At 49.9% G+C, this 70927-nt stretch overlaps 1 pseudogene; it reads left to right on the top strand.

Annotated features, from left to right (window-relative positions):
- The first annotated feature begins 14793 nt into the window (after window positions 1-14793).
- On the top strand, window positions 14794-65674 carry LOC138829535 (t-SNARE domain-containing protein 1-like; annotated as a pseudogene).
- Window positions 65675-70927: the final 5253 nt, after the last annotated feature.

Here is a 70927-nt window from a genome sequence, read left to right as displayed (position 1 = left end):
ATAAACTGTCTGGATTTGAGAGAGCTCTCAGGAGCCTATAATGCACAGATTTTTCACTCTAAAAGGATTTGTTTGGGAGCTAAGTTGCTAGAGAATAAACTTTAGTCTTTGATTTCCCCCCCCCCCGAATTTTATAACTTAACAGCTCTTGGGAACCTTCTCTCTTGTCCCACAGAACGACATACTTACTGGAACCTAGGGATGTTTTCTGTGGCTGTGTCAAGTCCTTCCTTTCCTCCCCTGCTCCTTTCCTCTCTGTCCTGGTTACTTCCTTAAGGGATCCAGCAGCCATCTTGGATCCCAGAGGCAGAGTCTGTCATTAATCTGCTCTGACATTGTGTGGCCAGGCCAGTTCCCTTCTTAGGCCAGAACTCCACCTTTCAGCCCTGGCTTGTAGGTGGCTGGACAGTTCTGGGCTGGATTTCCTGACGCCAGATCTGGTAGTTAGTGTGAGGGTTGTATGGTTGTATGGTCATCTTAGAACAGAGGCTAGTTCTTTGCTGCTGTTGGGACAGTTTGTAGTGGTCTTATAGGGGCCAGTTGCTGGGGCATTAATTGGGAGGGCTTCTGTTCTCAGGATACCCACCAGAACTACCTTGGTCCAGATCATGGCCTGGTGAGGGGATGAGGGAACCAGGAGGGTTGTGGGTAGTGGGTGGTGAGCCACTCCTGGTGCTCCACCCTGGCCTTTTGGGGAAGATAGGAGCTGTTGAATATGAGGGGGTGGGCTGGTTATCATGATTACCCTATTTCCTGTTCTGTACTGGATATTTCTCAGGCGTCCAGCCTGCAGGAGGCCCAGCTGTGCCAAACCATAGCTTCACAGGGTATTGAAGATCAAATTACCCTTCTTCTGAAGGTGCTTGGGCTTGAGCCAGCTCCCATGCCCTAGCCCACGTCTGTGCCCTACAGTACCTTCAAAGACTAGATTATCTGCTTCCTAGGGGAGCTGTGTCCAGTGCTGGGAGCTTTCCTGTCCCTCTCTTCCCAGAGAGAATTGTGGAAGGGGGTGTGGAGGCAGTGGGGGGAGAGAATCTAGAAGGAAAGCAAGGCTCACATAAGAGAGGAAAGGAGAGGATAGAGCCCAGGAGCCTGGCCCAGGAAGAGCAGGAGGTTGAGATCCGAGATCAGGGGCAAGGTTCAACAGGGGCCTGTCTGGATTGAGAGCTCCAGGGAACATTGGGAGCACCCCAGGCCTTTGCAAGGAGCTCCGGTTTTATCTCTAGCTGCCCTGTGAGACAGGAAATGCTGCCAAGGCCACTGTAGGGCAGAGGACACTGAGTAGCACAGGGTGGGACCATGCTAGGGCAGTAGTTGACTTGCAAGAGGATTCATACCTTTAAGGCCTACCTCAGGCTAAGATAGGAGTGCTGTGCGTCAGATGACCCTTCTTTTAACTCAGCCTTGCCTGTGTCCATCTTTGAAGGCTCAGTACCCTACTTTCCCTTCTTACTTTCCTGAAGCCAGATGTCTCTCTCTCTCTCGTGTGTGTGTGTGTGTGTGTGTGTGTGTGTGTGTGTGTGTGTGTGTGTGTGTGTGTGTGTGTGTGTGTGTGTGTGTGTGTGTGTGTGTGTGTGTGTGTGTGTGTGTGTGTGTGTGTGTGTGTGTGTGTGTGTGTGTGTGTGTGTGTGTGTGTGTGTGTGTGTGTGTGTGTCCATTGTCCTCTCCACTTTACTCCGGCTTCTTATCCAATGCTTCTCCCTGGACTTTCAATAAACAGTGGGAGAGGGGTTCCTCTGCTCTGGTGCCTGACACTGAATCTCTGCACTTAAGGACATAGTGCATCTTGGCTAGACTACTTCTGCCTCCTCCTAGCGTTAGGTGTGTCTTCCTCCTCTGTAGGGGCTCTCCCCTGAGCCTCAGCTTCCACTGTCACTTAGGCTGTATTTGCAACACTGTGGCTTCCACTCATCCCTGTGCTGTTCTTATGTGGTGCGGAAGTGGCCCATATGAGTGGATGAGTGAGCCATGGCTTGCTCCAGCCAAACTATGGCAGAACTGTCCCTACCCTGGCTCAGACTCAGCATCTTGTTTCCTTCTGAGGGTTTGAGCAGAGGTCATAGAACTTGAGAAGGTAGTGTGAGTTTTCACAGATGCACTCATTGGTAGCTACCATAACTGCTATACTGGCTTCTCTCGTCCATGTTGGTGCCTTGTGTTCCTCTTAGTGAATACTTATCAGCTAGGAAACTGCAGTGCTAGCGTGTTATCTAAGATGAGCTTTGGGTGGCCTTTGTGATGCCAGCCTTACTGGAATATAGTGGACAGAATTTGTTAACTTGTGGCTGAGATGTGGAAAATCTTCCTCACTCTACAAGTTTTCTCCTGTTGCTGTCATCTGTCATTACAAGCCCTCCTCACCCATGATGGTCCCCGGTCTGATTTCTGGTCCTATAGATTCTCCTTGGAAGTGTTTGTGTAGAGCTGGTGTTATTTCTTCCTGGAGTGTTTGATGGGTTTCCTGGGAAGCTTCTGTGTGGAGGGCTTTGGACTGAAGGATCTAGGCTGCCAGTTTAGTGAGAGACCCTGGAACTTCTATGTTCCTCTTCTTCCCTCTTCCTTCTCCCTCTTCCCTCCTTCTTTCTCCTCCTCATTTATTATTATTATTATTATTACTATTATTGGTACTGGCATGCTCTCTGAAGGAGTCTGCTGTACTTTTCCTTTGTACTCTTAGTGTGTGATTTGTGCCTTTTCTCTTGCTTTCAAGGTTATTTATTTATTCATTTATTCAATCTTTTGTGCCTGGGCTGGCTTCAAACCATGATCCTTATATTTCAGCCTCCTGAGTGGCTAGGATTACAGGCCTGAACCACCAGTGCTTTGCCTTCAAGGTTTTAAAAATCTTTTTCAGCAACTCAGTATAATATTCTATGTGGGTTTTCTCCTTTTCTTGTTTGGTGTTTGTCGTGTGCTTTTGGATTTGTGAGGTGGTACTGTCTTAGTTTTTCTAGACCACTGTAACGATACCACATACTGGAGCTTATAAGCCTTGGGAATGGATTTCTCAGTCCTGAGGGCTGGAACCCCAAGACTAGGGTACAACAGTTACGTTTGCAGAGGCCCACGCCCTTGTTCATAGACTGTACCTTCCTTCTACATCTCATGTAGGAGAGGGAGTGAGAAGTCACTCTGGGGCAGCTTTTCTAAGGGCTCTAGTCTCATGCATGAGTATCTGGTCCACCTTGGATTCCATTGCATGCAGAAGGCTCTCTGCCGTCTTGTCTCTTGCTTGCCTCTTTCTCCTTACCTCTAGTGTTCCGGGTGGGCTTTGATGAGGCAACTGATGCCTGAGAGCTCTTGGAACTGGCCTGTCTTTTCCTGATCACTTCTCTCCAGTGCTTCAGTTTGGGGAGCCAGCAGCTCCCCTGTGCTCTTTGAATTCTCTGACTATGTAGATTTCCTGATAAGCTCCTCCAAGGTGCTTTTCTTTCCTGCTAACTTCTTATTTCCAACCCTTTTGCCCAACTCTGATAGTGTCCATTTTGCTGTTAAAGCCCGCAACTCCTCACACAGTCTGATGATTCATCTTTTTCCACTGAGTTCTGTGACTTGTCAGTCATTCTAAGTTCCCCCAGAGTCTTAGTTCTCACAAGGAAGCTGGGTCTTCCGACTGTTTTGTTACTTTCCCTTGTGTTCTTGTATGTCTCATACTTTGTATTGATTTAATTGATTTTTTTTTACTTCAAGTGTGCCCATTAAAAAAAAATTCTTCTGGGCTGGGAATGTGGCTTAGTGGTAGAATGCTTGCCTTGTATGCATGAGGCCCTGGGTTCGATTCCTCAGCACCACATAAGCAGAAAAAGCCGAAAGTGGTGCTGTGGCTCAAGTGGTAGAGTGTTAGCCTTGTGCTGAAGAGCTGAGGGCCAGAGTTCAGGCCCCACGACCGACCCCCCCCCAAAAAAAATCTTCCTATTTTGTTGCAGTTTTGTGAGCCCTTGATTTATCAGGGACACATTTTTTTTATTGGTGCTGTACGTTGCAAGTATTTTCTCCCAGCTTTCCCTTGCTTCTTCCCTAGTGGTGGTGTTGACCAGGCACACTTGCAGTTTACTTCTCCAGTCTTTTTGCCTTGTCTTCTCTCTGGTAGTTTCCTGATAACACATCTTTCCTTGGAAACTTCCCCACGCATAGAGATTCTATTTTTGCTTATAGTTCATTGTTTTCTTTTACACTGAGAGCCATGAACCACTTGAAATATATATTTTTATTATGTGAGCGTAGACTGGTTTTTATTTTTTCCACATGGTTGACCCATGTCTCAGTACCACTTATGAGAAGCTGTTCTTTGATCTGTGCTGTCTCATTTATCACACACCAGCTACATTTCCATAGTTGCAGGGACCTATTTTTATTCTCATCCTATTCCCTCAGTCTATTTGTGTTTTCATGCACAGCGTTTTAAGTGTGGAGGCTTTCTAGAATTTTTAATACCAATTCTATTGTGATGTTACCCGATACCTGAAGTTCACCCCTTCCAAGTATACAGTAGGTGGTTTTACACCCATCACCACTGTCAAAGTCCAGAACATTCTGGTTGACTTTTAACAGTTCTGCTTTACTCCTTGCTCCAGCCCTAGCAACTATCTCACTTCTGGCCGATTCTTAGATTTGCATTTTGGACATTTCATGTAAATGAAAGCATGCAACCTATAGCTGTTTGTGCCTGGCTTCTTTTACTCTGATTGCTTTCAAGGTCCATCCATGTTGTAGCATGTCCACTCTTCATTCTCCAGGATCTCTGCAAATCTGCTAGTTCTACAGTGGGATGTTTCCCACTGTGTTTTTATGTATGTGTTTTCCTGCATGAGCGTCTTCATCAAGTTGTCTATCTCTATGAAAATGGTATTTTTGGTTGGGGAGAGAAGTGTTATAAAGTAAAATGAAGTGAGAGAAGTGAAATAAAGTTGTTATATCTATCATCAAGGGTGCCTTTTTACCTGATCAAGTATTTTAAGCTCCCACTTCAATATTTTTCCATTTTCATGTGATACTTTCTGTTAGGTCAGTTGAAGTCTTTGTTACTCTCATAATAAGAGAAAGAGAGGGGAACTGATAGGAAAATAGGGTTAGGAAATGGTGGACAGTACATGTGACAGAGAATACGTAGCCCATCATGGTACGTCTTATTCCCATAATGCCTTGGGCTCCTGCTCAAATGGTGCTTTTCTTCCCATAATGTTGTAAGTTCCTGCTTAAAATCAGATGTCAGTAGTGAGGTAATACCTTGTGAATGATTAGGCATGACCAATTGGATTTATTATAGTGCTTGTGTCCTGAAATGGAGAACCAACCAAAAGAGCTGGGAGGCATGTATATAAGCCACCATGCAATCAGTGCAAAGCCTACAAAAGGAAGGCCACCTAGTATCGGAGACCCTATACTGTAATAGGTGTCCTTTAAGAAGACTGACACGGACTTTCAGTTCCATAGCCCCTCTCTAGGGAGAGTCTATTCTACTTTTGCTTTCAATAAACTTGCTGCTTTACTACTTTCTGCTTCTTAATTCTTTACCTGGCTGAGAAATGAACCTGTATTCCTATATACAGTAAGTAGAGTTTCCTCTACCATACTGTGCTCTGGATATTTCTGTGGGTGGTTATTTCTGTGGAAGGGCTGCTAGTTTCTGCATCTGGAGTTTTGTGTTGTTGTTTCTTACATTGTGTTTAGTGTTCTGCAGATACTGTGGTCTGATCTGCAGAGATGCTGTGTCTCCTTGCTTTACCCTCCCATTTCTTGCTGATCTCTATCAGCATGAGCAAGGAGGAGATTTTGCTGAATCCTGCTAGAGATGATGACTCCTCTTTTTGCTCTTTGGGAACAGCTTCTGGTGTTTATTCAATGAGCCGCTCATTTTAGGATGAGGCATTTAGCACTGCAAGACTGCTTCACAAAGAATGAATGTTGGGTGCTGTTTATAAGGTCCATGGATGGCCTCATGAGCGTTTTTCCCTAGGTCCATCAGTAAAGCCCATTTAATGGATTTCCTAGTGTGGAGCCAGCCTTGCATTCTTGATGAAAACGAACAGATGGGGCTTGGAACCCTATTTCTTAGCATTTTATTTAGTATTTTACATTGATGTTTATAGCATTGGTTTGCACTTTTTTTTTGTCTTTGGACTAAACATATTAGGTTTTTGCATCAGTGTAAACACATATGTGATAGAAAGGAATCAGGAACTTTCATTTGCAGAGACCTAAGGCCTTTGAGCATTGAAAATGCTTGGCCTCATTTCTCAGTAAAGCCATCTAGTTTCTGAGCTCCTCAACTGGGGTATATCTTCCTAACTTGTCCTGTCCCTTCTGCAGAAGCTTGTCTGGTTGTGGCTGTTTTCAGTAGGTCATTTTACCAGACTGTCACCTGTCAGAGACACCCTTCTCTAGGTTTCCTCCTTGCCTTAGGGACCCATGAATGAGTCAAGGTTTCTGGTTCCTTATGTTCTACATCAGTGTTTTTCCTCCCTTGTAGCTTCTTGTTCTACATGTCTGTGCTTCTTCCATTTCTCTTCATTAAGTTGCTCATTGGTTGTGTTTCTGTTAATTTTTTTTCTGGAAAATAGCATTTTGATTTATTAATTAGGTCTAATGTTTTTCTATTTTCTACCTCATTGATTTTTGCTTTTATTTATATTATTTCCTTCCTTGGAGCTGTTTTTGAATTATTTTGTTGTTCTTTTTCTAACCTTCTGAGATAAGGATTTCATTTATTTTCACTTTTTTTTTGTTGTTGTTGTTGGTTGTGGGGCCTGAATTCTGGGTCTGGGCGCTGTCCCTCAGCTCTTCAGCGCAAGGCTAGCACTCTACTTCTTGAGCCACAGCACCACACTTCCGGACTTTTCTGCTTATATGGTGCTGAGGAATGGAACCTAGGGCCTCATGCATGCAAGGCAAGCACTCTACCTTTGAGTCACCTCCCCAGCCCCTGTTTTCACATTTTTTTTTATTATTGTGAAAATACCATACAGAGGGGTTACAATTGCATGGGCAAGGTAATGAGTACATTTCTTATCAAGCATTGTTGCCGCCTCCTTTATTTCCCCTTCCCATCCCTTCCTATCTCCCTGCCCCCCCACCCCAGGCGCCTCTCCCCCTACATTGCCCCCCCCTCAAAGTTGTAAAGTTTGTTTTTCCACATAACGGCTTGTACATCTCCTGTTGCAATGGGTCCACTGGTATCCCTATTTAAACAATTTGTTTTTTCCCTTCCCCTCCACAAATTATACCAACATCAAATACAGTGAAAACAGGGGTTATACCGTGGGGGAGGAATATTTTCACTTTTTTAAAAAATAAAAATAGTTTTAGAAATTTTAGAAATTTCTTCTGATTCCTGCTTTATATGTAACTTACTGATGTCTGCATACCATATTCTCATTGTTATTATCTTCAAAAGAACTCTCATTTCAGCTTGCATTTTTTCCTTTTCCTTCAAGAGTTGTTTATGGGGAGGTATCTCTTGGTTTTAGAGGATATCTTAAATGCACATCTATGTTGACTCCAAGGACAGTGTCCTAATTACCATTCAAATTGTGTGGTGGCCAAGTAAGGAAGTAGGAGACCCCTGGGTTTCCTTCTATAGCCCTGTGAACAACCAGGGTCCTCAGTCCAAATGGTTCTTTTGCTGCTCCGAAGGGAACACCCCTCTCTGCTCCTCACCTTGAGGGTGTCTGTTTCAGCTGCCGGGACTGTGAGTCATAGGACATTGTTGTACTGTGTGAGGTGGGTGGGGCCCTGCCTAGCCATGCCCTTCAGCTGAAGGCTCTCTGGCTCCTATGAACTGTGTTAACTTAGTTGTTTTGTTTTGCCTAGAAAACAGGTTTCCCAACAGGGCAGGCCAAATTTGGGAGCCAGAGTTTGCATGGCCCTGGTTCAGTGTATCTCTCCAGGCTGTCTGCTGTCGGGGTGGATATTGACTTGGCCATCAGTCTAGGCCTCACTGCTTGGGGAAGCCCAGTAATCACACCTTCCAGGGCCTGATGCACAGTGGTATGGGGTCTGTTTGTCCTTTGCCCCAGGGAGGCAGCACTGCTCTGCGCTGGCTAGTGGTGTAGCCCTAGGGTCATCTGGGGCCCTAGATTGAGGTTTCAGGGTTGTGTGTCCTCCCTGGCACTCATATTTCCTAGCCTGTGCAGCAAGTTTCATGCTGTTTCTCTATCTGTCCTCCGACGCTGAGGTTCTTCTAAAGGCAGATCAGGCCTGTCTGGCCCTGCTGTATCTCCACCCTAGCTGAGGCTAGGGTACTAGGAATAGGAGCCTGCAGATGAATTGATTTGGTTCCTCCCTTAGGTTGAAAAGGGGAGGACTGCTGCCCATTTGATAGGTGAGAAAACCTATCCTGGAGATGTGATATCGCCTTTTGTGCCCAGCCCCCACAAAGCACCTCCTCCCCATACAGTGAGCCTCCTCAGCTTGGTGGGGACTGTTTAGGGAACTTTCATTCTAGGGAGTACATGTCCTTGTCTGGTGCTCAGTGGGTGGTATCAGCGGGGGATCCCTGCCTGAGTGGGGCCTTGCCTTAGCCTGGCAGTACCCAAATGGATGAAGAAAGCCACAGCCAGAGGTCAGGGTCTTGACTGGAAGGCTATCTCTGGAGCCTGACTGAAGAGCTGGGGGTTCAGGTGTTGGTTTCGTGCTGTGGCTGGGAGTGCTGGCAGGCAGTCCAGGCGTGGTTTGCTGGCTGTTGTCCTCCTGCCCCTGGGTCCCTTTGTCCTGTGCTGCCGGGGCGGCAGCAGGCCTGAGGTAGGCGTTTCTTGGCACCCCCACTTCCTCTGGCACCCTGTAAACAGGATCTGGGCAGTACAAGGACAGATGGCTCCCTTCAGGCTGGTAGGAGGGTTAGGGTCCCCAGGAAGAGCCGGCGCCAGCCTGAAGGGCATAAGGTCTGAGGGCTGGTGGCTGGACTTGGCGGCTGTCACGGAAGCTGCATGGTAGGAGGCTCCCGTGGGAGCAAGTGAGCATTGTCTCTGTGGCTTGTCTATAGCCTCATCAAGGCAGTCCCGGGGCTTGGGCCATTCTTGGGCATAACAGCTTGGCAGCTTCCGCCCACCCCTCCTGCCTAGTCTTGATGCCAGCTTCCGCCAGACTGGACTGCGAATGGCTTCTGCAGCCTTTGTCCAGCTCTTTCTCCCTCTCATCTGGCTCACCATTGCCTACTATGCCCTCTCTGTGCCCTACCCATCCCCTCCTGGCCCTTCTTGTTGCTTAGCCCCTGCTTCCTCTGACTGGCTCCTGTTGGGCCCCTGAGAACTCAAGCTTGTGCCTGTGTGTGTTATCCCTGTCCTGCCCTCCCTGGGAGCCTCCATGGCAGGGTCCAGAACTCCTTGCCACTTGAGCTGGTAAACAGATCATAGCACTTTAGGATGAGGGATGGGGCAGAGGGCTGGCCCAGTACCAGCGCCCAGACGAGGCGCCCTTCCCCATACTACTCCATTGTGCCCAGTCATTGCCCTCCTTATGCTTGTGCCACAGCGACTCCCAGCATGCAGTTCAGTTCCATTTTCGCTTGGTTATGTGGGGGCACTGAACCATCTTCCAGATTGCTGTAGTGGCTCTGGTGGGACAGAAGTTGCATGCTGCAGTAAGACTGATCACCTCTGACATGTTCCACGGTCAGCTGACCTTGGGCAAATTGAGTCTTATTTTTTTCCTCTTCTTTAAATGGGGCTGTGATTCATGCTGTCAGGAGTGTAAGGATTCAAGTTGCTCACACTGTTGCTCACAAGTTGCTTGGGCTGATGAGACAGGAGGCCTCTGGGTTGGCTTTCTGCCTTCTACCTGTGAGACCCAGGGTGAAGCATGGCATTATCAGGCTGTCTGCGTTCCTCCATAAATGGCCTCATAGGGGGTGCTTGGTGACATGAGCTGTACCCAGCCCTCAGGACAACCACTGCTCTGTCCTTGGTGAGGGCTGGTCATCCTGTTCTCTGTCCTCCCCCTCAGCAAAGAGAGAAGGATGACTCAGGGTGGATAGAGGTGTCCACGATTTGGGATAGGAGGTAAGCCCTGGTCTTTTGGCCTGTAGGTTGGTGGCATGACAGTACAAGTGGATAAGGCACTGGACTTGCCCTGAGAAAGGCAACTCTAGAAGGTCAAGGTGACCAGCTTCTTGCAGAGAGCATGATGGGCAGAGTCTCCCCTAGCAGCAGGATGTGCACTTTGTAGAGCCCAGAGATGCTCTGGCCTGGTGAGGGCTGAGCCTGGAGTTCTGTACCCAGGTGGGGCAGGAGGTACGGGGCAGGAGCACTGGTCAGCCTGGTGGGAGGTTGGTTAAGAATTTGAGAGGCACTGTCAGAGACAACAGGTGGAAACAAGGCATAGCCTGAGCGCAGGCATGGAGGTGGAAGGCAGCTTGAATGCCAGCAGCAGGATCTCCAGAAAGCAGAGTAGGGGGCACAGCAAGAGCTGAGGCTGGAGCAGGCCAGTGAGGGTCTATTGGTACTGCTGACTTAAGCAGTGAGGGGTGCCAGGCTCTGAGCCAGTTCAGTATGTAGTCCTGGGTCACCTTGTGGGCCCCGAGGAGGATGGCAGGCAGTAGATGGATCAAGGAACTTGGGACACCTAGGGTTTTGGGTTGTTGAGGCAGTCACACTCCTTCTGGATTCTGGGTTCTATCTAGGGCCACTTGTGGCTGGCCACAGGCAGAGGACATAAGCTGCCATTTTCTACTTTCAGACCAGCCTCCACCTGAACCCTGTGTTCTTGCCAGCAGCCAGCCTCCATCTCAGTCTGCTGAGCAAACATGGAGGGCCTTCCTGTTCCATTACCATGCAAATCTTATTCAGTGGCTGGATCTGGGGTCCTCCCTCCTGCCTGTTGTAGTGGTGGCTATGCATTGACTCCTGCCTACCTTCCTCTGCTGTTGCTTCTCCCAGATCCTGGAACTTGCTCAGTTCCTTTCCAGCCATCCACTTGGTGTTCATCTCAGGTCTAACCAACTTCCCTGTAAGAGGCTACCCATCTTTCATGGACACCCTCCCCTCCCCCATAGTTTCTTGTTGTCTCTCCCTTCAGAAAACCCAGAGAGACCTCTCTGTCCTTGCAGGGACTGATGGTAACTTCTCTCTCTGCCATGGACTGGTCTCTTACTCCCTTCTCTATGTTGGTCTGGTTCTCTTGTGCTCACACTGCTGGGCTGTTTTTTTTTTTTTTTTCTCTATAGTAGCTTCTCTCCCGGGTGATCTCTGTTCCTACAGAGAGGACTCCCACACTGCAGACCACCCTTGGCTTCTCCTGTGGAACTCCTCAGGGTGTCTTCCTGTGAACATGGCTGCTTTTCCTTCTCTTCCTTGGGGCAGTCTTAATACTACCCACCTGGTTTCCAAGCTAGAGTCTGAGAGTTAACTTCTATTCTCCTGCCAGCTACTCTCCTTTGGTTTTGTTAGCCCTTCTTGGGCTTCCATGGCCAGTGAGGAGTACCTCACTGGCCAGCTTGTGCAGCAGCCCTCAGATGTGTCCCACAATAGTCATTTCCTAGAGTAATAGCTGAGGGGATCGATTGCCCAAACATAAGCATTTATGCCTTTTGCTTGCTGGCCACTATCAGTGCATCCCTATTAGTTCTAGTAGTGCCCAAATGCCTGGTCTGGTGAGAGGTGAGAGGTACCTAGTGTTAGATTTCCCCTTAAGCTGCACTCTGGAGATCTGCTAGACCCTCTTGTCTGTGGTTCCAGCCTCTGCCAAGTTCTATGTAAGTTCACTGGCAGAGCTCCTGCTCACAATAATCCACACTGACTTTCCTGGACATCTGTGCCTAAGGCAGGGAAAGTCTGCCTTGGGTGTATTGCTACAGTGACTGATGCATGGTGGGTCCCCAGCACAAGCCTGAAATTGGTCTGTGTGACTCTAGTCACTTCCCAAAGATTGGAGGTGACTTCCATCTGGCTCTTCTCTGCTGAGGGCACCCTTCCCCCCATTTCTTTCCACACAGATCTGTCTAGGCAATGTTTCATTGTAATCTTACAAATTAAGCTTCAATACACACATGTATCTTTTAGAGAGTAAATGAGTTCTACAAGATTAAGAAAAACAGTAATCCCTAAAGCCTCTCTTCTGTCTTCTCCAGAGCCAGCTACTTCTAATTCATATAATTCTTTTGATACTATCTTTTCCTAAGTAATGTTGTATTGCTACTTTTTTGTTGTTGTTGTTGGTCATGGGGGCTGAACTCTGGGCCTGGGCACTGTCCCTCAGCTCTTTAGCTCAAGGCTAGCACTCTACCACTTGAGCCACAGTGCTACTTCTGGCTTTTTTTTCTGCTTATGTGGTGCTGAGGAATCAGAACCCAGGGCCTCATGCATGCGAGGCAAGCACTCTACCACTGAGCCACCTTCCCAGCCTTGCTACTTATTTTTAAGTATCATTTACTGACTTGTAAGATGAGGTTCAAAGTTTCCCCATATGAGTGTGTGTTCTCTCATAGGCACACATATGCAACACACAGGCATGTCTACACATGCAGAACATAATGTATGCACGCATTTGAAACACTTAACATAGGCTCATTCGTGTGTGCATGCATTGTGCACACACATATCATTCCCATCTGCTTACAACTTGCTTTCTCTGGACTTCATGATGACCCTCCTGTGCTTTGCATTGTATATTCCTCAGGGACTTCACCTGAATCCCTTTTCCATGCTGTCTCAGGCTCCTTTATGCTAGTGAAACATTTTGTCCTCCTAAAGAAGTCTCTCCTAATTGGCAAGTGCTCACTATGCCTACTTTGCCCAGGTCCACCTTTAGCCCTGGCTCCCCTTGCCTTTTCTTTGGGTTCAGTCAGTCTAAGCCAACTTCCTTAAATGATTGTGAACTTGATGGAACACGACTTTGGGCATCTGTGGGCTGAAGAGTCTTGTTATGTGGGCTCATTCCTCTGGGGTTACACAATGGGGCTGGGCTTTGGAGTCTGTTGGTCAAGCTGTGTGACTATAGGTAAGTCATCCTACCTCTCTTCCTGTTTTTACCCCTGCCAAGTCAAGGGAACTCTCCCTGCCCATCCACAGGGCATGAAGCTATGACTGGAGGTAAATTCTTGTGAGTGCTTGCACATAGTTGTGTGTAACTGCTGTTTCCTGCCAGGGGTTTTTAACCAAGCACAGGAAAGCTCCAGTTCTCACTGAGGGGTTTTGTTTTGGAAAACGTAGTCATTTCCTATACAAATGCTCTCTTTGTTAACAGTAATAGGTTTATCATTGTTACTTTGAATAAACAAACAGTTGAAAACGAATCTCTGCTCATAATTTCTACTGGAGTAAATACTGTAGATATAATCCACATCAACTAAAGCTCTCCGGGGCTTCTGATACTCAGCAGTGTCTTGGGGGCCTGAAACCAAAGTTTGGGGCCCCCCACTGCTACTGTGGGCCACTATCACAGACATGCACAGACATGCAGGGTCCCTTGCCATTTGGGCTTATTCCTCTCTGCAGCTCCCTCTACAGCCCATTCTACCTTCCTGCTGGGACTCTGTGCCGAGAGGCTGTTGAGTCATTGCTGTAGGGTCTTCAGAATTGAGGCTAGCCTGGATGGCAGACCCTGTGAGCCATGACACTGGGGACTGGTGTGAGTTGTAGATGGCCCATGGGATGCATAGGACAGCAGTGCCAGGGGACTAAGCTTTTGGGTGTGGCCTTGGAAATGTCTGGGCTGGAGACCTGCTTGCCCTCCAGGTCCATAAATTGCTTCCCAGGAAGAACAGGCTTGGGAGGGCAGGATGCTATGTCTTCCCCTTCCCCCGTGGCTTGGTGAGAGAAGTTTGGGGAGGGCTGAATGCTGCCCTCTGCACTGTGGCTTGGTGAGTGTTTACTGTCAGCCTCGTTCTGAATGCCTAACATATGTCATTTTATTCCTTATTACTGACCTAAGAGGTAGGTGGTTCCTTTTCTTTTGTCCTTATCTGAAAGGTGAGACATAAGTATATCCAGTAGCTCATGCAAGCTGCCTGTGTAACACATGGGGGTGGGGATTGGAGGTGTGGCTCAATTGGTACAGTGATAACCAATAAGTAAAAGTGTCAGGTACTGAGTTAGGTCTCATACCTATAAAAAAGAAAAGGCGCCAGTGGCTCACACCTGTAATTGTAGCTACTTAGAAGGCCTAGATCTGAGGATTTGGTTCAAAGCCAGCCCGGGCAGGAAAGTCCATGAGACTCTTATCTCCAATTAACCACTCAAAAACTGGAAATGGCGCTGTGGCTCAAAGTGGTTGAGTGCTAGCTTTGAGCTAGAGTGCTCAGGGACAGTGCCTAGGCCCAGAGTTCAAGCCTATTACAGACCAGAAAAAAAATATAGAAAGGTGACACCTCGTGGACTCCCTCAAGCAGCCTGGCCCCAGCCCTGCTGCCAGCAGGCATGGTTCTAGAAGACAAATCCAGGCTGGGATTTGACAGGCAGTGAAAGCTCCTGGTATAACATGCTGTATAGTGGATATCTATGGAGAGCCTGGAGTGCAAGGGCTGTCTCTATGGGACTTCTGTGGCCTTTAAGAGACATCCAGGTGCCCTCTCCTTGGGTTCCTGTAGGGAAGAGTAGGGCACCTCATTGGCACTTGTCCCTGTCTCTAAACAGGGTCAGGTAGAAGAAGGGATTACCTGGAAAGATCTTGAGAGTGGTCACTGTCTTGAGGCTACTGAGAAACCTGGGGTGGCCTTAGGAATGGTACAGTAGAGCCATGCACTTGGGGCGGGGGTGGGCCCAGGCCCTGTGCATCCTGAATCTGAGCTTTATCTTCCTCTTCTCTCCATCCCAGTTTTCATGTTTCTTCCAGCTCCATGAGGAGACTGCCCACCCTAATAAGATGTCTTACGGATCTGTTGCCAGTGGAGGTGGCTTGGGAGCCATGACCCTTTTGGGACTCCTTCAAGAGAAGGCTGTCAGCCCCTTGGTAATGGTATAGCTCGTTTGTTTCAGCTGGCTCCTGGCAGGAGTTGGTGGATGGCATTGGGCAGCCTCTGAGTTTCATGCTCCTCAGAGGAGTGTTGCCTGTGACTAGCACCACAGTGGCTGGCTGCTGAGCCTGAGTTGGGAATGATTCAGGCACTAGGAAAGGAGGGGTGGTGCTGGGGCATTTGGGGCATGGCTGAATGATGGATGGTCTTGACTGGTCTTCCTGACAATGCTGTGCAACAGGTGGTGCTTTGCATAGTATACAGAGGAGGAGCTGCATCCTTCAGCTCCCCAGGGCATGTAGCAGTGCAGAGCTGGGATCCTCTTCTAGATGTTTCTGTGCTATACTTCATTGTCCTCTGTGCCCTTTCCACCAAAGGCTGGATCTTCTTTGGGCCTCATGACTTTTACCCTCTAGCTTCCCTGAGCAATCACCTTGGGCTGTGGGCCTGGTCTGGAAGGACACCTGCTCCTGCAGGCACATGCAAGGCCACATTTTGGCTGCAGTTTCCTCTGGCCTGGCCTTTGTTCAGGGTAGGCTCTGTGAGCTCCAAGAGTAGGAAAGAAATTGAATTTAACCTCCATCGGCTCTCTATATCTCCCTTCCCTGGGCTGGCCTTGGTCTCAAGTCTAGCAGCTGTTGCTGGCCAGTGGCCTGCCTGTGTGTTGAGCCTGGTTTCAGTGAGCTCAGGGCTCCAGGCTTGAGTACTTCTGGGGCTGGGCCTACACCTTGCAGGTCCCCTGTGCTCTTGGCAAGTGCCCAGTTCCCTAGGCTCCCTGTTCAGAGGGTGGGGCTGGGAAAGGGCTGCACCTAGGCTTACAATCTACCTCTGCCCTGCTCCTGTCTAGCAAAGCATGGCTGACATCTGTTTACCTCATCATGTGCTGGCACATGATCAGCAAGGTGGTCATGGGGCTATGTGATCGTGAAAATGTCATCACTTGCCTCCTCACAGTGCTGCTATCCAGTAGGGCCTCCCCAGGCCCAAGCCCAGAGCTTAGTCTAGACACTGTCTACCCCAGACTTTTCCTTCCTACAAGAATGCCAGCCGCTTGGGCTCCTCCCATCTTCACTGCCTCATCTCCTGCTGGCATCTGCTGAATACCAGGCATTCTAGGTGAATCATGGTATGGGAGGAAGCAGGTGAGCCTGTGCCTTATGGGCCCTGTTTCTGAGATGTCTGAGATTGGCTCACAACATGCACTGGAACCACAGGAGGAGGCAGCCTGAACTGGCTGGTGGGAAGGAGGCTAGTGCAGGAGAAGATAAGCAGGGCCTGAGAGGGGACAACCATGGATATAGCTGGTAGACAGGTAACAGGGCCAGCATCTTGTCACATGGCTCCTTCTCCATGACTAGGCAGCCTATGAGGCTGAAGCAGACACAGGGCAAGCTGCTTTGTTGACATTAGGCTGTAGTATGTTCTCTACAATGTTGAGTGGCTACAAAGCTGTGCCTGTGCTGTACATAGGCTGTACATGACACATTCCTATGTCATGGTTTAAAGATGGGGGACACTGATGCCTTGTTATTCACCTTTTCCCAGATTGTTTCCTTCTTTTTTGGCCTTGAATAGTGTATCAATCAATTCTGCTTGTCTTAGTTTTACTTTAGTGAGTTTATATCCTAAAATGGTACCTTGTTGAGTCTGGCATGGTTTTTGACTTTATGTCACTGATCAAGCTATTGTATTGTTCTGTGACCTGCCACTGTGCTGTGCATTTGTTTCTGAGAGGATGGGCGTGGCCCATAGCTCAGTGGGCACACCATGGCCTCTCTGCTTGCCTTTTCCCCCCTTTTCATCCTCCTGTCTCCTCTCCCTCTTCCCTTTTCCTTCTCTCTTTCCTATTCCAGACTCCTCCTCCTTTTCTTCTTCCTTCTTCTTTCTCCTCCTCCACTTGTCCCCTTCTTCTTTCTCCTTTCCTTTAACACCTCTCCTTCCACCTCCAAACTTGTCTTCCTCCTCTATACCCCTCCTCTTTTACTCTTCCATTTTTTATCATACTCTTTCTACTGTTTGTTGATGACACCCCCCACCCCAGGCCTCCTCTCTCTTCTCCATCAAATGTTGTATCAAATGATGTCAGACTGTTGTCCTGACAAAGTCAAGAACTGCTTGGGGGTATGATCCAGTCTCTGGCTTACATCTGTATTGCTCTGGTGACAGTGGGATTATCTTTTCACAAGTCACTTGGGCATTTGGGTCTTCCCTGTTGGTTGATGTTTAGATTGCTGTTTTCCCTTGGGTTTAGTTTGTGCTGCAAGAGTCTCCTCTGTGCTCTGGGGCGGGAAGCCTGGCTGGGTCCTTGTCATCTCAGGGCCTGCTAGCGAGCAGAAGGCCATTCCAGGTGCTCTGTGTCTATCTAGGAGTTCCAGTAAGGCTGGTTCTTTCTTGCTTAGGCTAATAAGTCTTATCACAAGAGGACAATGATAGTATCCTTTGCTTTTCTCTCTGAGTAGTTTTCCATAAGTCTGTAATCACCTGAGATTGATTTCTGTAGATGGTGTGATGGTGGTGGGAACTCTACTGTCATCTTTCTGAACTGATAGCCATTGTCAGGACTGTCTGTTCTGTCCTGTAGACCTACAAGTGTGGCTCTGTGTGAGCAAGGGTGGGGGGAGAAACACACTCATAGGAGCAAAGTTCCATGGGTCCTGATGTAACAGTCTGTACCTAAATTCATAACCTTATTGCAAGTCTCAGTGTTTTCAGGGATAGTTGCCTGCCCTCCGCCGCCTTGTTTTTCTACAGCAGTCTCTTAAGTATTTTTGGCTCCTTGTGATTGCATGTAAAGTTTAGAACTGCCTTGTCAAACCATTGAAGTTTTGATTGGAATTCTTTTGTGTCCTCTGGATTACTGTGGGGAGAATTAGTGTCTTTATCTTTCTGTCTTCCAGACCATGAACATGTTATGTCTTTGTACTTCCTGGCTCTTCTTTCATGTCTTCCAATAAAGTCTTACACTTTTCTCCATAAAGATCTATTCACCTTTTCTTAAGTTTGTTTTGACAGAGTAAAAACGTACTTTGCTGTTAGCATGCGTGTTTCCATTCTCCACATTACAGTGTTTCCAATTCTTGTTGCTGTGCACACAGTTGTTTTTTTTGAAAAGTGAACTCTATGGAGATTTAATCTTAATATATTTTATTTTTTAACTTTATAAATATAGAAACTTAAAAACCTATGCTTGAAAAAAAACAGGGTAATATAGTGACCCCCAATATATCCCTACGTCCTACGTCATCTGTTGCTGCTCTCTGTGTGTGGCCAGCTGTGTCTCTTCTGTACTCTACTGCTCTCCTTCTATGGTGACATTAGGTCATCTTACTTGCAGAGGTCCCAGAGACTCTGCGATATGGACTCCTTCTTCCCGTGGACTAGTAGCTGTCCAATGTTACATTGGAGGGTTCTACTGCTTGTGGCCAGGCCTGGAGAGAGCACAGTCCCAAATCACAAGTATGGTTTCTTTTCCTTCTATCGTTTTCTCACTGCTTTGCTGAAAATCTTAAATAAATTGGGATGGGCTTCTGTAGTCCTCTTCTCTTTGTGAGTTTTGCTACGAAACTGGTTTTGTTTACAGAGAGATTTCTGACTTTCACTGGTTTTGTTTACAGAGAGATTTCTGACTTTAATTTCCTTATGTGTAAAAAGCTATTCAAGTTTTTTCTCCTTGGGTCAGTTTTATAAAATGGCATTTTTCTGGAAATATGTCTATTTCAGACATTGCAGTTTATTGAAGTAAAGTCACACACATAGTACCTCCATGCCTTGCTTTGTTAGGCATCATTGCCTGTAGATGCAGAGTCATCCTGTTCTGACCCCACATGCTGTAAGCAACTGCAGAATCCTCCTGGCAGGTGGGAGCACATGGACTCACACCCTAGCTGGGACATGGAGGCTGAGTGAATTGTTGAATGGGAAGCTACCAGTCTGCTGAGGTAGCTAGGGCTCCTGGAGGGTGAGTGGTCAGCAGGGTTGTTTTATTAATGTGGTGGCAGCAGAATCTTGTCCCCTTTCCTCTTCCTCCTGGGTACTTACACCTTCCTATTTTTGTCATGATAATCTGTATGACATGGATGTGGCAATTTTACAAGTCTCTAGCTTCTGTCTCTCTTAATCTTCCTGGTATATGTTTATTTTAAACTTTGGTTTGTTTCTGCTTGTATTTTTAGTATTTTCCTCTGCACATGATGCCTTTTTATTATTTCTGACTCTTAGATCAGAGACTTAGCTCATTCATATTCAATATTTGTTTTTCATTTTCTAGTAAAAGCATTTAAAACAATACATTTTCAAAGAATCACTGCTTTAGTTAAGTATAGATTTTAAAACATGTACTATTTTTAAATTTTTGTTCAGTACTAAATGTTGCCTAATTTCCCTTATGATTTCTTTGGCTAAGGAATTATTTTCTTTAAAAGTGGATTTCATCATTTCCAAACATGTATTGTCTTTTTAAAATGTTTTCTAGAGTAAGTAATTGCATTTCTGCCAGGAGTAGGTTGGTGTCCAGAGTGGTTAGGGAGTTTCAAGCAGGGCTTTTTCAAGGATCCTGCCTGGGATCCTATCAACCTTCTTTATGTTCCCTCTGCCTCAGGCTGATCTTTGGAGTGCAGGTTACTGTGGGCATGGACCTGAGGCTATCGGGGTTGGGAAAGACCTTCCAGCAGGACAACAGGGAGGACTGGATGCCCTCAGGAGTAAGAGCAGTTGGGTTTTCTCAGTCCCTGCCAGGTACCAAATTCCTGCCAGCCCACAGATAATAATGCAGCACCTTAGGGCCCTCTCTTTATTTGAATGTCCTATAGATAATGGCTGTAAAAAAGCCAACTGGCAAATTGTTATCACTGGAAAAACTCAAAACAGAAGGGAATGCTCCTTATCACTATTAAAACAGACTACCCAGAATTAATATCATGAAAATGACCATACTGTCCAAAGTAATCTACAAATTCAGTACAGTACCCATCAAAATCCCAAAGGTGTTCTTCACAGAAATAGAAAAAAAATCAATCCTAAAATTCATATGAAGCACAAAAGGCTTTAAATAACCAATCTTGAGCAAAAAAAGAGCAATGCTGGTGGTATCCAAATACTAGGCTTCAAATTATAGAGCCATGGTAACAACAACAGCTTAGTACCAGCAGAGAAACAGACACAAAGATCAAAGGACACATTCGGAGACACAGAAATGAATGCATGTACCTACAGCCATCTGATTTTTGACAAAGAAGCCCCCAAAATCAATCTATTTATCTGTCTTTGGAACAAAGTTGGCTTCTTTAACAAATGGTGCTAAGCAAACTGGATATCCACATGTAGAAGACTGAAACTAGATCCCTATCTCTCATCGTGTATTAATATAATTCAAGGTAGACTAAGGATCTTAATGTAAAACTTGAAGCTACTGCAAGAAAGAACAAGGAAAACACTAGAACTTACTAGCATAGACAGTATTCCTAAATAGAACCTCAACCACTGGAGGAGGGAGGATTGACAAATGGGATCCCATCAAAATGAAAAGCTTCTGCACAAAGGATGTAGTCACCAGGCTGAAGAGACGGCTGCAGAATGGGAGAAGATCTTCACCAGCTCTACATTAGTCTCTCTAATTAGAGACTAATAACCACAGGGTCCTCCCACTCTCCGTTTCTTGGGAGACAAGGGCTTGGGGTCTGCACAAGAGCTTTCCCCAAGAACTGCTTCTCCTAGAGCTCAGCATGGAGATGGCCAGTGTGGCTACACCGTCTTGGAAGTTTCAGAAACCCACTGATAAGGTCAGAAAGGGCTTCTAATCCAGCAGCACCATTGTCTAGGGTATAGATATTTGGGCATTGCTCCTCAGGAAGTGTATAGCATGTCCCCACAGAGCAGGATGTCGGCAGGCAGATGGGGACTCTATTCAGTGGCCTGGCATACCTTGCCCACCATTGTCTCCGCTGGACTGAAAGACACATCTTGATGCTAGAGGTGGCAACTGTTTTATAAGATGCATTCTAGGTTCTACAAATTTCAGTGCAGGTGTCCAGCCATGTCTTTTGAGCAACAGAAAATGATCAGAGCAAATTAAGACATAGTCCCTGTGGGTCCCAGCTTGTACTTGGGTGTGCTGTGTTACTGGGTGGTGATGGCAGGAGATGCAGGCTTCTGCACACAGGCACTTCTCAGCCCTCATCTTTCTCCTCCATGCCATGGAAACATGTTTTATTGATTACACGGACTGATCCTGATGGAGTGCTGTAGCAATGTTGTGTGATGGGGAGGCTGAGCCTTCCCTTTTGTGCTCTTCCTTGTAGACTGGAGCCACTGTTGAGGGCCTTGTCTGAGGACATACTTGAGGGCCCTGGTCTAGGCACTTGTCTTGGTTTGTGGTTACCTTTCAGAAGAACTGTACTCCAGAAAAGATTCAGAATATCTAGAGTTCTGGACTTGATTCTGGTGTTCAACAGAAGGAGGCATTTGGGAGGTATAGCAGGCAGGGAGCACTTTCCTGGAGAAGATGGGCCCAGGGTACCCTTATGTGGGACCTGACACTCTCAGTAGTGTGCCCCTAGCTGCTCAGACAGATTGGGAGTAATTGTAACTGTCCCTTGCTATAGATGTTGGACCGAATATGGAATCTGCCATTTCCCCTGCCCACCACCAGAGAGCGGTCCACAGGAGGTCTGAGTGGGGAAGGAGGAGAAAGGTGATCTGGGGCCGGTTGGCACCGTCAGAAGCCCAAGGGCCAGGAAGCGAGGTACCTCCACTTGGATGCTGGGTCTTAGTTACCTGGGAAGGACCCTCAGAGATTCTGAGCATGGAGGAGGGAGTGACTGCCCTGCCAAAGGGGTCAGGGCATGGTGTAGCATTAGCTGTGAGGAAGGAGGCCAGGGCAGAGTTTGCAGCCACAGCAGCAGGGCTGAATGGGAAACCTGTGATGATCCTTGCCATCAGAACCCTGGAGGTTCATGGGGGTGAGACTCTGCCTACCAGGACCAACTGAGGACAGTTCATGCCTGGAGGTCTGTTCTGGCAGATGTGGTCCCGCTGCCTGCCCCAGAGTCAGAATTATCCCTGGGCAGCAGGTTGAGAGGGAATTCAGGTCCCTGTTGTGTGATTGGGAGGCATAGCTGCAATGCCCTGGGTAGCATCTCTACTGCCAGAGAGGCCTCTCTGGAGTTCCAAGGAAGCTGGAGTAGGAGAGCAGGGCTGCTGCTCCCCAGTGGGCCTAGACATTCCTCTGCTGTCCCTAGGGTGTCATCTAGTGTTGGGGCTCTATCCCCGACCGAGAAACCCTCATCTTCAGCCCTACAGAGCCATATCCTGGCAGCAGACCTGGCTCCTGCCTACAGAAGCCAAGTCTAGTTGGGACAAAGCTCATGAGAGAAGGGTGATCCTAGTGATGTTTGGGGGCTCACACCAAAGTACTTGTGAGCTGGAAGGTCATGGAAGCACTGCCTGCTCTCTGCATATGCACAGCTGAGGAAGCCAAGGCCAGCTCCCCCCGGGTTTGAGAGGCTGTGCAGTTGGCAGGCAGGTGTACGTGGTGCTATGGCCTGTTGGCTGGCAGGGCTGTCCCCAGCCAAGGGCTGTGATAGGAGCTGTCCTCAGGGGACGGTGAAAGGCAGATGGGCCTCTGGTGGTGGGGCACTGTGCCTCAGAATACAGGGCCTTGGTGGGTGTGAGCAAGGTTTGAACTGGGGTCTTGGGTCTGGGTCTCTGCAAACACATGAAGGAAGTGTGATGGCTGGGAGTTGGCAACTGTGGGGCTTCCTGGACTCTAGGCCTAAACACTTGCCTTTTGGTTCCTTTCCAGGGCCTGGAGTTTCTCCTGAAGATAGTCAGGAGCCCACCTCACTGCCTGCCACTGGCACTGGCCGGAAGTCAGGATCCAGTACTACCTGGGCTAAGAAGAGGAAGCCCAACTTCTGCCCACAGGAGACAGAGGTGCTATTATCCAAGGTCAGTAAGCACCACCAGCTGTTGTTTGGCACAGGGCTGCTGAAGGCTGAGCCTACTTGCAGGTACTGTATGTGGAGTCGCATCCTGCAGTCAGTAAATGCCCTGGGCTACTGCCACCGAGATGTGGTGGACCTGAAGCATAAATGGCGGGACCTGCGTGCAGTTGTGCGTCGCAAGCTGGGCGACCTCCTCAAGTCTGCCCCTAGCTCCGGCCCTGCCTCCAACAAGCTGCAGGCCCTGACCCTCATACCTGTGGAGCAGGCAGTGGCCAAGACCTTCTCCTGCCAGGCCCTGCCCCCTGAGGGCCATGGCCTCCAGCTGCCCAGAGGTAAGTTCCTTTTCCACTAGGCTGTTACTGTTGTGCCAGGAAGATGGCTGCCTCCGTCAGGCAGCCTGGGCTACCCCACCCCCTCCCTGCCCCCAGCGGCTTCTCTCCTCGGTTCCTCACCCTCCTCATCCATCACCATCTGAATGTTCTTGCTCCATCAGTCTATGCTCCACTCATTCACTTGGCTGCCCATCTGTTCACACGTGCAAACATTTTTACAGACCCTTTTGAAGTGAGCTCACACCCCTCTCGCACTGCCCCAGAGCTGAGCTGAGCTGGGGATACGGCTCCCTTCTTACAGTTGCACAGGCTCTCCGACCACACCATTTCTGTGGTTTTGAAGCACGTTTGCAATGTCAGCCCAGTGTAGGCACACAGCTGAGGTATGGGCACTTTAGGCCTCTTGCTCACACTTGTAACAACCCCAGTGCTGTTGTCTTCTTGCCCTTCCTTCCCCTGCCTGTCCTGCTCATTGAGACTTGCTGAGTTGGTTTTATGACCAGTATAGAGCACACTGTTTTTATTTATTTATTTTTGTTGGTTGTGGGGCTTGAACTATGGGCTTGGGCGCTGTCCCTGGGTTCTTCAGCTCAAGCCGAGCGCTCTACGACTTGAGCCACAGCGCCACTTCCAGTTTTTAGTGTTTTTTTTTTTTTTTTTTTTTTTTTTTTTTTTTAACGGGAGATAAGAGTCTCACAGACTTTCCTGCCCGGGCTGGCTTTGAACCGTGATTCTCAGATCTCAGCCTCGTGAGTAGCTAGGATTACAGGCATGAGCACCGGCGCCCGGCTGTTTTTATGTTTTTATGACCAGCATAAAGCATACTGTTTTCAGATTGATTTTACTTTTTTTTTTCTCTAAGAGATGGGAGTCTTGGTATTCTAATCTTAACTCCTGGCATCAGATGGTCTTCCTACCTCCACCAACTAGGGAGCTGGGACTATGGGTGTGGACCACTGCACCTGGTCCTGAAAGTGGTTTTATTCTCAGCAGAAAGCTCCATCCAGGGGGTCCTGCCCTGCCGTGCCAGTGAGGGCAGATCTACAAGGTTGGGTTAGCCCAGGCCTACTCTGGGCCTTGAATGGAGCACCCAGGGTTTAGACAGACCCATTTCCCCAGAAAGAGCAGCTCTTTTGGTATCTGATGGTTTGAGGAGGCCAGTGGAAGTTAGCATAGGCATGGTACCTGGTCCAGGAAGCTGTAAGTGTGGAGCCTAGTCACATACTGGGGAGCAGGAATGACCCAGGTATTAGTGGTTCCAGGGCCCTGGCAGGTGCATATAAGTTAAGCTGTCCTCCAAATGCCTGTTCATATCTGCTCCATAGTGGCAATACTGGCTGTTCCTTGAAAAAGTGTGGGTAGGTGCTCAGGCCCCAGGGCCAGCATGTGGGACTGAAAGGACTGGTACACTGAGAGAATTTGAGACATGCAAAGGCCAGTGTCATTTAACTGACAACCTACTGTGCTGAAAATGAGTTGGGCAGTATTTCCCCTTGTTTTCTGAAAGAATTTATGCAGAACTAGTATTACCCTTCCTGTAAATATGCCATGTCATGCCTCCTGAGCTTAGAACTTTCATTGTGGGAGATTACAAGTTCATTATTTTTCAGGTCACAATGCTGTTGGCAATATCTGTTTCTTCTCAAGTGAGTTGTATAGTTCTTGGGTTCTCAGGAAACTCATTCATTTCCTTTGAGTTCTCAAATGAAGGGCTTGAAGTTTCTCCTGGTGTTTCTGATGTCCTTTGTGTCTGTAGGGTCTGCAGTGCTGACTCTTCTTTCATTCTGGTGCTGCGACTCTGGATTGCTCCTTTGTTCCTCACTAGCCAGGTTTAATTTTGTGGTTTTAGTATTTATCTATTTCCTAGACACAATTAGAATTCATGTAATTAATGTAACTTATTGATTTTATTGATTGTTCAAAGAACTAGATTTGGATTTCATTGATTTTTTTTCTCTATTTAAAATCAGTTTGATTTTTGCTCATCTTTATTGCTTTCTACTTTCTTCCTTCTGCTTATTTTGGGTTTAATTTGCTTTTGCTACATCATTGATTTGGGACCATTCTTCTTTTCTAGTGGAAGTGTTTATTGCTATAAATTTCCCTCTATGCATTGGTTTACTTACACAGATTTAAATATTGTGTTTTCATTTCATTTCAGTTAAACATACTTTCTAATTTCCCTTGTGATGTCTTATTCCACTTATGGTTATTTAGAAGTGTGCTGTTTAGCTTCAAGTAATGCTATATATTCACAGATACTTTTGTGTTATTGATCTTCAGTTTAATTCTGTTGTGTTCAGGGAACAAATTCTGTATAATGACAGCTGTCATGACTATGTGGAGACTTGTTTTATGGCCTGAAGTGCAGAGCTTCTTGGTGTATGGATGGGGAAGCAAGCTCAGCCCTCGACCAAAGCTCCATGCCGCCAGTGAAAAAGTGTTGTTATTTGTGGTTCCACACAGATTCTGTCCTGTGTTCTCTCACATGTTAGAGCAGAGTGTCTGTGTCTCTGACTCTCATCATAGGTTTGTGATTTCACCTTCGTGTTTTATTAGAAAATACACGTTTAGAATTGTTTTGTTTTGCTCTGTTAGCTATTTACCATTATAAAATGTCCTAAGGTTGTCTAGCCTTTTTTGCAGCCTAGCCCTTTTAGCTTTAGTTGTTTTGTAATTAGGTTCTCATATTTTTTAATTGTATTTTTTGGTTGACTGTAGACCTCACCTACCTCTGCTTTACTTGTAGCTGGAATTATGAGAGTAAACCACCATTCCTGCTTGTTATTTGAGATCATGTCTCGCTAACTTTTTGCCCCAGCTGACCTCAAATAGTGATCTCTGTGTTAACCTCCCAAGTAGTTGGGATTACAGGTGTGAGCCACTGTGCCTAGTCAGTGGTGGCTTTTTTAAAATAGACCTGATTGGACAGTCTCTGCTTTCTGATTTGGAATGGTTGAAACTGTGCTCTCTCATAGGAACTTTGGTAACAGTGGGAAGTTCCATGTCACACGTACTCCAGTACATCAGCCACTTTCCAGAAGTGGCTAAATTGTACTGGCTATTACAGCTGAAGAAATGAATGTACAGTTCTTACAGCTTATACCTTTAGATTGTTTAGATTGCTAAACTAGGAGCTAGTGGCTCCTAGATTGACCAGCTCATGTTTATCTGTCTGCTGAAATCTGCCTTCTTGATATTTGCTTTTTCTTTTTATCTTCCTTTTTTGGAGTAACTGAGTGTGTTGAATATTCCATTTTGCCTTCATTTTTGGCTTCCTAGCAATTATGTTTAGTTTGTAGTGGTCACATTAGAGGTTATAGTATACATCTTTCACTCACAGCCTGCCTTCAAATAAAAGGAAATCTTCTGGCATGAGTGTCCTGTCTGCCCGTCCTGCCTCTGTCATTGTCTTCCCCGTTCACCACCTCTCCTGTAGGCAGCACACACATTGTTATTAACCACTCATTGTTTGGATGTTTTCTTTAATCATCAATTGTCTTTTAAACACAAATATATAGAAGGAAGGTGGTTTTTTTTTTATTGTTTTTTGTTTTGGTGGTATTGTGGTTTGAACCCAGGGCCTGGTACTTGCTAGACAGGCATTCTGTTATTCTGCTTGGGCTATATCCTTAGCTTAAAAGATATGCTTTTATTTTTACCTTTTTTTTTTTTTTTAACACCATTCCAGCTTTCTTCAGCTCTTTTTTTAGGTCTCCATTTACTGGTACTTCTAACCTGAATAACTTATTCCAGCACATCTTGCAGCACACATCTGGTTGGAACAGACTCAGCTTTTATTTGTAGAAAATAAATCTTTACTCTATTTTTGAAATGTATTTTCACTAGGAATAGGGGTCCAATTGGAAGCTTTTTATCCTTCAGTGCTAACAGGTGTGGCTACTTTGTCCTCCAGCCTCTGGTTCCTGATGGGACCTTGAGCCCCCACAGCACTGGCCTGTACAGATCTTCCTCTCCGTGGTGAAGATTTCTTCTTTTTCATGGATTTCTGCAATTGGACTACATTGCGCCTTGGGTTTTGTTTGTTTTTAGAATTCTTCTCAGTGAAATTCTTAGTTTGTAGTTTCTTAAAATTGGAGTGATTTTGATCATTGTTTCTCCAGATTCTTTTTGACTGATGGTTTGCATGGTGCTTCCCTATTAGCTATGGCCTAGGCCCTTGGGCATTCATTCACTGGTCTCTGTTTCCTGTTTCTTCTGTTTGTGTTCAAGTTCATTGGCTCTTCATTGTATGTACACTGCTATCATCTCAAGTGGTGCAATGAGTGTGACATTCTTCCTTTTTTAAAAAAAATTTTTGTGGTCCTGAGGTTTGAAGTTATCCTTGCACGTGCTAGGCAATCTCTCTGCTATTGAGCCACATTCCCCTCTTATTTTTTTTTTACTTTGAAACTTGAGATCCTCCTGCCTCAGCCTCCTGAGTAGCTGAGATGACAAACATCAGACTCAGCGTTTCCTTTGTCTCCCTACTGCACCCCCATTCCCTGCTTACCTCATGAGTTTTCCTCTCCAGCCTTGAGCACATTGTAACTGCTGTGTCAGTGTGTCACATAGCTGCTTGGTGACCTCTGCTGACTCTGCCACTTCTGTCACCTTGGGACCTGCTCCTGCTGCTTATGTTCCCATGGTCAGGGCTCACCTTAGCCTACTTCTTCATTTATCTACAAGTTTTGAACTGTGGCTTTGTGTCCATTTGTGCTGGATTCAGTTATTTTCCTGTGGAGATGATTGACCTTGTGCAGGGAGTAATTAAGTTACTTGTAGGTCACTCTGATCTTTTCAAGGATTGTATTAAAATTCTTCAGAATCTCCCTCCAATAACCTTTTAGCCTGGCACTAGGTTAGCCCTGTCTCTGAAGTATGATCCTTCAGCATCAGCAGTGACCCAGACTGCTCCAGGAGTTCAGGGATATCTCTTCCTTTCTCACAGGGTAAACTTAGGAGTGTCTGGCTCTGAGAGCACATTTTCTTCTTGATCCATGGCCTGGGTAAGCACAGGTCTGCCTCACTTCTCATCCCTGGTAGCTGTTATCACTTGTAGGTGGTGCTGTGCCACACTCCAGGCTTGGTCAGCCTCCTAACCTCAGGATGCAGCTGGGCTCAGTCCTCTTCTGTTCTTGTCGAGCAAAGGAGTCATTTTAGGGTGTAGCTCATTTGCCTCTCATTTTCTTAGAATTATAATACCTCACTGAATGATGACCATTCAAAGTAGCTTCCAGCACTTCATCCAGTTTTAGTTGATTTAGGAGGGTAATTCTGGACCCTATGGCTCCTTATGGCAGCCACAGCTGCTGACCTGAGGTGACTCCCTCCCTCCATGGCTGTCTTCTTTCTTCATCCCCTGACATGGTGAACAACCTCAACTTCCCCCTGACCTCAAGCTAGATGCCTTCCCACTTCGGCCCTCAGTCCTGACCTCTGAGGCTCAGATAGGACCTGTGAGGTACCTGTGTTGCTGTTCACCTTGCCATGTCAGTGGGTGACCACTGGTGCTAAGTGACCTGGTGGTGATCAGGGCACTGTGTTTCTAGTGCTAGCAAGTGCCAGCATGCTTACACTGTTTGTAGAGACCCACAGAAAGACAGAATACTCATTTCCTAGGCCTCATGGCCAGCTCTGCTCCATAGGGCCATTCTGGGACCCTGGTTCCCTCCAGCTGTGGTTCCTTGTTCTTCAAGGGTATTGTTGAAGTAGTAGTGTCTTGCTTCACAGCCTCCTAGCCCAGGACAAGGAGTAGGGGTGGGCGGGCAGTCACCAGTGGGTTTCTGGAGGGGAGGTAGGAGCAGCATTTGTGAGGGGGAAGTGGGCAGGTGGCCTTGGTGATAGGGGTATGCCATCAGTGCAGGGAGCAGAGGGACCTAGTCTGGCCCATTGTGAGGACTGGCCCATTGGAACTAACACGTGAAAGGCCCTTTGTCCTTCCACAGAAGGTCCTGCTCCACTTGTCTCCTTGGAGATTGGCTGTAGGTGTGAAGCTTCAGTCTTGACCACTAGAAGACAGATCAGCCTTGGAAGATGGGCTCATTGGCATTGATTTGGGGCAGAGTGAGGGTAAGGGTGAAGCCCCATGGACATATCACAAGTGTCCCAGGAAATGTGTAGTCTGCTCCTAGGATAGGGGCACAGGATACCTGTGAATTTATGAGCTCAGAAGCCCCAGCATCAGTGGGAAAGGTTTGTCTGCTCCCAGACAAGGTTGGGATCAGCTCTGGCCTTGTCCAGACAGCCCTGTGACACCAAGTGGAGCTGGTTTGAGGCCCATTGCTTGGCAAGAACCAGATGCCAGATTGAAGCAGTGGCACTTTGCTCTACTATTGGCTACCCCAGGCCAGTTCAGAGAGCATGAGCATTCAGAGGGACCAGCCAGCACCCTAGTGTATCTCCTGCCAAGGCCCCTCAGGATTTCATACCATGTTCTTTTATTTGCATGTTTTATTATGGAAAATTATAAACAGAAAAAGCTGAATGCATTGCCTGGTGACTAGCCATGCACGTACGCCTGGATTCTGTCCTGCCCTTTCACTGCCTTTTCACATCCCACATCTGGCTGCCTCCGGCTGGGCCTCACCATCTGCTGAATCCCCTGCATGCTTCCTCCATACACTGCTCCCTGACTTTCCTTTCCCTTCTGAGGTCACACTTATAGTGAGCTGCCCAGGTCTTGCTCTGGGCATTTTGACAAATGTTTGCATCTGTGTCACCCAGCCCTGTCCAGGCACAAGCATGGCACTGGCCCTGAGTCCAGCCTGCCCTATCCAACCCAGCTCAGAGGCATCACAATCGCTAGTGACAGTTGGAAGCCCCGGGGTTGTGAGCTGTAGTGTCTGGTGGCATAAGTCTGAGGTTGGCCAAGTTGCCTGAGGAGCTCTGCTGTGTGGGGGGTGTACATGCCTCTTCACCCTCTCGTGTGCCCCAGCTGCCAGCACGTGTGTCTGCCCATGTTCCTGCATCCCTACTACTGCAGGCATTGCAGGTTTTGATCTTAGGAACAAAGCTATTGATTCTAAGTGATCTTGCACAAGTTTCTTGTGGACCATTTTGCTTCTCTGTGCATGCACTCAGATGCTGGCTGGGGTGTGGGATGGTGTGCCATGGCCTCGTCACATCTGCTCCTCCCCAGCAATGTGAGTGTCCTGATCAGTGTGTCCTCGTCAGGGTTGGGGAGTCACCACAGCGTTCTCTGTGGCATTAGTAAACTGTGATACAACTTGCCTAATGTGAAAGCTACCAGCTTAGCTATCTTGACTGAAGCATGCTAGTCATCAGTGTGTTTTGCTGATTGTACAGCCACCACTACCTTCTAGCTCTGTGCAATGACTGGGTCCCACCCAAAGACAGGAGGCCCTGTCTTGCTGTCTTTGTGGACTTAAGTCTGGGTGTCTTGTAAATGACAAGTCCTGGTTTGTCACGGAGTGGCGTGCATTTGGGCTCCTCTTCATTACGGCATGTGAAGGCACTTTTTCCTCTTCCTGCTGACTGGTGTTCTACCAGGGGCCCAGCCCTGTATTTCACACTGCTCACTGGTTGCCAGGTGTGTGGTGGTTTACATCTTCTCCCTCAGGAACAGAGCCCCATTGAGTGCCCTGTAGGTTCTGTGTGAGTGCAAGTCCTCAGTGCTTCTGTCCCCAGGAGTGGGATGGCAGGGCATGATGTGAGGAGCTGCCCTCCTCCTCTGTCCCTGACCCAGTGCCTGAATCCAAGGAGCCTGAGCTGGAAGGCAAGGGGTGAGGTGTGGGGTAAAATGCTCCTGGAGCCCTGCTGCTGGGAATGGCCTGAGTGGTTGATGATCCTGGTCTGTCTGGCAGCATCTACCAGCATGTGTCCACCCTTGTTCTGCCTTCCTTTAGCTGCTCCAAGTGATCCCCATCCTGTCTAGGAGCTATGTCAGGCCAGCATCTTTCGAATCAACTCCGATGACAAGCTTTGACCTGGGCCTGCTCTTCTTTACCCCTTGCAGGACTTGTCCACTGAGATGATACTGAGAACCATGCTAGTGCTGGTCTTGCTCTGCCATACTGTCTTATAGTCCAGTCCTGTGTTCGTAGGCCGTGCTGTCTTCTAGTGTGGGCAGAGTGAGAGCTAATCCTGGATGCTGTTCTGTGATCACCCTGCTCCCCTGCAGCAGCCTGTTCACAGCTGGGCCTTCAGGCTTCTCTGGCACGTGTGCCTGGACAAGGCCCTGCAGAGGAGGAGCATGTCCTGCTGCTGGCAGAGCAGGTCCTTGAAGCTGGGGAAGGGGACATGACCTAGGGATAGGTGAGGCCCATTAGAGGTGGCTACCAAGAGCTCTTTGTGGTCTATTTGGGCCTGGGCCTGTCCTAGGATTGCAGAGTAGAAGGTCTTGCCTGGGCCGACCTTTGTTGGGAGGGGTGGGAAACATCATGTCCAGGTCATGTAGGTGGTTTGCATTGTGCTGGCCATAGTTCTCGGCCTCCATGTCCTGCCTCTGCCACCATGACCAAACATGAGGGTCTGACAGTGGCAGATGATCCTGCTGCTGCCTGTTTCCTCTCTTCTCTGGCAGTGACCTCCTTGGAAGAGAGCTTACAGTCTCTGGGAACACTGAATGACACACAGGAGCTCCGGGACAGCCTGTGAGTGTGTGGGCACTGTGTCTCTGCACCTGTGTGGGTTGCCATGTACGCACCACACATCTGGTGTATTTACACATGCACCCATGCACCTGGCCTAAGTTTGGAACCTGAGATTGGGTGCTCAGCCCCTTGGCTTACCTCTCTATGACACAAGTGCACCCTTCTCACCCCTTCCTGAAACCCAGGTACATCTTTGGATGCCTGCCAATAAGTACTCTTGGACTTACAGAACATGATAGACCTCAATACAATAATAGCGTGAGTCTTTAACACTCCACTCTTAGCTAGGGACAGATCAACCAAATATCATTGATGCGTAAATACTAACCATTGTTAAATAGGTTTTTAATGCCTTTGGTTTTGAATTCTCCCTAGTCTATCCTGACTATGTATAGATTTGATCTTTTGGCTGAATCTGCCAATTTTTTTTTCTTGATCCGATCGTGGGGCCTGAACTCTGGGCCTGGGCGCTGTCCCTCAGCTCTTCTACTCAAGGCTAGACTCTACCACTTGAGCCACAGCGCCACTTTCGGCTTTTTGCTTATGTGGTGCTGAGGAATCGAACCCAGGGCCTCATGCATGCAAGGCAAGCGCTCTACCACTGAGCCACCTTCCCAGCCATGAATCTGCCAATTCTTGAGCTTGCATTTGGTATGTTCTGAGTGCTTTCTCTATGCCTTTGACTTTCTGTTCTAGTTCCTCTGTTTTACCCTCAATTTCTGATACCCTATTTTCTACTTCATTTATTCTAGTGCCTATGCTTTCAACTATGCTTTGCAATAGGGAGATAGAGCCTTTCATGGTTCCAAGCTGTTTGTTGATGTCAGTTCTCAGGGTGTTAATTTTATCTTTTAATGATGTGTGTAGTGTTTCTATGTTCCTCTCCATGCCTTCTTGGACTTCCTGTATATTCTTAGTCATTTCCTTGTTATATTCTTCTATTTGATTTTGGATCTGCCCTTCATTTCATCAGCCAATGGCTTTAATAGTTCTTTTGTTCTCCATCTCTTCTTCATTCTCGCTAGAGTCCTTCTTTGGATTGCTGTTGGCTTTTGATATTGGCATGTTATCTTGATTGCTCATGATTTTGTGATCTTTCAGTATGATTTATGCCTTTGGGTTTAGGGACTGTAGGGCTTGTTCCGATTATGTATTAACTTCAATGGTGGTAGGGCGTAGTTTACTGGATGGATCTCTGTCAGACTATGTTTAGCAGCTTTCTGCCCAGGGTGGCACGAACAGTTAGGTCCTGGCCAGATGTTAGGGATGTGAGGCAGGGTGGTCTGGCATCCCGCCTGCCTGGGTTTAGCTCTGGTGGCAGGTTCCCACAATATAGGGCATGATGGTCTAGGAGTCCTAGCCCAAATCCATCCTGGGGAAGGTGGATTCCTTGAGAAGGCCCCTTGGCCTGAGTTCTGGCAAGTCTGTTGCTTCCACAGGGTGGGGTGCAGTGTTCTATGGTCCAGACCCTGAGAGTTTAGACCTCGTGGAGACCTGTTCCCGCAGGTTGGAGTGGGGAGATCATCTTGACCAGTGTTCTGACCAGGTGGGAAGCAGCATTCTAAGTGTCTAGATCTGGTTTGGGATGAGGGCAGTGCTGGTTCCTACAGTGTGGTGTGGGGAGGATCTCCCATCTTACTTTTGATCAGTTAGTGTTCTAGTATCTGGACCCAGATTTGGGCCTAGTGTCTGCTAGACCTTGTGGTTCTCTGGCTCAGGAACGGAGTTGTGTCCTGGTGATCTTTTGCGGGTAATTGCAGAAGGGGTGGGAGAAAGGGCTCCAGCTTCTTTACCCTCTTCCAGTATGGCGTCCCTTCTCAGGTGAGAGTTAGGGGGTCCTGACCAAGCACTCTGGGTTACCACCAGGGCTGGTCTTTTGGGAGGGGTCCCTGACAGGGTACTCACGGTTCCTGGAGTTGGTTCTGAGCAGATCAGCAGCATTGTGGTGAAAGTTTTCAGCATCTGGATGTGGTGGTCTCCTGTTCCTCTTCTGTAACTCTGGACCTTCAGGTGTGTTGCTGTCTGTGCTGGTCAGAATCACAGTATGACCAAGGTCGCAGGTTAACTATGCTGTGGGTGGGGGGAGAGCACTTGGCAGTTTTCTGTCCTTGTGTGCATGAGTATAAATGCTTCATCATTCTTGTGATTCCTATCTGTTTATATTTTCCTTGTCATTCTGTTGAGGTAAGTGTGTGCTAGGATCCAAATCTCTGATCAGAGAGAGCTAGGGATATTAGCTGTGACTAGTCTGGATCATCTTCCCTTGTTATCAACATTTTTTTAAATCTTTGATTTTGAACCATTTTAACATGGTATACATAGTATATGTATACTCTTTATTTGTGGGAAATTCTTGAGATCTCTTTGAGATTTGTGATTTTGTGGTTCGAAGCCATTCGTTTCTCCTCAGATTTCCTTCCTCTTTCTTCCTTCTCTTTCTTTGCTCTCTTCTCTTTCCTCCCTCCCTGCCGGAGCTGGGAATATCCTAGACCATTTGCTACTGTCCTATAGTGTTGGGGCATCACTTTTTGTTTCCCATTTTCTAACTTGATTGATTTAGTTTCTCTTTTTTTTTTAATTTTTATTTTTTGGGTCCAGTCGTGGGGCCTGAACTCTGGGCCTGGGCGCTGTCCCTCAGCTCTTCAGCTCAAGGCTAGCGCTCTACCACTTGAGCCACAGCACCACTTCTGGCTTTTTTCTTTTTGCTTATGTGGTGCTGAGGAATCGAACCCAGGGCCTCAGGCATGCAAGGCAAGCGCTTTACCACTGAGCCACCTTCCCAGCCCCTGATTTAGTTTCTCTTTAAAAGTCACTGATTTTCAGCAGTTTTAATGTACTCATATGATTTCCTTTGTGTTTATCCTACTTTGTTTTTTGCCGAATCTCTTGGTCCTATGAGTTTATACTTTGTGCCAAATTTGGGGAAACTTTGGCTATTATTACTTCAAATATACACTTTCCCCTTTGCTAATTACACTGCAGTTAGCTGGATATCATTTCACAGACTGTGGAGCTTGGCTCCCCTCTCCTCTTCTCTCTGTCTGTTGGAGTACTTTTTGTCATATTTTCAGGTTCACTGATCTTTTCTCTTGCATTGTCTAGTCTCCTGATAAGCCCTTGTAGGGAAAGTTGTTATTTTTATTAGCATATATTTGTTGTACAAGTGGGAGTGTTAATTGTGACATTTTTACATTTTTATCCACTGGACATGTCTATAATGTATTCCAATCAACCTCACACCATCTTTCACTCCAGGGAAAGTTATATAAATTTATTTTATTTTTCATCTTTTCATTTGGTTGTTTTGTACCTCATCCATTTTTCATGGCTCACATTAATACTTAAGCATATTAGCTGTATTTAGGATAGTTATTGTGAAGTCTTTGCAAATCCATCATCTTTATGGTCAGTTATGGACCAGTCTCTGTTGACCAGTTTTCTTCTTATTGACTACACTATTAACTTTGGCTGATGGACATTGTGGAATAGTGTTGATTGACTGGGTTTGGCTGTCTTCCTTCAAGGAGTTGTGTCTAGGTTTTGTTCCGGAAGTGTCTGTGGGTCAGCCCGGTTCTTTCAGATTCTGAGGGCAGGCTCTTTGCCAGCTTAACTGCCAGCATGGCCTGTGGTTATGGCTTAATCCCTCTGGGTCTTCACATCACACGCTGGCTTTCGAGCACAGCTGATCTCTGGCTGGAAGATGTTCACATACCTCTCCCTTCTCTGTGGCCACAGCTGTTGGTCAGTTGTATGACCTTTTGGCCTTCATTGGCCCCATGCAGCTTCATTGCACATGTGCACACAGCTGCATGCTCTGCAGGCCTCAGCACCTGTGCAAGTTTGGGGTTCATCTCTTTACTTCTCTGGGCCTCTGCCTGTCAGGTCGTGGTAACTCCGGCCTTTGAGCTCTGGCCTCCGCCTCCTCCACTCAGCAAGGCCACCATGCTTTGCTCCTTCTTGGTGGGCTCAAGCTGCCATTAAAGATCATCCCCACACCACACTATGTCTTAAACAGTGGATTTGCCACACAGGTCTGGAGGTTGGAGTCCTGGTCTGCTGAAGGCTGTTTCCTAGCTGTGGACGGTGCCTTCTCCCTCTTTCTTCATCTGAGAGGGCGAGTGTGTGTGTGAGAACAGAAGCTGGGGTAGTCCCGGTAAGTGGCTCTCTATGTGTCTTGTAAGGATGTCAGGCTGACCTGAGGCTACCCGATCTCATGGTCACCCAGCCTAGTCACCTGCCAAAGGCCCAGCTCCAAATCCACCACATTAGGTTATGAATTTAGCTTGAGAGAGTGGGTGTGGAGGAGGGGACAGAGTCCAGTCCACATAGCTTCTCATCCCACAATCCAAATGCTCCCCAACCTATAGTCGGGCTGCTGTGGAACTCCCAGTGTAGTGCCTCTGCTTGCCACGACTCCATCACCTCTGATTGTGTCTAGGATTAGCTGTTTGTGACCAGAGGGGAAACCTGTCATTCTGCCCAGCTGCTTGTGAAACCAAGAGAATCTTGCATCATGTTTTTCCTCCAAGGTGCCCAGCCTTGGTGCCCATACCTCTGGTATGAGGTTTTCTACAGGGCCCTGGGGATGTTGGGCAAGTTGGTGCTTGGCCAAATTCTCCTAGCCATGTTGTCATCGCCTCATAGAGATGAGTTCAAGGTTGGCCATGGCAGGGACTGTAGGATCCTCTGGTCATCTGCTGTTTGCTTGCTTCATGGTCATGCCCCTCAGGAAAATTATATGTTGGCCTCTTGGTCACAGCTTTCTCCACTGACTAGCAGACTCCTGGGCAGGTTGGTCAAGCCCACCTGCTCCCTTCCATGATGGAGGCACAGTAGCTGCTGCACGTTGTGCGCTTTGGGCACCAGTGCTGGTGGCCTTGTTGCCTCTAGTGGGCAGCTCCTCCCTCTCTAGTGCTCAGTTTCTCCATCTGAAAAGACTATCTCAGCAGTTTGCAGTATTCAGAGTACAGTATGAGCTGAGAGGTGGCAGCAGGGGCTCTGGCTGTAGCTCTAGCTCCAGGACCAGATGGCCTTGGCTTTGAGGAAGGTGTCTGTAAGCCACTAGTTCAGATCTCCCCATGTAGGGCTTGTGACCCAGGCAAAGTTCTTCAAGGGCTTGTGTCGCCCCTTCCTCAGGATATGGGCCCTGCCTGTCTTGACCTGTCTCAGTATAGTGGCAGTGGGGCTCTGCAGGCTTGGTCGTGTGTGTGTGTGTGTGTGTGTGTGTGTGTGCGCGCGCGCGTGTGCGTGTGCGTGTGCATGCGTGCGTGCGCGCGTGCGTGCGCGCGTGTGTGTGCGCGTGTGTGCGTGTGTGTGTGTGTACAGTTTTTAATCAGCCTCACCAAAGCAGACCTATGAGTGCTGAGATATATACACCTGCAGTAAGTTTGACACCTGTGTGTACCCTGTAGTCACACCCAGCAAGCACACAGTGTATACCTTCCCCTTGCTTCCAAAGCTAGCTCTGGGCCCCTTCCCACACCAAGACCCCCTCATCCACTACCTAGGGGCTGTTCTCAATGTCATACGAATATATTAACAGAAGACAAAGCCTCTTAGGTATGATCTTGTTTTCTATTTGGTATATTTGTGAATTCATCCATATTGATGAGTGATGTGAGTTAGTCCATTGTATTAGTGATTAGTACTCTATTGTATGCATATGGCATTCTGTCCACCCAGTACCTCTCAAAAGACAGAGGGTTGGTGGGAGCTGTGGGGAAAACTAGGTGTGTTTTCCTTCCCTGGTAAATCTCTGGATGTAGAATTATGGAGTTGAATAATGAATGTGAGCTTAACTCCAGGTGAAGCTGCCAATTGGCTTTGCAAAATGACTGTGCCATTTACATTCCTGCCAAGGATGGGACTGTGCTGCTAGCTTGTGGTCCTTTTCAGTACTGGACGTTGTCACCTATGTGTGCTGTCTTGGCAGGTGAGCAGTGAGTGCCCTGGATCTTACTTTCAGTGCACGTTGCTGTAATGATTAATGCTGCAGGCGTCTTTGATGTGCACACTGGCCATGTAGGTCTCTTCCTTTGTTAAGGCTGATCAGATCCATACCTCCTATTTGTTGGAATATGGTATTATAAAGTCTTTCTATGTTCTCAGGCAAGTCCTTTCTCTATGACATATCTGAGGGAGAGCATTTCTCTTGTGTGGTGGCTGCTGTTTCATTTCTGACAACTTTTAAAGAGCTGAAGTTTTTAATATTAGTTGTTTGTTTTTATTCATTTTTATTTATTACTGTCCCCGGAACTCATGGGGGAATTTAATATATCCCCCTTCAGTCTCACATTAATGGGATTAAGATTAGGTGGTGCTTAGGAGGCCTTTGGGAGGTGCTTAGATTAGAATTGTGAAGAGATAGAGCACATAGACCAAGATACATGTGTACTCCTGCCATGAGGTCCTGTGCCAGGAAGACTGTGGCTTGCTGCCCATGTCATGAGCTAGCTAAGTCCCTTTCCTTGTGAGGTAGCCCACCCCGGGGATTTCATGGTGGTATACACTAACATGCTTGTTGTACTTTTACTTTTCTTTGTTTTAGCCCTCATATTGAGGACTATTACACTTGGGATTTATTTCTTGAACATGCTATGAGGAAAGGGTTGAGGTACATCTCTCTCCCTCTTCCATACCTCCCCTCCCTCTTCTTTACAAAACCTGTGTATCCAGTTGTTCCAGCAGCCTTTGTTGAGGATATTGGTAGGTTTTTGAGACGTTACTCAAGCACTGCTATGTTGCAGGCTGGCTTATCCCATCCTGCTGGTCTCCATGGGTCTGTGCTGAGCTGTCCTTTGCTGAGGCCTTGCTGTGTGTCTTGAAGCTGGGAGTGGGAGCATTCATTCAGCCTGTTCTTTTAAAAATTATTTTGGATACCAGACCCTTTGTGTTTCAATATAAGTCTCAAGAATCAGCTTGATGATTTCTAATTTTAAAAAACCTGTTAGAATTCTGACTACAGTGGTGTGGAATCTATAGACTTTTAAGAATCGACATCTCAGTTGGGTGTGGGTGGCCTGTAATCCTACCTAATTAAGAGGCTGAGATCTGAGATCACAATTAGAAGCTTACCCAGCCGGGAAAGTCTGTGAGACTCTTACCTCCAATTAATCACAGAAAAAGCTGGAAGTGGTACTAAATAGCCCAAGTTGTAGGAGCAAGAGATGCCTAGGGACAGTTCCCAGGCCCAAAGTTCAAGGCACAGGATTGGCAAAAAAAAATTGATATCTTGTAGGCCGCATGTGATGGTGCATCCTCGTGGATTCTGCACTTGGGCGAGAGAGGAAGAAAGATGGCTCTGAGGCTTGTTCTGAGTGCAAAGACTTAATCTGAAGAATAGATTCAAAGTGAAAGGGTGGGGGCATGGCTCATGGGAGGTTCTGAGTATTTCCTGTACCACAGTAAACAAACCCAAGCCCAAAGAACAATACTCTCAAAGCAAGACATCTTAATAATGAATGTCTGACCCATAAATACAGTCATCCTACCTTTTGTTTTTTTATTTCTTTCAGCCTGATAGTGTTCAGTGTACACATCTGGTTACATTTTTACTCATTCTATCCAATTTGTCTTAGTGATTTCCTGGATTTTATACTTTGCAAAGGGCATAAGTGTTTAAATTTCCTTCCTCAGTTGTTGCTACAGTTCAGGAGTCTGCTGTGTTTTGCATACTTGTTTATAGCCTGTGTATGGTGCTCACCTTGGCTGTTGCTGTAGAGGCCTGTGGGGACTAGAGTGCTGACTCCCTGTGCGAGGAAGGCATTTGAGTCACGTTTCAGTCAGGAGGGCTCCTTGCTTTCAGGCCAGTGCCCCTCCTTCCCTTGGGTTATGTGTGCTGTGAACTGGGCTGAAGGAAGGGTTGCCCCAGTTATCATCCTGCAGAGTGGGCTAAGGGCATCTGCCCCAAGTAGCAAATGGCTGGTCTTTTCAGTCATCTTTGGGAGCTGTCTTTGAATTGCAGCTGTGTGTGGCATTGGAGGGACCCGGCCCATTGCTTGTATTGCAGGGTTGGAGTGGGAATGGGCTGACCTGGTGACCAGCAGAGGCCCCCCCACTCTGCTCAGCCTTGAGGGCCCCTACAAGGTGAGTTTATGGTTGGATCCCTTAGCAATGCAGGTCCTGCCCCAGTGTGGCCAGGGGAGCTAAGCTGTGTACATCTGTGGGGAGGCAGGGGTTATCCTGGCAGTGGATTGGTAGCTCTCCGGGGCTGGTCCTGCCATTAGCCTTCCCCCAACACTTAAAGCTCATCTTGTCATTTCTTTCCCTGTCTTCTTGCCCTGTGCCCGCTCTGCCTTTCTGCCCCATTCTACTCTTGTTTCCTTTGCCTCTCCCTCCTTGCCCCTGTCCTGGCCTCCCTCCTTTCCTTCTCACCTCCCCTGACTTTTTTGGTTGGGGTCTTTGCTAACCTCACCTCTCTGTATTGCTCTTCACTTCCCTGTGCTTCTGCGTGTATGACTCCTTCTCAACTCTCCTACTTCCTTCATCTCCATGTTTCTGCATGCTGTCTGCCCGAGTCTATTCTAGCCTGGTTCTGCTTGTTCCTACTTGTCTGTCCCCTTATGTTATTCTCTACCTGTCCTTTCTCTGTCTTTGACTCTTTTTTTGACCAGGCACTCAGTGCAGCAGAAGACTAACAAAACCATTACGGCCAGTGCCAGTGCCACGAAGCAGCTATTGGAGCTCCTACAGGCCCCTACCCCGGTATGTTTCCTTGGGAACCTGTGGCAGGGTGGGGATGTGGCAGGGTGGGGTGTGGGAGATGAATTTGCGCAGATGTGGCTACATTTCCAGGACCCCAGTGCTTGGGCAGCTCTTCTGGAAACTACCTTATAATGGAGATAAGGGTGCTCTGGTCCTCTGAATGAAGATGATGACCTAACATCAGCTGCACTGCTCTTGGCCCTCTGCTACCCATGTGTTCCCCTTCTGCCCTTCCTCCTGCCTCTGCCCATCTACTTTTTCCCATATTCTTGGTTTACCTTCAAGTGCACCTTCCATGTTACATGTCATTGTCCTGCTTCTTGCCATCCATGTGCACTCCCATGCCACTATCCCAGCCATGCTGCTCAGCTGTACCCCCCACACTGGGCCAGCACACTCGATGTTATTCATGCCCTGGAGATTGCAGCGAGCTCATCACAAAGGAAGCACTGCTACTAGCCCTACACTGTAGAGCAGAAGCCCAGCCTCACTAATCCTGTGCTCTGTCCATGGCTGCTTTCCTGCCACAGTGGACTTGGTTGTCGTGACAGACTGCCTGCAGAGCCTAAGATAGCACACAGCTGGCCTTTGACAGAAGAGTCTGCTACCCTTTGGTGTCAGAGCCATGTGTGGTTCTCATCTCTGCCAGGAGACACTATTGGCGCAGTGAAAGGGAGGGGCTCTGGAGCCAGAGTGGGTATGGCTCACATGGCAGGCAAACGGAAGAAGCCAGGTGTGCTGCACACAGCATTAAGGAGGTGTGCAGTGTTAGGGAGGTGCACAGCATTAGGAAGGCATACAGCATTACATGCACAGTATTAGGGAGGTGCACAGCATTAGGTGTGCGGCGTTAGGGAGGTGCACAGTATTAGGGAGGTGTATAGCATTATGTGTGCAGTGTTAGGGAGGTGCACAGCATTAGGTGTGCAGCGTTAGGGAGGTGCACAACATTAGGTTGCAGCATTAAGGAGGTGTGTAGTGTTAGGGAGGTGTGCAGTGTTAGGTGTACAGTGTTAGGGAGGTATGCAGCATTAGGGAGGTATGCAGCATTAGGGAGGTGTACAGATCTGTGCAGACAGATGTGGACTGGTGGGTCTTGGGGTGACTGGGCTCTGGGGATGATTGTGCAGCTACACAGTACTGAACTGACACATAAAATGGGTACATTTTGTGGTGTCTGAGTTAGACCTTTGTAAAGCTTTTCCTAAAAACAAATAGCTTAGTCCCCAAAGTTTTGTTATACTAAAAAGACAATGCCGGGTGCCAGTGGCTCACACCTGTAATCCTAGTTACTCAGGAGGCTGCGATCTGAGGTTCAAAGCCAGTCTGGGCAGGAAAGTCCATGAGACTCTTATCTCCAATTAGCCGCCAGAAAACCAGAAATGGCATTGTGGCTCAAGTGGTAGAGCACTAGCCTTGAGCTGAAGAGCTCAGGGACAGTGCCCAGGCCCAGAGTTCAAGCCCCACAATCGACAAAAAAAAAAAAAAAAGACAACTGGCAGTGGCCAGTTACCCAATGATAGGATGAACAGAGTCAGAGCATATAGCCTTCGTTCTGTGTGTGATCTTACAGTCACACCCATAGTCTTTCCAGGAGAGACCAGTGCTCCTCTGGTTCTGAGTCTGGCAGGACATCATCCTCAGAGGGGAAACCAGAAGTGTGACGACCAACATTTCCTGTGGCTTTGTCATGTTGACTTCCATGCCTGGCCTTTCCACGTGTAGCACTGTTCTGTATTCTGTGCCTTTGAATGCCTTCCTCTGTTGGTTCATCTATTCCTTTGTAAAAATCCTACCTGGGTGCCTCTTATGTAATGCATGTGCTAGGTCCCAAAAGGCACTACTTTGTGAGTCTGAGCTACCTGCTTCCTGGTGAGGCCAAGGACATTTGGCCTGAGTCCACACTTAACCAGCACCTACTGAATCCTCAGGTTCATGGGGCATCCCACATTTGTGGTCAGATAAGCAACAGGCCAATGCTGTGATGCTCTCACACTCCAGGTCCCGGGAAGTCCCATGCTGAGGCTGCCACTGTCCTCCTCACTGATGGTACTGGCTGGCTTCTCCCTCCCCTGCATGGAAGACGGTCCTATCCCAGTGTGCAGCTAGATGGCTGGATGTGAGCTCTGGTCTTTCTGAATCATCCCTTGTCTCGATGTTTGCTGTCAGGACCATAGCGTGGAGCCTGAGCCCCAGAGCAGGGGGGCATTCAACAGTTGTCCCTTAGTGTCCACAGGGAACTATGTCTGGATACTGAAATCCTCAGATTTTATATGTCCCTATGTGAATGGCATGGTATATGCAGTATACTGTGCAGTCTTCCCTGGCTGAGCTTCTGCTCAGTACTCACCACTTCATCACGTGGCCAGTGTAGAGCGCCCTCTCCTCGGCACTCTGGAGGCTGAACCCAGGCACCATGGTCAGACCCCTTTCTCTTCCCTAGTGAGCCTGGTTGGAGTTGGTCATCAATACAGGTGGTGGTGAGGCAATGGCCCAGTGGCCCAGCTTCCACGGTTCGGCAGCCATTCAGGTCTCCACCCTTGCACACAGTGTGATGGACTGGGGTCCTCACTCTGTCCTGGGCTCATGCATGGACCAACGGCCAGTGCTGAAGCAGCTCCTCAGGACCACTGTAAAGGAGGTAGCCAATATGCACAAGGACATGAGCACATGACAGAGAGCCTGTCTCTAGGAATGGTGGGAGGCCATGGATGGCAATGAGCCCAGTGCTCAGGATGGAGGGCATGAAAATGCCTGGAGAAGATCGGGGTGTGGCTCTTCTGGAGTGGAGGGATATGATTAGCTCTGGGCATGGAAGTCACAAGGTGGTCCTTAGAGGTTGCAGACTGTAAGAGGTGAGGCCCCAGGGCTGGTCCTTACAGGACTAGGAGTTCTGAGAGATGAGGCCCAGAGCTGGTCCCTATAGGACATGGAGTTCTGAGAATTGAGGCCAGGGCTAGTCCCTACAGGACAAGGAGCTCTAGGAGACAAGGCTCAGGGCAGGTCCCTACAGTATAAGGAACTTTAGGAGACCAGGCCCTGTAAGTTGCCCTCTCTTTGTAGCAGGAGCACCTGAAGCTGGACTGACTGAAAACTCAGTTCTTAGAAGCCATCCAGCACTATGGAATGGTACAAAAGGTGAGGCACCTGGGTAGCATCTGAGGGAGGGGCTTGATCCCTCAGCATTCCACGCTCGCTACCTCACTCTGTGTTGTCCTGGTCTGGCTATTCCCAGAGTAGGTAAAAGGGCCCTTCTTGGAGACATTGCTTAGATGGCCAGTATCTGGTAGCATGTCCTCAGGATGATGAGTGAGTATTGTAGAGTTTTACCTCTTGAGAGGAAGAACAAGTCTCACCCCATTTTGATAGCTGGGGAAACTGAGGCCCAGCAAGCACACATGTGTCCAGGAAGTTCCTGCAGAGGCTGGCTTAGGGTGAGTTTTCTCAGGCCCAGGGCAGCCTGCTATCTCAGGGAATGGGCAGCAATATGTGCTGGATCACTGGGGCCTGCTGTTTTTCTGACTACCTCTTTTCTCATCCCTACCATTTTTGTTCTTATCTTCCCAACATAAAATTGCAGAAAAGTCCAGAGCACTGCTTCCCATGGCTCGGAGGGGCAGCCAGCAGGTGGGTGCCGAATGTGGTCAAGGTGTTAGAGAAGTGGAGTCTACTGCCATCTGTGCTGTGAGGAAGAGCAGGAATGGTGCAGGCAGGGATCTAAGGGAGAGCAAGGGGCTGCTTTTGATGAACAACTTTAAAAACTGGTGTTAGCCCTTTAGGATTTGGCCCAGTGCTTAATATGGGTGAAGGTCCAAAATAATGACCCTGAGAGTTTTGGGTGCTGAGAAGGACTCATTGATATCCAGGCAATCTTAGTCAGCATTCTGTAACTATAACAAAATGCTAGAGTCTTTATAAAGAAAAATGTTTACTGAGCTCATCGTTTCAGAGGCTGAAAGTTCAAGGTCACACAGTCCCATCTATTTGCCTCTGGTGGTAGCAGAGTACTTGTAAGATGAGAGAATGCTAGAGAGTGATTTGGAGGTCAGGCACATTCTTTTATAGCACAGTGCTGTATCCTTCTTGGCTGAGAAGAAGAGTGTGAGAACTCTGGGCTCTCCAGGTAGCCAGAGCCAGGCAGCTCCCTCAAAGGGTGTAGCATGCATCTCACCAGTCTGGAAAACAAAGCCAGCTCATTTATAAGAATTTTACATGGAAACCGAGGGGCTCTGTGAATCTGGAAACAAAAGGTGGCCTCTCAGGCCTATAGGAGGAGGCCCCATGCCTGTCCTTCCCTCCCAGAAGGTAAAATGAAGAAAACTGATTTTGAGAAACAGATTTCCAAGTGAAAGAACCACCTTGGAAGACAGCGCTGGGGGTGGTAGTATGGGCCCTTTCCGTATGTGCGGACATGGGCTTGCTACTAGAAGAAAAACCAGCAGAGGAGATGGCACCCACAGTGGACAGACAGAGCAAAGTCAGAAGACCTGGTTCTGTAGAGGATTAATGAAATTCTGCACTGTCACAGGATGAGTCCAGATCAGAACACCCCAGCCCCTGGCATCCGGAAAGAAAGTGGGTCCTTACAGGGGATATCGTACAAGTTCAAAACAAGTTCTGTAGAAGTATTACAAACAGCTTTATGCCCACACACTTGACAGCTTAGCCTTTATAAACAAAAAATATATAACATAAATTTGCTTTTATGTACATACTTATATTCTGTGCACAGAAACTAACTGTTCAGGATATGCAGAGAATCTGGAATGTTCAACAGTTCCTAAAGAAAGTATGGCTGTAATATAACTGTCAGGCCTAGATAACTTTGAGTGAATTCCTCCAAATATCCAAGGAGTAAATAACTCACAGAAACAATACTGGAATGGATAGGAGAACTGGCAGCCCCCGAGCTCGTTGCCCATTGCAGGAACTTCAGCTTCTGATGAGAATGTGACAAGCAGCAAAGCCCCATGTAAGTTTTAATGAAGATGAGCAAAGGTCCCACCAATTAAATCTAGCAATGCCTGAGGATAGCCCATTGTTGTAAAATGGGTTTGCTGCAGGAATGCAAGGCTGGTATGATCCAGTCATTAACAGAATGGGTAACAGCCTATCAGGTCATCCCAGCAGATTCAGAGACAAGCATGGTAAAATTTAGTACCACTAAATTTTGCTCATCCAGCAAAATGGGACTCCACAGGATGCTCCGACCTGATCGGAGGTGACTTCAGAAGCCTGCAGCAGACAGCACATGTGCTGAGGAAAAAGCAAGTCTTCTGGGATCAAAGACAACGTGGAAGTGGAGTTCTGTCTCCTCCATTACCATTATGCAGGGTTTTGCAATGCAGTAGGTAGGAAGAGGAGACCCAGGGCAAAGACCCAACAGGGAGCAATGGGTGTTGGACAGGGCAGCTGTGCCCTAGCACCGAGTGGATCTGTGAGGATGTTAGAACTTCTAAGTGTCCACAGGAAGGAAAACAGTGTCTGCTTGGAAGTACTGCCATTCTAGCCAGCTGTGGTGAAGTGTGTGCAGTCCTAGCTACTTGGGAAGCAGACAGAGGTGATCACTTGAGCTCAGAAGTTGAGACTGTCCTGGGCAACACAGCCAGAGACTGTTTTCCATTTTCTTAAAGTGACACTATTTTAGTAGCATCATAAGTAAGAACTTGGTGAGTGGCTGCTTAAGGCCTCTGCATGGAGAATGACAAATCCTTTCTGAGAGACAGGGAAGAACTAAAGAATGGAGGGGACACCAAGTTTAAAGAGTGCTCAGTTCTCAACTGCTGGTGCACAGATCCTGTCGGGCAGGGTGGAGGCTTTGCGGTGTCACTGCATGCCTAGGTAATGTTAACATGTGTGTGGAAATATAGAAGACCCAGAATAGCAGCGGTGATTTTGAAGACCAGAAGTGGAGACATCATACCTTCAGACACTACAAGGTGTGAAATTGGTGTGGAGGGGTCACAGGGTGTGGTATGGAGTCTGGATGCAGTGGAGACCACTTACTTTATCCAGGGCTTGATGTTAGGCCACTTGCATAGTTGAACTGAAGAAAGAGATCCTTAATGAAATGGAACCCACCTGTGCACAGAACCATTTCCTGAGGATCACAGCCCTCATGTGGAAGGTTCTCCGGGAGCCCACCAAAGGAAGCACCTGGGCATCTGCTTTTCTTGTACAGACAAGGAAGTACCGACTTCAGAGAGTAAGATAGATGGGCAACATAAGTTTAAGAGCTAAAAGGCAACCCACAGAGCAAGAGAATGGCTAGACAACATGTATCTGAAAAAGACTTAGGTCTACAACACATAAAGATCTCTATTCCCCAGAAGGATTCCCAAGTGACTATTGAGTATGTGAACTTGTTCTCAATCACCCTAGCTGTTAGAAAAAGGGAAAGTGTGCCCATGATGAGACATCACCACACAGTCTCATACCCAAAATTAACTACATGAGCCTGACTAGAAGTGTCCGAAGATGTTCAGGTTCTCAGGCACTGCTGGTCAGTGTGTACAAGGTACCCCTGATTTGGAATGCAAGAGGCCCAGGCCTAGCATTTTCTTGCTTTGCTTTTGGATTTATACCCAAAGAAAAGCACGTGTGTGTCCACCATAGGTCACATGTGAGAGTACTCATAGCACATGTGGTACCCAAACCTGGGTACACCGCCAGCCTATCACAGAGTGGAGAAAACACTCATGCTGAATTGATACTGTAAGAGATGGCAGCCACCAAAAAATGAACTGTGGCTGTTGGGGTTTGCCAGGGTAGCGTGCCTGAGTCAAGAAAGGAGGAACCAATCTGACTATACCTGAGATTCCATTCTGTAGAAGTCAAGGTCAGGCCAGGTGGGGAGCCTTGGAAGCCAGGGGCTAGGTCAGGATCAGGGCTGAGGGAGACCTCTGTATGGCTTGCTGTGGCTGGTCTGGAAGTACCTTCTTATTTTGTTTTTAATCTTAAAAAAAAATGCTTTCACTTTCAGTTGACAAATAGGAATTGCTTACATTTATAGGATACATTGTAATGCATTAATATATAAACCCCACATATATGTACATACTTTTATTGTTAAGGTGATATACTAGAAATGTCTATTGTACAACACAGGCTGACACTCAGCAGCTACTTGCTGACCCATAGGTGTGGGGTATTTTCACAGGAAGGAGACCATCAGAGGTGCTCCTGAAATTATAAAAGGTTAGTTTATTTCCAGGAATTTCAGAAGCTGTGATTGATACTTGGCCTTGCTCAACAAAAGGCTTGCTGCCAGATTAGTCTTGCCGTAGAATAGAGGGAAGGGCACCTGTCAACCCCTGCTCTCCCTGAGCTGAGAGTTGGGAGTGGGTATGAGCGGCACAGGCTGGGTAGAGTTGGAAACTTTGGCCATGGTGAGACGCTGCCTATGAGGTCAGCCTCAAACCCTGGCCACCTTAGCTAGTGAGCAGCAGCCGATGCTGCTCACTGTCTCAGGCAGAGCAGTGGCTGGGTTGGGAACAAAGCACAGCAGCAGGTCATGGGTCTGGTTTTGTGCCACTGTTGGTTAACTTGGCACTGATTCCTGCCAGAGCTTCATTGTCCCCAGGCCATGGCGGTTACATGTGCTCATCACCACAGGCTGGCTGGAAGCCCCTTGTCATGGCTTCATGTCTGGGAGACAGAAAAGAGTTGTGCCTTGTTCCTGGGCCTCCTGCTCCCTCTTATTTACTGTGGTTCTTGGGGAAGGATTGCAATAGCTTTGACAGAAACTTCCGTCTCTAATAAACAGTCGGGTGTCACTTGGAGGAATTGATGGCCAACTGATGTTCCCAAGCAAGGGAGTGGCTGGCACCTTGGCTTTACTCTCTCCTCCGGGGTCAGAGTGCATGAGAAAGTGCCCCATTTCCCAGAGCCCTAGATGCTCCCTAGCTGTGTGTCTCCCTGCTTCCCCTGGGCAGAGGGTGAGCATCATTATCCCTACATGCAAGCAAACGCCCACCCCAGCCTTGTGTCTTCTCACGGGAAACCAGACGTGTGCAGCTCCTTCCCAGTGGTCACACTGTAGGACACATTGCTTCCTACTACACAGGACCCAGATTCTGCCCTGGAGGAGAAAGCCGCCTTTGTCGGGCTCTTGCTGGAAAGCCATCACAGGCCCAAGCTCTGCCCCAGCACCTGGCCAGCAAATCCTCAATCCGGGCTTCAGAGCTCAAGACCCAAACTGGGCCTTTGTGGGCAGAATAAAGGAGGGCTTTGTCAGCCTCACAAGAGGGCTGGGAGATCCTCCACTGTGAAACTTTCTGTCGTCGAGTGCTGCAGGGAGGGAGGGGCTGTGCAAGTGAGGCTGACCCCAGCTCATGTTTCCTTGCCCTGAAGACTGGCTTCATCCACTTGTAGCCTCTCCTTCCTCTCCTCCCAGCTTCTCATCAGTGGTGCTGATGGCTCTGGTCCCTTGTAATCAGCATGAGTGGCCAGAACCTTCTGTTTAGCTCATGGTGACGTCACACAGGTCATCCTATAACCCATCTTCACCTAGCATAGTGGTAGTAGGAATGCACCCCCATTCTTCCAGCTCTCCTGACCTCCTAACAGTAGAGAAGAGGCTTCCAGGTGGTCTGATTGCATTCACCTGGACTGTTTCAGAAGCTGGCCCAGGTGTGTCCCAGGCCAGGACTGGGAGGTTGACAGGCTTCAGTTGGACTGTGGTAGGCCTACTGCTGAGAGCGGAGCACCGCCAGTGCTGGGGTGGCAGTCAGGGTCTCGTGCCTTCACTGGGCTCCCCCCTTCTCTACTGTATCTCAGCCTTTCATTGAGGTCTCTCTCTTACATGATGGTGGCAGTTCGGTGTGGCCGAAGTGGGTATGGTGGCTCAGCTCGATCGCATGGCTAGGAGGTCACATCTTAGATGAGAGGCTGGTACATGTAAGATCAGGTTCCTGTGGAGCTTGGCAGACAAGAAAGGTCAGGCAGCATGGTGCGTGGTGTGGTGTGTGGTGATTGCCAGTCACAGACCTCGAGTGTCAGAGAGAACCTCTTCCCATGTGAAGGAAGAGGTCACATGTCATCAAGGTCAGATCTCAGAACAGGAGCCTGTGCTGAGGCAGGACCTTCCCTTCCCGTGCCACCCTCCCTCTCATGCCACCGCCCCCCTTCCCCCCCCCCCGCCTCCTCCTGACCTCCCCAGCTGGGCAGGTCTTTCTAGATGCCCAGAAAGCTCAGGAAGAGTGCAATGCAGGAGGCACTGTAGAGTGGGGCCTGGCCCAGGGCCAGTGCCTTCCTCCCCCACCTGCAGGGCCCTGCACACTTCCTCCACCCACAGGAAAGGGAATGGAGGCGATAATTACTGACTTGGACAAGAAGAGCTTGTCAACAGATTTCTTAGATCTTTTATATTCATCTATCCACGTATTTATTTATGTGAAGGCCTCTGTGACTTCCCCATGTTCACCGGGTGCGTGGGAAAGGAAATGGTGAGGGCAGCTCCACCGTTCCTGTCTAGGTGAGAGTGGCCACCTCACCTGTGGGTCCTGGGGAATGTGTGGAGTGGCTGATGTGCCAGTCTTTCTGCGGCTCCACCATCAGATCCTCAGGCAGGCCGTGGGGACTCATTCGCAGGAGGCTGCAGCTGCACAGCCCCATGTGCCCCTCAATGTGGTTTCTCCCCAGGACAGGAGAAGCAGGGCTCAGCTTGGGTCCAGGAGCACTTGGGTTCCCACCTAGCCTCCCACTGCCGCCACAGAGCACCCTGAGTTCCCCCTAAGTGTGCCAGAAAGGAAGGTGAGGGAGGCAGACCGCTAAAGCTCCGTCTTTCCACTTGCATTCCAGAGTCTTGCCCTTCACTGTTCTGCTGACAGAAGGGCCTCCTATGAGTGCTGAAGCGGACTTTGTCTTCCTAACTGAGCCTCCTGGGCCCCGACTGTTAATGCACCGTCCTCGGTGCAGGGGCATGGGAAGGCCAGGTGGGACTTGATTGCAGCACAAAAGACATGGTTGCCTGTAGACACTTCCTCCGGCATAGGATTGGCCAGCACTTCGCACACAGCCAACATGAGCTGCCCTGGGGTGCAAGGTGGCCTTTGTTTAGGCATACACAGAATCTTCCTGTAATGAGAAAAAGGCAGAATATAATCAGGCTACAGTTTCTCCAGTCCCCTTGCAGGTGTCTGGGATAGGTCCCAGCCATCAGCAGACTGGGGGAGAGGGAGGTAAAAGGAGAGGGGGTGTGTCAGAGGCCAGTTCTGGGTGGAATTCTAGTTTTGTCTTTCAGCTTCCATTTCCAGTCACCTACATTGGGGGCCAGTAATAGCTGAGGGCCTGGGGTGCATGAGCTGGCTAGTAGCTATACCCCTCTGACTGTCCAGCACCCATGTCAGGGAGCTGTCTTTGGCAGGGCAGGGCTAATTCCTAGCTAGGGTTGGTGGGGTCCAAGTGAAGGGAAGAAGGTCAGAGACCCAGACATGGCCTCTACACTTGGGATGAACTTAGGAGGCTGGCAGAGAATCCTTACGCATTTGTCCAGTGCACAGGACCAGATTGATGTTTAGCTGTTCTTCCTGCTTACTCCTTGAAGAGTCACAAAACTATGCCAAGTTGTCCCACTAGAGAGCAAATGGGGTTCAGGAGAGAAAGTGCACACTTTTATTGAATTAAAAAATGTGAGTTTAAGAGCTCAGTGAAAGAATAAAAGCAAGTTGAAAACTCCCTGAAGCCCCTCCCCAGTGGTACCTGCCCTGCTACATGATTCCAGGCTTACTTCTGAGCCTTTGCCAGTAGCTGCAGCTGGGTCTGTGCCCAGCTCCTTATCCGGGCCTGTGGTGGGTCCACAGCCTCCAAATATGAAGGTGGACTTCTGTGCCTATGACATGGTCCTGGGGGCTCACAAAAGCTGTGCTCCTCAGGGGCTGGGAATGTGGGATGTGTGTACCTGAGCTTGGGGCTGTGTCCCTGGGCTCCAAGTTAGCCCAGGACATGGCAGTCCTGGCTTGAGGGCATGACCATTGAAGCCTGCTGGGTTCTTCCTTTAGCCAGGCCTGGGATGGAGATATGGGCCTTAGGGCAGGGATCCAGCATCCACATCTCTATCAGTGCAAATAGCAGCCTTGTGATCCAGTCTCTTCCCTGCAGCACTGTGGATGAGAGCTTGGGCACACTAGCTCCCAGGCCTTACCACCTGGTGCCCAGGTCAGGTGTGCCCTGAGCCTCACCTGCTCACCCTGAGCTGTGGGCAGAGATGGCCTGCTGGGGCTAGGGAAGAAGACAGACCAGGCCTGGGGTCCAGGATGATCCAAGGGTGTGGGTAGTAATGTCCTGTTTGCATCCTCAGCAGAGCCTCCAGGCTACTTTTGTGGAGCTGGCCAACAATGAGAAGACCTCCAGTGGAGGTCATAGCAGGTAGCAGGGCCAGGAGTAAGAGCTGCCTCCAGACATCACAGAGGAGAACCTGGAAGCCATCCTTCAGGTGGAGATGAGGCTGTGTGGGTGGACGCAGTGAGTGGGGGGTGCTGGCTGGGGACTGTGGGACCCGGAGAGTCAGCCTGCTGTAGTGCACTCAGCCCTGGCCTGGGCTGACTGAACTGCCCTGTCTGGCTGTCAGGTGTCTTTGGGGAGAGCCTGGAGTCTTGGAGCCAGCGGATGGTTTTCTGGTCGTTGAGCAAACTGCACATGGCTGAACCTGCAATTTAGTACTGTTTACAGCAGGTGTCGGGATGAGCTGTTGGAGCCAGTCGTGGGTGTGGGGACTGCATGTACCTTGCTTGTGGCTTCTCAAGACTCGCAGGTCTGTCATACTGCTAGCTGAGAGCTGTGCAGCTACAGAATGTGGGTGAGGGGTGCACATATGAAAGTGAGTGCCGTGCAGTGCGCAGAACACAGTTTGTTGGCAGGACATGGCTCTGCTGGCTGTAGGACCTGAGTGTATATGACCAAAAGTGTGCCTTTCCTTCCCTCTGGGCCTCCTTATTTAAAAGGTGCTGGGCCTGCCTGCCCTCAGTCACCCAGAAGCTGGGCTTCTAGTGCAAATGGCCCTTAGAGTGGACCCTTACAGAAAGCGAAGACATCCCATACTTCCCAAATGATCAGCCAGCAGGCCTGGAAGGAGGTATGTACCACTGAGAATTGAAATCAAGCCCCTATCCCTCACCCCAGCCTGATTGCTGTCTTCCCACCTCTGTCTGGTGGAGGGGTGCTTATTTCTCAGGACTGCTTCCCAGTACTGCCTGCCTCCAGGAGCTGTCCTGTCCTTAAGCTGCTGAAAGGGATGCCACGTGGGTCCCAGCATCCTGGTGGGAGACTGCTGGGAGCTGTGTCTGGCTGGATGGTTGTTTCAGAGAACAGCTCAGCACACACAGGTGTTAGGTCCTCTGTTGGCACAGTAGGGTCTCCCCAGGGGAGCAAATGTGTGGCTAGGACCCTGGGAGACCCAGGAGAGGCCACAAGTCTACCCCCCTGGAGCTCTCAAATCCAGCCTCCAAGGACAGTCCTGGAGAGCACAGGCTTGACCTGTCCCTGGGGGCTGGAAGAGGCTCACAGCAGGGCTGCAGGAAGGTAATGGGAATAGGAGCATGTGCCGCCACAGAGACCGCTCTTGTGACACTTGATTATGGGGGCCAGTGGCCAGGGGAGGCAGCATGCAGGCCAGGGTGAATCCAGCACTGTGACTGTTCACTTCTGGACTCACGATGGCTCAGCAGGGACAGTAGGCTGGTCATAGGGTTCCCTACTGTTCTTTGGGGAAGGGAGTCCCTCATCCTGAGCCTGTGAGTGTTCCCAGGATGGAACCGACCACCCGGGGTCACTTTCAGTCTCCTGAAATACTCAGGATGGATAGTGTCAGGCAGACACCTTGTGAGCACATGAGCTGCACTGCAGTGGTCCCAGGATGAAGTTCCACAGAGCAGAGGCCTAGGTGGTCTCCACTGCTACCCCTTTCTTCAGTAGGACTCCTACATGGCAGCCTGGGGCCCTGGGCAGTGCTCTCTGGTTCTGCTTGGTGAATGTGAACAGAGCCAATGGCTTTCCCAGGGCTAAGGGGGCCCAGGCAAAGGCTGTTACAGTTGTCCAGTGCAGGATGGAGCCAGCCTGAGGCCAATGCAGGGCCATACCGAATTCACTTGAGGGTCTCAGTCTGTGTACAGCCCACAGGATCCTCAATCCAGGCCTGGGCTTGTCTCAACACAGTTCTCTCTTAGCCCATCTGTACTGGGCTTGGCTGGGGCCTTGGGTAGACATGAGCAGTCCTGCCTTTACAGCCTTGGCTTCCTCCTCCGCTGTGGGGGCTGTGCAGAAGACATGGATCCTCCCTCATGCCAGTGTGCAGCCAGCTCTGGAAGAAGCAATGGAGTGGGAGCCTGCGAAGGCATTTGCCACAAATGCTCCTCTCCCTGTATCATTCACTCCCTTTGGTCTTTGAAAATGGGAAAAACAGGGCACAAATTGTTATTAGCCTTTCAGAACCCTCCCCCAGTGTGCAGCAGGTCTTGGTGACAGCAGCTCTGGAGATGGAAGATGGAGGGAGGGCCCAGCAAGCCCAGCCATGAGAGTGGAAGTGACCACCATGAGTATCCATGTGGTTGGTTCCTTGTTGGTCCAGATTGCTCATATTTCCTGCCAGAACAGAGAGGACGCATCAATGGACATGTGGGATGTGGGGTGGACAGATAGGGAAAGGGGCCCCCGGTGGGTTGTAACTGACATAGACCAAGTGTGCCCCATGGCTTTCAGCCATTTTTCCTTTCTGCAAGCTGAGTATCTCCTGGAGGCAGACCACAAAGTGATCTAATCTTGGTGGCTCCTGAATGTAAATTCCAAAGCTCTCAGATGTGGGAGGGTTTAGAGTGGGTGGTCAATCAGTGAGTCAAATGTCTCCACCTCCCCAGAATCTTTGTGGGACAAATGGCTAGGCTTGAGATGCAGTGACTGGCTTTAGATCCTAGTTCTGTGTAAAGTAGCAGGCTGCCCATAGATTGCTTCTTGCCTCAGTCATTCCATCTGTGAAGTAGGCTGATCTATGATGCTTTCTTCAAGGCCTACCAGCCTAGACAGCTCATGTGTCAGTCAGCCAATGTAATGGATCCTCAAAAGGCTATTGGAGGGGGGCTGGGAAGATGGCTCAGTGGAAGAGTGCTTGCCTTGCATTCATGAGGCCCTGGGTTCAATTCCTCAACACCACATAAGCAAAAAGAAAAAAGCTGGAAGTGGCGCTGTGGCTCAAGTGGTAGAGTGCTAGCCTTGAGCCGAAGAGCTGAGGGACAGCGCCCAGGCCCAGAGTTCAGGTCCACAACCGGACCCCCCCAAAAAAAGGCTATTGGAGGGGGGCCGGGAAGGTGGCTCAGTGGTAGAATGTTTGCCTTGCATGCATGAGGCCCTGGGTTCAATTCATCAGCACCACATAAGCAGAAAAATCCAGAAGAGGCACGCTCAAGTGGTAGAGCGCTAGCCTTGAGCTGAAGAGCTGAGGGATAGCACCCAGGCCCAGAGTTCAGGCCCCATGACCGACAAAAAAAAAGAAAAAAGGCTCTTGGAGGGCATCTTGGCTTGTAAGGGGTCAGTGGTCCAGAAACAGTGGGGTAGATCTTGGCTTGCCGGGATCAGGTCCAATTAATTGCTGAGTGAGAAGCTGTAGGTTGGGGCTCCAAGCTGATCTGTCACGATTGTACTCAGCCTGAGGACCCTCGGACCAGCCTCCATGATGGGCTTGGTCTTGACATTGTTGGCTCCCATGGGTCTTTTTCCAACTTGAGTGCAGGTGTATCCCTTGGAGCATTCTCCTGCTCTGACCTGCACACTTTATGCTTGGGTGGGCCATTTGTCAGGAGTGCTGATTAGGAGTTGTAAGGCAACTCCATGGGCTGGCTTGTGTCTACTTTGTAGTTTCTGGGGCCTGAGGTGGGAAGACTTGAGTTGAGGGTGACTTGGACAACTAGAGGTTGGAAGCTCCCTGACACTTACTTATTCTGCATCTGATGCCTGGTCTACAAGAACCCAGTAGGGTCTGTCTATTGGATTGTCTCCACCAGTTCACATCCTGTAGCATGGGCTTCCCCACAGCATGGCTGCTGTATGTGCTCAGACTTCTTAGATTGCTGCTCAGGTATCTGAGGAAACTGCAGTCTACTCAGAGGCAAAGCCAGGCTAGGCCCAGGAGAGGGTGCGTGGGGAGGTGTGTCCCAGGTGTGTCCCATAGCTCTGCAGGAAGAGCATGTGGTGGACTGGTATGGCTCTCTGGGAGATGCAGCCGGCTGTGCTCCTTCCTCTACCGCTGCTGGCCTCCTCAAGAGGCCATGACAACTTCTGCAGTTGTCCCTTCACCTGGAGCCTTGATCCTCCTCCACTGGAGGCTTATTACACACCCACGGCTTGGTAACCCTCCCCTAGAATGGAAGCCTGTGGAGGTAGTGATGTGTCTCTTGTAGCTGTGGGTATCTGTTGAGTGGGTGAGCAACAGGGTGGGTAGAGGGTGGAGGGAGAGGTGGGCTCATGGAGTGGCCATTTTAATAATGGCTCTGCTGCTGCTATTCATACACATTTTCCCAGCCCCTTGTGGAGGCATGCCCAGTGCGTGCTCCCGTGTTCTGGTTTTATCAAAGATGCGACGAGACCCAGTGTCACACAGCACATGTGTGCCGGGTGGGGATGAGCACAGGCAGCCTGAGGTTAGAATTGGGCTGCCCCAACAGTGATATTCTCATAGCTGCTTCTCAGTCAGCCCCTACATCAGGTGAGGCTTATGTAGCCAAGGTTACCCTAGACTCATAGCACAAACAGCTCAGCCTAGGCATCCAGCCACTTAGCCTTGACGAGGTATAGCACTCCGGTGGTGGGTGGAGCCCTCACCTGCCCCTGGGCAGTGGGGGAGGTGGGCGTGGCCCTGGGCCCCGGCCATTGTGTGTGGCAGGCCCACAGGGTACCATCCAGCTATCCGAGCTGGAACTGTGTTGCTGCTCTGCCAGCCTGTCGTGTGCACCTGGCTCCCACGCCAAGCCCATCTTACTTGCGGGAGCTCCCCAGCAGGTCTATCACCTGACCCAGGTGCAGGCTTTCTACACACTAACTGTTCTGTTGCCATGGCTACGTGGCAGGCCCAGGAAGGCCCAGGACTGGATGTAGAGATTCTCGGAAGGGGAAGTCTGGGAAGGTCTGGCCTGGAGGCCCTGCTGCGCTAACCACTTGGCAGTGGGTGTGTCCAGCCCCACTCAGGGTGAGGTTGATGTGGCCCATGCTAACCACAGGTAAAGGGAGAATCAAACGAATGAATGAATATACAAGTCAGCTGTTCACTAACTGGAACAGTTCCTTTGTAGGTAATGGTTGCCAAGAGCTTAATTATAAAAAGAGATTGTGTGATAGAGAAAAATGTAGTGGTGATATTTTCTCTTCCTCCTTAAAGTGAAGAGGGAACACCACATGCACGCACACACACACACTCACACTGAGCTTTTATTGTGTCTTATAGGAGAAAGTTCTATGAAAAGAAGATTCTCTGAGAGCATTTAATGAGTTCTAGTTTTAGAAGCAATCAGAAAATAATTGCATGATTTAAACATTTACTAAGTTCAGATGTTTCTGTCTCCCTCGCTCCCTCTCTGCCCACGCCAGGGCACATAGCTGCAGCACCTGTGTCTCAAGGGTGGTGGCCAGCGTGCTTGGTCCAGAGGGCTCCTCCAGGGGAGCCTTGGGGCCTGCAAGCTGGCCTTGCTCTACCTGACACCCTGGCTCCAGATGGGATCTGCTGTATCTGGGACTTAGCACCCACCAGCAACTGAGGTCTACCCAGGCGTCCAGTGACTATGTGGACCAGCCCCACATCCCCATGCTGTGGCAGGGTCTGCCTCCCACTGTCAGTGACAGGCCCAGGGCCAGGACCCAGGCCTGTGACACCTGCCCAGATGTTCTGCTGATGCTACTTAGGGTCCCATGCCACTCCTCATCCTCCCTCTGCTCTAGGGGCGAGGGTGAATGGGACAACCCTAGGAAACCCTGGAGCATGAGTGATGGTGTAAAAAGGGTCCATTCTTGGCTCCAGTAGAATGCATCCGGGTGGTTGGTAGGGCCAGCCTGTCCCATGCCGCCCAAGGTCATGGGAGCCCAGGAGGAGCTCTCTCTGACCTCCCAGCTGTGACACTACTGAGACATGGCTGGTATGGCTGGGGTGCCTGTGGTTCAGCAGTGCTGGGAGCTCTCTTGGAGGCCGCACAACCATAGGAGAGGCAAGGGCGTCAGTTGGACGTGAGACATCTACAGCTCAGGCTGTCCATACCCTGCCCACAGCCCCAGTGAGCTAGGAGAGGGGCCAGACTGACCCTGCTCAGGGTCTGTGGGGAGGGAAGTTCTCTGCAGTAAGGCCACTTCCCCTCTCCACTCCCCTAAAAAGGTCAGGGTGTTCTTTCTTTCCAACTGCGACTCCCCTTTGTCCAAGATGGCTTATGTGCATCGATCCATGATCTTGCCAGGGGATCCTGGGTCTGTGTGTGGGAAGCCCACACAGAGAGCTGGAGGTCAGGGGCTGGCGTTGCGCTAGTACCCACAGCTGGCTCACCCGAGCAGTGCTACAGTCAGTGGTATGAGAGTGGCATCCCAACGAGAAGGACGGAAGTCTCCACGCCAGAGCTGCAGTTAAGTTCCAAGAATCATCCTGAGAGGTGGAGATAGGGAGGATCAGTTAGAGGCCAGCCAAGAAAAAAAGTTTAGTGAGATACATCTCAGCCAGAAACTGGATGTGATGGCATGCCTCTATGAGCCTGTACTCAGGAGGCAGAGGTAGGAAGGTCAGGGTCCAAAGCTGTCCTTGACAAGAACGTACCAGACTATCTGAGAAATAATGAAGAAAACAAAGGCTGCTAGAATGGCTCAAGTGGTTGAGTGCCTGCCCAAAAGGCTCTGAATTCAAACCCCAATACCAGAAGAAAAAAAAAAGCCAGAGGATAGAAATATCTCCTCTGATAGGTTTGGATCGGTAACCTGGAAGTCTGTGGAGTTGGGGCCAATGGGTCTGAGACTGAACTGAGCCAGAAGCTTTTGGCTTGTGACCTTGATATGTCCATCTTTGGGTGGATCATGAGCCAGGGACCTCACTCTTAGCACAGGTGGAGGAAACAGGAGCCTAGAAACTGCCCAGGCTAGTGCCAGTCATTCTCTCTGTTGCCCCATTGTGCTATGCTAGGTAGACTGGAGCTGAGCTGAGCCCCCAGCCCCACACACCTCCTTCCTGGCCACAGCTACTCCCTGAGCCATCACGACTCACCATATTTAAGCCCAGTAATTGAATTGCAATTGATAGAACATGTCGGTTTAAGATCATGCTAATTGCTTCATTTCCCAGAACACTCCTAAAAAGAAAATGAATTTCCCTGTAATATTTTGCAGTGGGGTGAAATGACCCTTGCGGAAATCAATCTCAGCTCCATGATGAGCTCCAAGAGGGCGGGTGTGCTGGGGCAGCGGCCCGACTCAGCAGACATGAAGAGCTACCCCAGCCTGGGCTTGAACTCAGTAATACACCAGGCGCCATGTGAGACTTGGCAAGGTTGGTACCTGTGGATGGTTAAGTGAGCAGACCTGGCTTCAGGACACTGCCTCACCCAGCATCTCATGGCAGGCAGGAAGAAGAGCGCACATCTGCGGTGGTGCTCAGGAGGATCCAGGTGTCCAGAGGCCAGGGAGGTCACAGGACCTCTAAGGCCTGATCCCTCCTTTGTCCTCTTCTGTCCCATGGGTGCCTCAACCTCTCCTCAGGTGTGAAGGTGACAGTATGTGCCTGGCCCTTGGCACAGCCCTAGCACGTGGTTTTCACGACCATCTTGGCCACTTTGCTGGAAAAAGGAGTTAGAATAAAGTTGGACAGGTGGGGTTGGAAGAGGTGAGAGAGCAGCATGACGCGCCATCGTGGCGGCATGCAGATGGTGCGGGCAGACTGTTCCTCTCTGGATGAGCTCTGGCTTCCCTGCTGGGCCCACCAGTGTCGAGGACGTCGTGTCCTAGATGGGGCTGCCCTTCCCGCCGCCTCTGCACTCATGGAAGGGCCTGTGGTCCCTGCATGCTGAGTGTCTTGGGCTTGGCCTGGGGGAGGTGCCGAGCACTAAGATCTTGCTCTGCCTTTGATGAGATCTTCTTCCTTGCCTGCCTTCCTGTTCTGGGCCCAGCTTGCTCCTATGACAGGAAGGGGCAGACCAGGTAGACTCTAAGGGACATCAGGCTCTGGGCTTCCCTTTGCACATGCCCCTGCTCCTAACATGGCTTGTCCTGTTTCTGCAGAGTGGCTTGCTGGACGTGAAGCAAGTCATTGGGGACTTGGGCTCCATGGTGCCAGAGCAAGGAGATGCCATTGGTGAGTACCTGCTTGACTCTGGCCACCGGCCATTGGGAGGTGCCTGGTGGAGCCACCTGGACATGGGCAGGGTGGGGCCTCGTGCCCACTCTCCACCTTCCAGTCCTGCAGTCACCACATGGTCCACTCTGGGCCTTGCTATGCCCAGAGACCCCACTCCACAGTGAGGGCCTGCTGCCCTAGTTAGGGAAGGGGTGTGACTGCAGCTATCGCCCTGGGGATGTAAGCTGATAGAGCCTGGGCCGCTGGGAGTCTGGTGCTGTCATGGTGGTTCTGGGTCTCTTTGGCCCTAGGGAATGCGTGTGCCCATGTAGGCAGGTAAGTGGGGATGGTGGTTGGGGAGCCAAAGCCTGTCCAAGGAAGGGTGTCTTGAAAACTCCTTCCCCTCCCTGAACAGCCTTGAAAGTCCTGGGGACGTGGGAGGCAGGATCAGTCCCTTCCCCAGGGTGGGCCCTGTGACATGAAGAGCCCTTGTGGCCCTGGTGTGAGTAGAACAGGGGCCGCAGGTTTGTAGCTCAAGGAAACCTACTTGGTTCCGCTAGGGCGCTGGGTTGCCTTGCCTTGGATAGTAGGAAGCAGGAGAGACTGAAGGCCCAAGTGACACCATCCTCACTCACTGCAGAGATAGGCCTTTCCTGGAAGAGGGAACACAGGCCAGAGCAGCCAGGTGTCACTGCTCAGACCTGCCCCTTCCTTGGCCTGCCTACTTGGCTTACCTTGGTACCCACGGCTGGCTTTGGGGAGAAGAGGTGGATCCAGCCTGCCTCTACCTCTCTGTGTATCTCCTGCGACCTCCCCTACTTCACCACGTAGGGTTGGCCATGAGCTGACCACCAGTATTGGTACAATGAGGAGATAGGATGGTTTTAACCCAGTCTTGATAACCCACCTAGCAAGTTAGGTGTAGGGTACTAGGCAAACAAAGTGAGGGTCTCCGAACGCTGACTATTTCCTTTGAGGGCAAGTCTGGCTTGGACATCACGTGTCGTATCTTCTTACTTAGCCAGGCACTGCAATGATACTAGTGGTGTCCTCTCTCCTGCCGTGCCACTGCCCCCCTCCTGTGGCAGTGGGCCTTGGAGGAGCCTAGGCGCACAGGCACATCCCCTTGTCCCAAAGGTGCCAGCCTACTCAGCCTGGCTTGTTCCTTGCTGCCATTGCCCAGGGTACAAGCCTGAGCTGGCCACTTTCCGACTGGGATCCTGGTCTCAGCTGCCCAGCCACGCCTGTGCCTTATCTGTGCCTATGTGTGGGACCAGCCTCTGCCTCTAGCTGGGAGCTGAGTATCCTGAGCATTCTCCCCCATTTCGCTGCTCCCCTAGGTGGTGGGGCTTGAGCCAGGCTCCTGAGGGGGTGCTTCCAAATAGCCCAAGGCTAGCCCGTCCCCACTTCCCCTCCAGAAACAGGCTTCCACCAAGGCCGGTTCCATGTGACAGCCCTCCCTCCCTAAAACTTACCTTGTCCTCATCCTGCCCCTCACTTGCTGTTGATTCTCAAGGTAGCGGCTGATGCCTTTGCCACTTGAGACTGCCTGACAGATGGAATGTGCAGCATGCACAATGGCTTGTCCACCCCAGATGTCCCCGTGACGGACTGCCTCCCAGTGGGAAGAGGGACTAATTAGGGCTGACCTGCCACAGGAATACTCAGGCAAGCCGCTGGAGACCAGGCAGGCAGAGCTTGGAGAATGGTGTGGCTCCAGTCAGCATGGGCTGTTGTGAGGGTCTTGGCGTGTTCCCACAGCTTTGCCCACTGCTCTGCTTCTGGTGCCTTTCCAGGGTCCAACAGCAAGAAGGCCCCAAGCAGGCCAAGCTCCAGCTCTGCGATGGCTGAGGCAGGCCTGCTGCCAGGTTCCCACTCCCGCACCAAGACGCGCAAGGAGACCGAGGTGCTGGTGCAGAGGGTGGCCTGTCACTGTCCGCTGCTGTGTGGGGCGCTGCAGGACATGCACCGAGTGTGGAGCAGGATCCCGCAGGCCGTGAACGCGCTGGGCTACTGTCACCGGGATCTGAGTGACCTCAAGCACAAGTGCGAGACCTGCGAGGGGCTGTGTGCAGGAAGCTGTCAAGAGCCCAGCCCCTGACCTCGTCCTCACACACAGTGGCCGAGACCTTTTCAGCACCAGCACCCCAAGGCGAGGGCCAGGCTGTAGAAACCCTGCAAAGTAAGTGGGCTCCCCCCCCAGCCCATCCCTAGGTGGACTGTGCTGGCCACTGCCAGTGCCTGCTCCCCAAGTGGGACTCTGGAAGTATTAGAGTCCCAGGAGACCGCTGTGTGGACCCTGGGCTGAGGCTTAGGAGAGTCTTCAGGGACCCCATTGATATAAATACAAAACCCACCAGATGCATTGGGACCAACTTTGGTGATATCATTAGGGCCAGAATAGCTGGTCTACTATGTGGCCATCTTCTGTGGGCTGGGATCTTCGACAGCACCAAGGCTGCTCCCTGAATGGACTGCCAGCACCAAGCAAGATAGTATGTGCATGCTCTGCCAGCTACCTCATGTCCCTTTGTCCCTCAAGCCCTGCAGGTGGTTGGAGAGGAGCCTGCAACATGATCTGGGGTGCCCATGTGGCTGGTGCCAGGTGCTCTCTATCTGTACTTGGCTGTCCCCTCCCTTTGGTTCCTAACTTCTGGGCCCGTGAAGCAGTTGCACGGTGGAGGTGGACTAGCAGAGTCTGGGGATCGGTCTCCCTGCATGGCTGGGCTTCCTGAGACTTGAGCATGTGGCCCTCACTGGCTGTGCCACCCCAGGATACCCCTGGGGTGTCCTGTGTCTGTGTCTCTGGAGGTCTGCTGGGTATGCCAGTCTCTCCCGTTTCACCTGCTGCTTGCAGGGGCTAGTGTGTTCACCTGGGCCGGAGGCTGTGCAGGAACTGCACTTGGAGTGCAGTTGGGGTAGGAGGTTGGCTTTTAGGCTGTATTGGACTCAGTAGTCTTGAGAGTCATCTGCTAACCTCCTGTTGACCTGTGGCCGCCATGAAAGGCTTGACTTTGCCTGTGCCAGTTTAGGACATTGGCCTGGTGTGAAGAGGTCTGATTCATCGTGACCCTTTGCTTTGACCTGGCCCTGACTCAGTCTGTATGTCCTAGAAGTCAGGCAGAGTGAACATCCAGTGTGCTGAGTGAGGCTAATGGGGGCTAGAAGATGCCCTGGGCCAGCCAGGGCAGGGAGGGCTTGCCCACAAGAGTATGCACTCTACTGGGGGCAAGGTGAGGATACAGAAGCCAGCTGGGCCTAGCGTGTGGACGTCTGTGTTAAGCTGTGCCTAGAAGACAGGAGTAGCCATCGTGCTTGGAGGGGTCCCTAGGTTGCCCTGGGAAGCAAGGGAAAAGAGCTGGCCTGAGAGCAGAGTAGACCAATCGGAAAAAGCTCAGGCCTAGACAAGGTGGATCTCATGTTGGGGTGGGTGGCCACAGACCCAGGCTGGCTTTCACCAAGAACGTGTGTGAGGGCATGAGCAGTGGAGGCTGAGAGCACTGATGTTTGTACCTTTTCTGTCAGTGACAGACTCAAGGTCAGGGTTGCCATCAATAGCCTGTCATGACAGCTGGTGGATTCCAGACCAGTCCAAGGACTCATTGACGGGGTGGGGCAGAGGCAAGCTGAAACCCACACAGGGCTCCTTCTGATTATGGGGGTGGCAGCCAGGCCTTTCCCCAAAATTGGCCTATGCCTCTGGAGTGGAAAATGGAGGCTACCAGTGAGACTAATGTGTTGGGTCCTCAAGCCATACACTAGCCAGAGCAAGAGCAAACCTCCAAAGGTCACCCCTGTGTCGTGTTCCCCCCAGTCTGACCTTTCCTGGGTCGGTCAGGACTTGTCACACCCAGAGAAACCCCACACTTAGGAAGCTGTGGCCCAGCCTTTTGTTTGTAGATTAGGAATTAGAGGGTTGAGGAGAAAAGGGCTTTACCTGGGGCCACATAGCTGTGGAGACCAAGAGCTGATCAGAGAGCCTGTGTTCTCAGGGTTTCTTCAGTGGGACTTTTCCTGCTTCCCTAAAGAAGCTGGCCCCTGCTCCTCCTGAGCCGTCTCTTGGGACACACGGACAGATGACGGGCAGTGGGATGGGTGGGTGGATGAATGCATAAGTGACTAGAAGGGGACAGAAGAACAGATTCAGGTGGTGGACCATGGGCATGCATAAATGGCTAAATAGATGGACAGTGGGTAGATGGCTGGACAGAAGGAAGATGGGTACATCAAAGTGATCTGGACCATTGGTGAACAGGTGGGGAGACACATGGGGAGAAGGGAGACACAAAGAGGGGGAACACAGAAGTGGATGGGTGGACACAGGAAGATGAGTGGACAAGAGGAGGGCTGCACAGGCCCCTAGAAGATGGGTAGGTGAGTCTGGGACGGTGCTGTTCTGGCATTGCTGGAGAGCACTGCTTTGCATTATGGAATGTAGCTGCCTCACCTGCCAGGTGTGCACCACTCTCACTGCAGACCGTGCCCTGACCAGCTTCAGTGCTGAGACCCCCCCCAGTCCCTGTCCCTGGCCTGCTCGGTCTGACAGCTTCCTGTCTTCCTGCCAGCTGACCAGGAGGATGAGGCCCCCACCTGCTTGTGGCTACCTCTGCGAACCCTGGATGGGCCCCGCCCACCCGAACCTGATAGCCTGGACTTCCACGGAGTCACCCATGTGCCTGCCTCCTCACCCTCCCCGCCTGCCTCCTCTCCAGCCACGGCAGCCCCTGTGGCCACGCTCTTGGGGACCTTCGGGCCCTCACCCTCTGGGAGGACCCCTGTGACACCACCGGAGGCATCGGCTTTCGAGCAATGGCTGCTGGACGCGCATGGGCAGTGGGGTACCCTGTTGGCTTCCTGGTCACAGCAGAGCACGCTGATGGCCAAGCAGAACCAGCTGCTGCAGCAGCTGGCTGGGCAGAGCCAGAGGCTGGCCGGTGGCCTCGAGGCTCTCAACCAAACCCTGGGGCGGCTGGTGACAGGGCCCTCAGCTCAGGAAGCTTCATGCTCAGCCCCAGACAGCACCTCTGCTGTCTGTGTGGCCCACAGATCCACCAGAGGCTCTGCGGCATCTCCCCCCAGGCCTGGAAGTCTTCTCAGGAATGATCCTGAAGGTAGAAGAAGAGGTGTAGGGCTGACCTTGGGGTACTGATGGGGTAGAGCAGAGGATGGCGATAAGAGCTCCAACCCCTCTTGGGGGAGAAGAGGGGAGTCTGGGCCTCCAGGAGCCGGGAGGCTGAGGATGGCACACCTAGTGGTGGGGAGCTCCTCCCTCTCTGGCCTGTGTGTGGCTATGGCACCCTGCAGGTGGGTGCCTTGGAGCACCAGCCCGTGGGGCCCTGGCTTACCCAGGGACGTGAAGGGGCTGAGGGGCAGTCACAGGGAGCCCACCGCAGCTGCCACAGCCCGCTGGGCGCTGGGGCCAGAGCCCTACAGGCAGGCTGGCTGGGGGAGGGGGAGACACTGGGGCCCCCCTGGCCTTGGATCCTGGAAGCGACTGCTTGGCCAGCTGCCAAGAAGAGTATGGAATAGCTATCTTGAAAGCCCTGTCCTCTGTGTGGGTGTACAGACCCAGAGGACCTGGGCTACGTGCTTCACTATGACCCAAAGGAACTGTCTGTGGGCCTGGAGCCATCTCTTTCCTATTTCATATCTGTTGTAAATAGATGCATATATATTTATGTATATATATTACTCAGCACTGTATGGGGGTGGGATGTTGTTTTGTACCTATTGATTTTTCTTGCAAATGACATTTTCTTACATGAGCACAAAGTGACAGGAAAGCAGCCGTGCTGCTCAGGACGATGACAGTAAATGAGCTGGATGTTCCCTGTTCCGGTGGGCCGCCTCTGCCTTCACCTCCAGCAGGGAGTCATCGGCTTCCCTGGCTTCAGATTCTTCCTTCTGCCGCCTGCTTTGACTCTGCCAGGTCTGGCTGCCCCTCGCATCTCCTGCCCCTGTTGGGCAGCACAGTCTGGAGCCACACAAGAGTGCCTCCTTTGGGAGCCCAGGCCTGGCTGCTGGAGGCCTTGGCTAGCCCTGGGTCTGAAGTGCTGGCCTGAGTGGGTAGCATGCCAGTCCCTGCAGCTGCAGGGCTCCAGCTCAGTGGGGCCCAGGGCCACAGTCCCATAGGCAAGTCAGAGGGGCTTTCCTTATTTGACCTTTTCACCTGGGACAAGCAGCACCAGAGGTCTGGGTTGGGAAAGACCCTGGGTATGTTAATAGTCAGGCTGCATCTGCCCTCTGCAGAGGGCTTGCCTTCTAGCCTCATCACCCTGGAACAGATGGCCCACAGCCCCTGATTTGTGCTTCCCTGCTACCCTTGGGAAGACCAGCCTCTGTCCTGAACAACTCAGGACCGGCTTAACACCACCACCTCCAGGAAGACCTAGTGAATCTCCAGTTGGAGCTCTTGTCCACTACAGATGCCCCTTGTGGTTGGTGTTTGTCTCTGGCAGGGAGCACTTTCTATATTATGGGAACTGTCTGGACCTAGCCTTACTCCAGTTCCAGGCTGAACCCCAAGCCTGGCCCCACACAGAGCCGTGATCCTGGTCATGGATTCCCAACCCTGGCTCCCCACTAAGCTCCATCCATGGTCCCACACTGAGCCCTCATCTCAGATATATACTTAGTCTTGATCCTGGTTACAAACTTAAGCCTGATACTTACTAGTAAAACCCAACTGTGGTCCCACACTGAACTTCAACCCTGGTCACACATCCAGCCCTGGTCCTAACTACAGACTGAGCCTTAATCATGGTCACAGACTTAGCCCTGATCCTAATCACACACTAAGCCCTGGTCCTGGTTGATCCTGTGGTATGTTGGGCGCCTCCTCTGGGCTAAGCCCTGTACTGGCGTGTAGGATACAGACGTGACAACAGCAGATAAGAGGCCCCCCAGAGCTCAGTGTTACAGGACATGCTAAGCATGCTGGCAAAGGTTACTCTTCAAACTCCACATAGCTGGGCTGGGAAGGTGGCTCAGTGGTAGAGCGCTTGCCTTGCATGTATGAGGCCCTGGGTTCGATTCCTCAGCACCACATACGCAGAAAAAAAAAAAAAAAACAGTCCAAACTCCACATAGCTGCATTTGAAAGAACAGCCTAGTTTGTCTAGGAGAAGATAGGCTGAGTTCTAGCTCTTATGTGAAGGAAACATGCAGGCTGAGAGTCACGTGGCTTCCGCTCTCTTCTCTGTGGTTCTTGTCCAGTGTGGCTGTAGGCTCACATCTCTGCTCTGTGGTCTTGTGGTCCAGGGTGGCTATAGGACTATCATCATCACACCTACATACCAGGTCACAAGAGGCCAGGAAGAAAATGAGGAAGGTCATGTCTACTCAGTTCAGTTGAGTTAAATCAGATGTCCATACTTCAGTGACCAGGAATCAGCAGAGCTGGGGCCCACATGGAGGTTGCAGGCATGAGGATAGTGGACAACTCCTGAAGAGATTGTGGCAGAGGTGCTAGCTGCAGTCTGGGGCTTGCAGTCGGGTGAGGGAAGCGCTACTGGAGTCCTGAGCAGGGAAAGAGAGGAAGGGCTGGGGAGGACAGGCTACTGTGTCTGCTCTGGCTGGGGAGCAGAGCTCTCTGCTTGCAGACAACAACCAGCCTGGCTCTGCCTGCCCTCAGTCCCTTTGTGCCCTCTCCTCTCTAGGCCAGGGCCCCTGCAGGCAGGAGCATGGCTGGACAGCTGTGGGCAGTGTGGAGGGTGCGCAGGGTGTGTGTGTGTGTGTGTGTGTGTGTGTGTGTTGGTGGGGAATGAGACCAGGAGTACAAGGGCTGGTGTGTGTGTGTGTGTGTGTGTGTATGTGTTGGTGGGGAATGAGACCAGGAGTACAAGGGCTGCCCTAAGACCTGGAGCTGGTGGGAGTGTGGACGCTGGACCAAGGAAGGAGCATGTGCCTGGGCTAGGCAGTCCTGGAATTGGAGCTTGTGAAGGGGTGTCCTTGGTGAACCAGTGTCATTGCAGCTGGCTGAGAGATGACACCACCCACCTCACAGCTGTGCTCTGTGCCCTCGGTCCCCAGGGAGCCCCCATCCTCATCATCTGAGTGGAGAATGCGGGGAAATGAAGTTTCTAAGAGGGTGGCAAGGTCACTATTGACTGGCATCCCGGAGTAACTGTCCGTAGGTAAGAAGGCCTGCCCAGCAAGGGGCTGCCTAGAGCCCTGGTTTGACAGGACTCCCCAGAGGCTGTGTCCTGGGGAGGGCAGAGGGCAGAGGGCAGGGGCAGGGCCCTCCCACGGGGAGCAGGGAGAAAGGTCACCCGTGGGGTAGGGTGAGATACTCAGACCATGGGGCCTTCTGTGGTGGTTCACTCCACCCCCTCACCTTGCGTCCCATTTCACAAAGTGAAGGCAGAGCAGTGAGGGTACTAGGGGAATGGGTGACATCCAGGCTTTCCAAGTCCCTCACATCACATCGCCCTGCTGGGTGAGGGGAGGTGTTTTTGATGGCCCTCGTCCAGATGAGCCAGACCAGAGCCTCCGCCCTCCGGGGTGCACAGAAAGGAGATTGGGCAGATACGCCCTATCAGACAGTTTGACATGGGGGAAACATGCTTTCAAGTGCTTTGTTAGCCACAGGGAGTCAGCAGGTGCCAAGGCCTGGCCCCTAGCCCCTCCTCGCTGGGAAGCAGAGGAGAGGCTAATGCCTGAGAGGGAGTGCGGGGGCTGCAGGTCACTGCAGTGGGCCCTGTGTGAGCCCCACCAAAAGTCAACGACGTGACTGGCCCAACACTGAGGAGAAAGCAGCAGTAGCAAGAGTAGCCATGGATTCCCCCCACTGGAACTGTTTTTTAAAATGAAAGGATAAAATCACAAAAGTGATATTAATATTAATATTATTTCTATAACTAGGTATAGCTGAGGAAATGCAGAATTTTTTTAGAAATGAATATGTTAGATTTCTGGCATGGTAGTGAAGAAATATGAAATATAATATCTAAAGCAACTTATAAAATGTTTTTTTTTTGGCTCTGGAGATTCCAGTGGCCCAATGAGGTTGAGCCTCTCATTTCACTAGCCAGAAAGCAATGGGATGAGGAACTCCACTCATCCCCACCTCCTACCTCATTCCCACCAGGAGCCTCACCCTGGGGACCAAGTCTTTGACACCTGGGCCTCTGGGGGCCACGAATCCATACTCGATCCTTACTAGATGATTAAACATCACCGGCTATGATGAAGTGAGAGATGGCCAGTGGGAAGATGTCTAAGAGACATCTGCAGGAACAGAGAAGAAATGAGAGAATTAGGGGGGAGAAAGTTAGGACCCTTGCTTCTGCTGAGATGCCACAGTAAGGGAACAGGGTAAAGGGTGGGGGTTAGTGTCCATGATGGCTCCCTTCCCACCAGCAGCAGTGCAGAACACGAAGCAGAAATCCTACAGAAAGCACCGGCAGAAAGTTTGGATCACTTCATTCTGCACCAACAAAACTGTCTTCAAGAAAAAAAGACAAATGTAGACCTTCCATAAGAGGAAAATGAGGACCTTCAATGCTAAGCTGAGAATGAAGAGCTGTGGTGTGGGAACAGTGAACCATTAAACTTGCAGAACATCTGTAATAGCTAGAATGTCTAATTTGTAGGATTAAACTTCTTGAAAGGACAGAGCAACTGGATGGTGATGGATTATTAATTAGGAAGAATTGTTGAAGTGCTCTGATCTTGTATTTTCAGGGAAATACTGAGTTTAGTCTATTAATGTTACTGTATATAATTAGTATATACAGTATAATACTATAACATACATTAATAATAGGAATGTATATAATAGAAAAGACATCCATGAAACTCATTAGCCTCCAGTTAACCAACAAAAAGCCAGAAGTGGATGTATAGCTCCAGCGGCAGAGTGCCAGCTTTGAGTGAGAGCAAGTCAAGCAAGAGCTTAAGGCCCCAGTACCAGCACAAAAAGTGAAAAAAGACAAAACTCAAGGGTTCCTTCAAAATCAAAAACTTCTCTTCTGCAAGAGAGCCTGTTAACAAGAAGAAAAGAGAAACCACTGATTAGAACAAAACACTTGGAAATCCATGTCTGACAAAAGAATTACATCCAGAACATTCAACAGTTAGGAAACAAAAAATTCAGTTAGAAAGTGAGCAAAGATTTGATCAGAGATTTAACTAGCACATCAGCACATGGAACGATGTCCATCAAGAGCCAGTAGGAGGGCTGAGAAGGTGGGTCAGGGGTAGAGTGCTTGCCTTGCATGCATAAGGCCCTGGGTTCGATTCCTCAGCACCACATAAGCAGAAGAAGCGGAAGTGGTGCGGTGGCTCAAGTGGTAGAGCGCTAGCCTTAGAGATGAAGAGCTGAGGGCCAGCACCCAGGCCCAGAGTTCAAGCCCCATGACTGACCAAAAAATAAATAAAAATAAAAGCCAATAGGAGATGGAAGTTAATGCCATACAAAGCATCCATGCCCAATGTAAGGCCTGTGGAGAAGGGAGTGGAGCCTGTGTGCTCCTGGCAGGGGCCATCGTGTTACAGGTGTTCTGAGACAGTTTGTTAAAGTCATTTACAAAAAAGACAACATGATATAAACCAACAGTTGTACTCCTGTGCACTTACCTGGGAGGACCAAAAACTCACGTTCATGCAAAGACTTGTACACCAGTGTTCAACAATGGTAATAACCCAGATCAGAAACAGCCACATGCCCTGCAGAGGATGAGCAAACTCCACACACTGGACATCTACTCAGGAATAAAAAGAAGCTGACTGAGAAATACAACTTGGATGGCTCTTCAAGGCATGCACTCAATGAAAAGACTAGTCTCACAGGACGTTACAGTCAGACACCAGTGGCTGGCTCATGCCTATAATCCTGGCTACTCGGAAAGCTAACATCTGAGGATTGTTATTTGAAGCCAGCCTGGCCAGTAAAATTGGTAAGACTCTTATCTCCAATTAACCAGCAAATTTCGAAGTAGAGTTGTAGCTTACTTCTAACATTGAGTGAATAAAGCTAAAGGATAGCACTCATGCCTTGCGTTCAAGCCTCAGTGCTGGTACACACATTGTATACAATATATAATATTGTATACAATGCCTGTAACATAGATTCGTAAGATGTGCTGAGATTGCAGATATGGAGAGGAGATAAAGAGCTACTTGCTGGGCATTAGGCAGGGGTGGGCTGGGATTGTAAAGGGGCTGTACGAGCT

This window comes from Dipodomys merriami, unplaced genomic scaffold (genome assembly GCF_024711535.1).
Source record: "Dipodomys merriami isolate MVZ:Mamm:240054 unplaced genomic scaffold, mDipMer1.0.p SCAF_174, whole genome shotgun sequence".
Classification (NCBI taxonomy): domain Eukaryota; kingdom Metazoa; phylum Chordata; class Mammalia; order Rodentia; family Heteromyidae; genus Dipodomys; species Dipodomys merriami.
Note: the sequence above shows the minus strand (reverse complement) of the source record. Positions and strands in the feature narration are given on the sequence as shown.